Below are 72089 nucleotides of genomic sequence, written 5' to 3' on the forward strand. Positions count from 1 at the left end.
ATGAATGCGATCGTCGTGCCCTTGTTGATGTGCTTGAACTCCTGGCTGAAGTTTGTCAGCAACACTCTCGTGTTTCCTCCGTGCAGTCGAGCGATCCCTCTTGCGACGCAAATTTCACGGTCGAGTAGTAGACGTTGGTCGCCTTCGATGACGCCTTCTACGTCAGCGGGTGTTTCGGTGCCGACCGAAATAACGATGCTGGAGCGAGGCGGGATGCTCACTTGATCTTCGAGCACACTCAAGGCGTGGTGGCTACAAGGGCGCTCCGATGGTATTGCTTGATCTTCCGACAGCGTTATTGACTGCGACTTCAGGTCGATGATGGCGCCGTGTTGGTTCAGGAAGTCCATGCCGAGAATGACGTCTCGTGAACACTGTTGCAGGATAACGAAGGTGGCAGGGTAAGTCCGGTCATGAATGGTAATTCTTGCCGTGCAGATTCCAGTCGGCGTAATGAGGTGCCCTCCAGCGGTCCGAATTTGGGGGCCCTCCCATGCAGTCTTAACCTTCTTCAACTGGGCGGCGATGCGTCCACTCATTACGGAGTAATCGGCCCCTGTGTCGACTAAGGCAGTGACTGCGTGGCCGTCGAGAAGCACGTCAAGGTCGGTGGTTCTTTGTCTGGCGTTGCAGTTAGGTCGTGGCGTCGGATCACGGCTGCGTCGTGTTGAACTGAAGCTGGAACGTCGCTTCGTCAGGTCGTCTTTCGTCGGTGTAGTCTTGGCTTCCTGACTTCGTCGGGACGGCGGCGTGTCGTCATTAGGTCGTCGAGACGGTTTCTTCGTCGTCTTCGTCGGCGGCGGAGGATCTTCGTCAATTCGACGAACAGCAACCGCACCTCCATCGGTTGCTGCTTTTAGTTTTCCGGATATGGGCTCGCAGAGCGGCCCCGGGCTGGGCCGGTGTATGGTCGGTGCTGCGGCGACAGGTAGCGGCCTGGTGACGGCGAACGGGACGGTCGTCGAGGGCTCCACTGAGTAGCGGCGAGGTAATCGGCGATGTCACGAGGGCGTTCACCTTCCCTCGGGCGCTGTGCGTTCACGGCGAAGCCTCGCAATCCCAGGTCGCGGTATGGGCATCGGCGGTACACGTGCCCGGCTTCGCCGCAGTGGTAGCAGAGCGGGCGGTGGTCGGGGGCGCGCCAAATGTCCGTCTTCCTCGCGTAGGTGCGCTGGGCGACGGGTGGGCGTGCTGGCGGCGGCGGCGGTGGACGACGGAATTGCGGCGTTACAGGGACCTGGCGTTGTCCCGGAGGGGGAGCTTGACGGCGTGCGATGGCGGCGTAAGTCATCGCTTCTGGCTGGGGCTGCGGTAATTGTGGTTGCACCTCAGGAACTCCTAGCGATCGGTGCACCTCTTCTTTCACGACGTCGGCGATCGAGGCCACTTGAGGCTGCGACGATGGCAAGACCTTGCGCAGTTCTTCGCGCACGATGGCCCTGATGGTCTCGCATAAATCGTCCGTGGCCAGTGATTGAATTCCGGAGTAGCTTGTTGGCTTGGTGCGTCGGTCAAATTGCCGGTTCCGCAATTCCAGTGTCTTCTCGATGCTCGTCGCCTCACGAAGAAACTCGTCGACGGTCTTCGGTGGACTTCTTACCATACCGGCGAAAAGTTCCTCCTTTACGCCACGCATCAGTAGACGTACTTTCTTCTCCTCGGACATTTCTGGGTCGGCGTGGCGGAACAGACGGCTCATTTCCTCAGTGAAAATCGCGATCGTCTCATTCGGCAGCTGCGCTCTTGTCTCCAGTAGAGCTTGGGCTCGCTCTTTTCGCACGACGCTTTGAAATGTTTTCAGGAAGCCGCTTCGGAAGAGGTCCCACGTCGTCAAGGTGGCTTCTCGATTCTCGAACCACGTCTTGGCGGCGTCCTCCAATGCGAAATAGACATGTCGTAGCTTGTCCTCGCTTGCCCAGTTGTTAAACGTAGCGACCCTCTCATACGTTTCCAGCCAGGTTTCCGGGTCCTCAAATGTGGAACCGCGGAACGTCGGTGGTTCCCTGGGCTGCTGCAGGACGATGGGGGACGCTGGGGCTGCCATTGCGGTTGCCTTGGCCACAATCTTCTTGGTCTTCTCAGGTAGAAGTCCGTGCTCCCGGGGCAACTGTTGAAGACGGCGGCTTGCTCGGTGGTCCGGGATTACGTTGGTGTTCTGTTCGCGGTCTGGGCTGGGATCACGGCTTGTCGGGGGCGTCCTGTACATGGACGAAAAGCACCTCCACCAGATGTCACGTGGTAGTGACGGTGAAGAAAGAAGCAATAACACAGTAGCAATACTGTGAACGAGAAAACTAACTTTTATTGGGCGAACCTGTGCCCACAAAAACAGGCTACACTTATAGCACAACGATAGCGGCGAACACGGTCGGCGATCGTCGAAAAAACTGATCAGCGGGTCAAGCGCGTCGGCTTTTATAGATCAGTCGTCGAATGTTCCAGATTATCTGATGGGACCCGCGTGTCTTCCACAAAGTTCTACACCATTCGTGTCACGCGATGAAATCTGATAACACAAGGTTCGGCGACAACAGACACGCGGATAGAAGCATCGGTAACTATCCAGAAACTTCGGATACATGCAAGCGCGTCCCGCGCTGCGCGATAAGATTTGTTAGGCGGTGAAACCTGGTCGCCCGATGAATATAAATACACGTGTCAATATGTCTCCTCCAATCATAAGAACTGGGATGACGTGCTGCCCTTGAGCAGCACGTCGCAGCACTTAAGCACACAACACGGCTTTAGCACGAAACTGGAAAGCCCTCTGGACACTTTCTTACCCTTCGTTCTGCACAGTGACGATTCTGTATCGGAGACCTTGTGTCTCACCGGAGAAGCCCGTCGAATAGCTCGTCTTCATACTCTGGCCTCGTAGAGTCGTTCGAAAGAGCGATACGACGACCGTCACGTACAAGTATCGTTGAAAAAAGGTGACTTGGTCCTTCTTTGGACACCGCAACGCAAGCGTGGATTGTGCCAAAAGTTCTTGTCACAATATTCAGGCCCATTTGTAGTTGTGGACCACCTGAGCGAGCTCACATACGTCATAGCTCGCCTACAGTGCAATGGTGGGTGATGAAGCAGAACTCAGCTGACTCATATTGCTCGCCTGAAGCCTTTCTAACATGCTTGTCCATCCTGACTCACCCCATGGGCATCGTCTGCTTGCGGGGAAATGTAACAGATACGAAAGGCACGGACAAGAAGAAGGAAGAGAAGACGAAGAGAACGAGGAGTTTGAAAGGCCGGGCTGTGCTACGATAACGCTACGATCATCGTCCATCTCCTGTAAATAAAACCATTTCTTCGCAACTCTTCGTAACAATATGTTAAAATCGACGGCATACGCAAGTCACACTCTACCACAGTTCACCACATCGACTGGCCTAAATATACGTTGTTCATGGAGAAGAATTTCCAAGAGATCCAGGACTGTCTTCCTGGCAACATCGAGAAGCTAATTAACGCCGCTGCTCAAGAAGCCACAAGAGCTTTTCGGCCTATTCATAAGTTTTCTGAATTCGAAGCAGAATTGGAGCGGCTTCGAGCAATCCGCTGTCGCGCGGAACGAAGGTACAGGCGCACCAAGTCCATCTACCACCTAAGGAGGGCAAGACGCACACAGAAGATCCAGCGCCTGATAAACTCGCTGAAGTGCCTAAGATGGAAAACCTTCTGTGATTCCCTTGGTCCGCGTAAACCCCTGTCACATATATGGAGAACGGTGCGTGGTCTTTGAACATCACCGCAAGAACGCCACCCCTTTAAATGCCTGGCTTTCTAACAAGGTCGCAGAGAGATCGACGTAGCGGAGGAGTTCTGTTTCAAGGTTGCTGGTCTACCGCCATCGTTCGCTACACGTGATCCCTGGGATGTTCCAATCTCGCGGGATTCTCGTATGGACAATCTGTTATTCATAGAGGAGTTGCAGGCGGCGTTGGCAGCGTGCAGACGTTCCTCATCGCCTGGGCCTGACGGGGTGACATACGCAGCTCTTGGAAACCTTGGTCAAACAGCCCGGCATGCTCTTCTAGACGCGTACAATAATTCATGGCGTGAAGGAGTGGTTCCTGCTGCATGGAAGTGCAGCTGCCTTGTGCCTCTGCTCAAACCATGTAAACCAACCCTAGACTTGGTGTCTTATCGTCCTATTGCTCTGACCAATTGTCTAGGAAATGTGATGGAGAAGATGGTGCTGATGCGTCTAGAGTGGTATCTAGAACACTACAAGTTATACCCTGACGCTATGGCAGGTTTTCCACGCGGACGCTCCTCTGTAGACAACGTCATAGGTCTCTCGTCTGTTCAGCACTAAAAAAGCCTAAGAAGGCTGTCAGCGGCGATGTTCCTGGATGTTAAAGGCGCTTTTGACAACGTAACCCATCGAGCCAGCCTGGACGCCATGGGCGATGTCGGCCTAGGCGACCTTGTTTTTCGATGGATATTCAGCTTCTTGAAGGACGGGCCATTCTTTGTGCAAACAGAGGATGGTGCGTCATCACAACACAACACCTACCGTGGCGTACCACAAGGCGGAGTCTTGAGTCCCACTCTATATAACCTCGTGCTCATCGACTTGGTTCATAGCCGTCCGCAATCCGTCCATGTGTCGATCTGTGCAGACGATATATGCAATTGGTCATCAACAGCGACGCGGCCCCAGGTGCGGGCCAGACTTCAAAAAGCGGCCACATTAACATCAGGTTATCTTCGAGCGCGAGGTCTGGAGGTGTCCTCCGAGAAGTGCTCTAAGTCGCTTTCACGCGCAAAGCAATATACCGTACGTTGTCAGAATTAATGGACAGCTGATTGCCTACGAGAAGACGCACCGCTTTCTAGGAGTGATAATAGATCGAGACTTCTCCTGGAGTCCTCATATCTCTTACCTAAAAAGGAAACTAGTCATGCTAACTCACGTGCTCAGATTTCTTGCGGGAAAGTCATGGGGTGCATCTGTGAGTGCGTTGCTCCAACTCTATACCGCACTGTTCCTCGGTCTCCTGCGATATAGCTTACCTGTACTGGGTGGGACCGGTAAGACCAACCTCCGTCTCCTCCAGTCTGTACAAGCTCAAGCTCTGGCAATTTGCCTTGGTCTTCCCAGATGTGCATCCACGGTAGCAACAATAGCCTTCGCGCACGACCACCCCACCAATACGTATCTTCAAGTTGACGCTTTAAGGATGCATGTCAGGCACTTCGCCAGACTTCCATCGCATCATCTCGCCTCCCTTCCTGCCGCTGGACCTCGTTCAGCGTTTAGCAGGATTATTGCCGCCAACCATGGAACTGTACCGTCAAACTTCACGCCTGCAGCACGACCATCCCTACCGCTGTGGTGTCTTCATCCACCCCAGGCTCTTCTTGTTATTCCCGGTATCAAAAGAAAACGTAGATGTCATCTTTCGCCCTCAAACAAACCGTGCTTTCATTCCTACATGACAAGCACAATGAACACATCCACGTTTACACGGACGGTGTTGTCTCCTCTAAAAGTTCAGCTAGAGCAGTGGTAATTCCCGCAGAGCCTGTCACCCTCAAGTTCAAGACCTCTCACATTACACCATTGACGGCTGCAGAACTCGCAGCTATCCGTGCTGCTCTGGAGTTTATTGGTCACAAATCATCACATTCATGGTCCATCTTATTTGACTCGACGGCAGCTCTCCAGTGTCTGATGTCCTGTTTCAACCACGGACCAAATGTGCAACTAGTCGCAGACATCCGACTACTCCACCATCATGCAATCAACAAGGGGCACATCATCCACCAGTGCATACCGGGTCACTGAGGAATTTCGGGAAGTCACAGTGTGGATGACGCCGCCCGATCGGCCCACGATGGTGCCCATGTTATATACACACCACTGTCACAAACAGATGCAGCCACAAGTCTTCGCTCTCTCGCCCGCAAGCTTACGCAGAATCTATGGAACACCAGTGAATTCACGAACGTACGTCTCCACAGATTGGATCCACGTCTGCAACTCAGTCTACCACCAAGGTTACCACGAGCGGAAGCAACACTTCTGTGCTGCCTGTGGCTTGGCGGGGCATTCACGAACTCCTATTCCTTCCACACTGGAATGGCAGACAGCCCTACTTGCGACACCGGCGGCTGCGAGATGATTACGCACCTCCTTTGTGACTGTCCCAATTACAAAGTGCCAAGAAAAGTGTTCGTGACCGCGCTCGAAAAACTGGAGAATCGTCACTTTACAGAGGAAAACGCTCTAGGACAATGGTCCAGACGGGCTTCGGCGCTCAAGGCCTTAAGGCCTTTGCTGAAGTCTTTAAGGACATGCGAATGGTGCGACCGCCTCTAAGTGTTGTAACGCGTAGTATCACGTTACTGCGTGAGTTTTGCACTTTCGTTTATTTTTTTTTCTTCTTCTTTCTCCTTTTATTCTCTTTACCCCTTTCCCTAGTACAGGATAGCCAGCCGGTTTCTTACACTGGCTAACCTCCCTGTCTTTCCTCCCGTTTGTCTCCTCCCCTTTTAAATAATTTAAAAAATCATTGGTAGATCCGATGTAGTCGCTAAACGAGTGCATAACCTTGCCACCCCTTGCTGGCAGTTCCCATACAGGAGAGGGGAGGGGGTGACGTGAGAAGGCAAGAAAACGCTACTACTATAGACACCAGAACAGTCTCGGACAAATTGAAGGCACGGTACGGTACGTTCATGCTATTTTTTAAGGATAAACACCATCCAAATTTGTCAAGGGGACAACTGATGCACGGCGTCCAGATGCAAAGCCTCATTAGATGACTGTAGGGTCTGGGTGACACTAAAGAAGTTGTCGCACGTGAAATGAACACTTCTGTGCCCGTCGCGCTAGCTTTGCGGTTATGGCATTGCTCGAGGTCGCGGGTTCAATCCCGACTGCGGCAGCCACATTTCCGCGGGAGCGAAATACAAAAACGCTCATGCACTTAGATTTAGTTGCACACTAGAGAACACCTGGGCGTCAAAATTCATCCTGAGTCCGCCACTACGGCGTGCCTCATAATCCGGTTGTAGTTTTAGAACGAACGTCCCCAAGGAACAGATAACCGCTCAGAGCATGAATCGAGATAACCGCGCTGTTAACAAAAATTACCTATTGTATTGCCTAAAGCGAGCCCTGTTTTTCTCACTAAACGTAGATTTATATTTTTAATTCTTCACTAAAATCTCGAAGAGCTACCTTCGGCGCCCTCGGGGAAAATGCGTGAACATGCCTGAAGCATGGCTTCTCACTTGGCTGCTGGCCGGGGATTGTAATCGGCGCCTGGGAAAGGAGGGGCCGTCACAACCTAAGGCGGAGTTGATGCCAAAGATACTTAGTACGTTGGCGTCATCCTTCCCTAGCGAAGCAGCGAAATTTGGCAGCTCTCCGCCGATACCCCTGTAAAGTTAAAGCGCACCTTCGTAAAGGCCCGAACACTTCGCATTGTACCTATCGCATCACGTCTAACCCGAGTTTAGCCCCCTGTTCTGCAGCTTTCGCACACGCAGCCTCCATACGCACCTGCCAAAGGCATTGTTACTCTTGTGGCGAATGGCTCGCATGGCCAACTCGTTGATCTCTTTCGCGATATCCTGCCACATTTGTTGACGCAAGCCAGCTCGCAGGTTCGAAGCTACTCGGCCCGTTGCCGAATTAAAGGTTGTGCAGTTTAGCATGAACAGCCACGGGGCACGGCGCTCATGCGTGGTGAGTAAGGGCGGCCGTCGAGCGGCATACCAGAATTTGAAGTGGCCATGGTTTTCATGCGGGTTACTTTGCAGCTGACGACGTGGTCACGTGAAGCCTTCAATGGCAACATTCTCACTTTGGCTATTATTAAGGCGAAAGCCTTAAGCGACTCGCTGCAATAGCTCATACCCGGAAAAACGGCACCTGGTTTAGAAGAACTTGTTGTTGGGCGAGTTGGTAGATATTAGCTAACATTGTTTAAATGCGCGAACAAACGAACCACAAAGACAGCAAGGGACAAGGACGGGCGCAGACTTGCAACTAAAGTTTATTCCACAACGTCCACATATAAGTACACCCCCGACATACACCACTGCGCGTGCGCGAAAAAATGTAAGATAAAAGAAAAGTAAAACCTTGTATGAGCATCGGTCCAGTGATACCGAAAAGTTGACGAGTGGTCCAAAAAATATCATCAGCAATTGTTCATATCCGAAAAAAGATTACAATCTGGAATGGGTCATACCCACGTAAGCAAGCAAAGATGCAATGGCTGAATATGAAATAACAAACGAAAGAACAAACAAAGATGGTACAAAGAAAGAAAGAAAGAAAGAGAAAAAGAAAGAAAGAAAGAAAGAAAGAAAGAAAGAAAGAAAGAAAGAAAGAAAGAAAGAAAGAAAGAAAGAAAGAAAGAAAGGAAGAAAGAAAGAAAGAAAGAAAGAAAGAAAGAAAGAAAGAAAGAAAGAAAGAAAGAAAGAAAGAAGGAAGCTTTAGGCAGTGCGTTACGCGCTCGCGTATGTCGTTTAGGAGATCGACCAACAGCGCATTACGTTTACTCAACACTACAGTTCGTCATGTCATGCAAGAAATCCTGCCCCCGAGGCACGGACTTTTACCTGAGACGACCGAAAGGTTGTGGCCAAGTGAACAACCACAATGGCAGCCCCAGTGTCGCCCATCGTGCTACGACAGCCCAAGGAGCCACCGACCATCTGTGGATTATCGTTCGAAGACCCGGAAAACTGGCTGGAAACGCATGAAAGTGTCGCTACCACTAACAACTGGAACAGCTACTACAAGCTGCACCGTGTCTTCTCCTTATTCGAAGACTCCGACAGGACGTGGTTCGAGAATCGAGAAACGCGCTCAACGTTAACGCTTAACGCTTAACAACGTTAGACCTATTTCGCCGCCACTTCTGACAGACCTTCACAAGCGTCGCGCGCAAGGAGCTCTGCTAGAAACCCGATGGCAACTGCCCAATGAGACCATCGCCATTTTCACGGAAGAGGTGGCACGTCTTTTCCGACATGCCGACCCGGAAATGACCGAGGATAATAAAGTCCGCTTCCTGATGCTGGGCGTAAAGCAAGAACTTTTCGCGTCCGCAACACCCCGAAGACCATTGATGAGTTTTTGACAGAGGCAACGACGTTTGAGAAGACGCTGGAAATCCGCACTCAATAATACAAGCATCAAATGCTTTCACGGAAGAGCGAAATTCAAGCACTAGGCTCCGACGAGCTCCAAAAGACAATTAGAACCGTTGTACGCGAAGAATTGCGCACGATGTTTCCTTCGACGCAGTCTCAAGTAGCGCCCATTGCTGACATCGTCCGAGAGGACATTCAGCAGTCACTTGGAGTCCCTAAATCGCTGCGGCCTCAGCCGGAAGCAATGACTAACGACGCCTTAGCCAGCCGTCACGTAGTCCACGCCCGCATCAGGACCCGGTAACGCCGCCGCAGTTCCGTCGTTCATCGCCGCCGCCTCCAGCTCGTCCTCCCACCACCCAGCGCAGCTACTCAAGGAAGACAGATGTATGGTGTGCCTGCTACAACTGCCGAGAAGCGGGCCACGTCTACCGCCGGTGCCCATACCGTGACTTGGAAGTGCGAGGCTTCGCCGTCAACGCGCCGCATCCGCAGGTTGGCGAATGGCCTTGTGATATCGCCGACTAGATCGCCGAAACACAGTGGAGACCTCGACGTCCTTCGCGTTCGTAGACACGAGGACGCTACTCGTCGCTGCAGCGCCGACCAAACACAGGACCAGCCTGTGAGCGATCCGGAAGCCCATATCCGGAAAACCGAGAGCAGCAACCGATGAAGGTGTGGTTGCTGTACGTCGAAATACTGAAGATCCTCCGCCGACGACGATGACGCTTCAAGATATATCTCGACGACGTAGGAATGACAGGCTACCATCTCGACGCAGCCTCGAAGCCAAGGATGCGCTGAAAAAAAGAAGACCTGACGACAAGACGTGCCAGCTACAGAACAACACGATGCAGCCGTGATGTGACGTCACGACCCAATTGCAATAAAGACGGAGAACCACCGGTCTCGATGGGCTCCTCGACGGCCACACCGTCACTGCTCTAGTAGACACAGGAGTCTACTACTCCTGCGTCACCAGTGGGCCCTTAGCCGCAAGGCTGAAGAAAGACAAGACTACATGGGACGTCCCTCATATCCGGACAGCTGGAGGACACCTTACAACACCGATTGGAATCAGCAGAGCAAGAGTTTCAGTGCGTGACCGGACCTACAGTGCGACATTCATTGTCCTTCAAGAGGGCTCACGCGACCTAATGCTCGACATAGACTTACTGAATCAACACGGCCCACTCATGGACCTAGAGTCGAAGTCGATAACGCCGTCTACAGACCAAGCGATACCGCCGGAGAGGACTTCCAGTGAGCGTGCCTTGAGAGTACTTCCAAACCAAGTTAGGATCCCACCTCGCTCCCACATTGTCATTTCCGTCTGCACCGAAACACCCGCAGACTTGAAAGACGTCATTGAGGGCGATCAATGCCTACTGCTTGACCGTGAAATATGTGTCGCAAGAGGGACCGCTCGATTGCAAAGAGCGAAAGAGATGCTGACAAACTTCAGCCAAGAGTTCAAGCACATTAACAAGGGCACGACGATGACATCCATCGAGGATATTTTGAAAACCAGCAATGCCTTTATCTTCTCGGATTCTGTCGGATCCACCCAGGCGGTCAAAGTTCGGGAACCAGTCTTCGACATAAATCCAAGTCTTCCCGTGAGCAAGGAGTAACACCTTAAAAGTTCCGACAATACGAGTGCTTTTCGACGTCTTGATGTATTCAACGTCATCATGTCCTGTGTATATGTATAATCATGTAATAACCGAAGAATCCACTCGACCACTCCACCAGAGCACTTTGAGAGTTTCGACGCAAGAACGTGAAGCTATAACGCCATGAAATGCTGCGCAACATCATCCAGCAGTCGAAAAGACCGTGGACTTCTCCTGTAGTCATAGCGAAGAAAAAGGACGGAACCCTGCGTTTCGGCGTCGATTAGCGTCGGTTGGAGAATATCACAAAGAAGGACGTGTACACCCCTCCCACGCATGGATGACGCATTCGATCGGCTCTGCAACGGTAAGTGCTTCTCGTCGATGCATCTCAAGACTAGCTACTGGCAAATAGAAGTCGATAAGAGGGATTGCGAGAAGGCCGACTTTATAACGCCAGAAGGCCTGTAACATTTCAACGTCATGCCATTTGGGCTGTGCTCGGCACCTGCAAGGTTCCAACACGTGATGGACACGGTGTTACAGGGTTGAAGTACCATACCTGTCTGGTCTATATGGATGACGTGTAGTCTTCTCCGGGGATTTCGACGATCAGATTAGGAGACTTGGAACAGTACTGGAGGCCATCAAGTCATCAGGGCTCACTTTGAAACAGGAAAGGTACCGCTGCGCTTACGATGTGCTTCTGTTCTTGGGCCACCTCATCAGCAAATTCACTCTGATTCGTCCACCCTGATCCGCAGAAGGCATCAGCCATCGCTAAATTTGCACAGCCCACCGACAAGAAAGAAGCGCGCAGATTTCTTGGCCCGTCTGCCTGTCACAGGCGCATCGTCAAGAACTTCTCGCGCATCGCCGAGGTTTTAACTTTTCTTACAAAATCATACGTCGAGTTCATGTGGTAAACGCCGAAAATCGAAGCATTCGAGAAGCTTAAACGGCGCCTGCAGTCACCACCAGTACTTGCCGATATTGATGAAGACACCGACACTGAAATCCACACCGACGCAGGTAGCCTATAGGTCTCGGCGCTGTCCTTAGTGCAAAGGAAGGACGAAGTTGAAAACATCATAGCTTACGCTAGCCAGTCATTGTCAAAAGCACAAGGAAATTATTTTGCGACAGAGAAAGAATGCCTTGCAATCACTTGAACTACGGCTAAATGTCGGCGTAACCTTTATGACAGGCCCTTTACAGCCGTAAGTTGCTTCGCTGAATGGCAACTTCGCTGAATAGCAATGAGCTGACCCGGCGCTAAAAAAACCTCGCCGAGTTTGCGTGCCTGCTTTTTTCTACGTCCTTGTTCAGTCGCGCTTAGACATTTTATTACGGATTCAAACCAACTAACCCGCCAACGTCTTTTAACTAAATTACCAAGCACGGTGTCAAGCGTGCACAGGTAAACATGCACACATCTCGCTCGATGAGCGCGGAAACTCGCTGTCACAATTCTAGAGCCAGGAATCGGGGCAGCAGCAGTGATCGAATTTACCTGCGTGCATCTCTCACTTCAACGCGGACGAAACGTCGAAAGCACGACGCATATACGAAACTACCTGCACTACGCGCACTCTGCAAGTATCGCGGATCACCTTGAAGGTGAGACCCGCGCGGGCGCGCACTTTGGCCACGGCGCAGATCGCTTTCAAGATACGGCGCCCGCATGGCCGCGCCGTAAACAGCAGCCGCCGCTAAATGTAGACAAGCTTCATTGTGGAAGAACAAAAGAACCCTAGGTGTCCCGACATGTGGCAGCTGCATATTGCATGTAGCTGGACCTGGTTTCAAGCAGGCTATAGGTGGCTATTTGTCACCGTCACGTATCGAACGTGATTCCAATAAATCATCATCATCATCATCAACATAACATTAATATTGTCGTAGCATACCACGGGTCTTGGGGTGCGATATGAGCACCGCGTAGCCTCGATACCCGTGTTTACACTTTGGCACACTTTATGGCGCATCCTCTCAAGCTACGAACCGCTGCTGAAGAAGAAAGCGAATCGTAGAATCGCAGCACGCACGCGGCTACAACCAAACAACATCAGGCTCAGCAGACGGGTGTGCAGAGAGCATCACAAACCGTAGCTCACCTTCAACGCTAGACGGACAGTTCATATCGCTCTCACTAAAGCAACGCTAACGGACTTCGCCGCCAAGACCCTCTAGCGCGTACTGCTGAAAATGGAGCTTCTATGGAGCCGATCCTCCAGCTTACGCTGTGACTTTCTTGAGTGTACCACGCAGGCTTGTTACTTTTTTTAATGGATGTACTCAATACGGGAACAGATCAGACCAAGGCAGTAAAATTGAGCGCCAGAGGTGTTTAATGCGAAACCTAACGTAATGCGTAGTCAAAACACACAAAGATCGACTCCCGGCAGTCAGCGCATAAAGTTCTTGCGCCAAGCCCAGCGGAATCGCGCTAACTGTGCGAGTGGCAGGACGAGGATAGTAACCCCGTAGGTGGTCACCACCGCGTAGCCCCAGAGGTGCAGTGCCCGCATGGGTGTCCAGAGCACGGCGTAGTCGAAAGTAGCCTCCCCGCCCACCGGCTTATTGAAAAGGGCGATGCCGTAGCCCGTGTGGTACGCGACGCGGCTCGAACAGGGCGGCACCACCAGCTCGAGAAAGTCCTCCCGTGACAACAGGTAGCGCTCCAGCTGGCCCTGCTCGGCATTCACCATGCTCGCGAAATCGGTCGGGTTGCGCCTGCACGAAAAACAAGCACGCACTTCAACTCAAAGCACGCACTTCGGGAAGGGGGCAAGGGGAGCACTTGTCCCCACCCCCACTGTCACAAGGGGAGGGAGGCAAATGACACACAGTGCCCACTTTTGAAAGCGGCCACTGGCATTTTCGGCTCTACGCTGAAAACTCAATTGAAACTACAGCTGAAGCTAAATTTTCTTTCTCAGTAGAGTGACCACATAACTAATGCTTTCCTTTAATACGTACATCCCTGCTTTGGCAACAACGATTGTCTTTTGTGCCTTCTCGGGACGCCCTGTAGCGTGCAACGTGCGGGATTCACCATACACGCTTGCGCTGCGGGTAATACCTGGCGCTGCGCAGTACCCGCCCTAACAAGCTGCCAGCATGAGCAACTTGCATCATGCGCAGTTTTTTGAGACCACTATATCCGTATTCCATGACGCAATGAGACTGTTACATTTAATCTGCGAGTGAGGGGGAAGTCCGGATAAAGTAATACAATCAGCCGCGCCCAACGACTGGTGTGCCTTACGGCATGAAATCGTTGCATCATCAAAAGTAAGAATTATTTAATCTATGTCCGTTGCAGCGTTGCAGTCTCAGTATCTTATCACCATCAGAAATCTAAAAAAGCCTCTTACAGGTATAACTGCCCAATTTCATAGTGTAATCACGACTTATCGTAAATATGCTCGTGAAAATGACTTTATTTGAACACAGCCATTTCAATGCCAACACTGACTTAAATTTATCTAAAGAGATGTGTCACTTGTGACTGACGATTTCATATTCAGGCTGTTTCTAAATAAGAGTTAAACTATTACTTTTATCCCGTCAGGAGCAAATATAGCAGATATTTGGCATATTAAAAAAATGAGGGCCACTTTTGGTGATGTGACGAGCATTGATTTTTGGTGACGGCCACTTTTTGGTGACTCAACAGTCTGGCTTTGTTATCGACTTAAATTTATGACTCGACGCGGGCTTTCAGGTCGACGCAGTATTTCTGAATTTTTCAAAGGCTTTTGATGGGGTGCCTCACCATAGACTTCTACTGAAATTAGCACAGCTTAACATCCATCCTAATGTGCTCGCCTGGATTAAGTACTGTTTATCATAAAAAACTCAGTTCACTTCTGTTAAAAATTCTAACTCATCTTCTGCTCATGTGACATCTGGTGTACCCCAAGGAAGCGTACTCAGTCCTCTACTGTTGCTAATCTATATTAATGATTTGCCTGACTGTGGAAGGGCCACAGTTGGACCCTTTGCTGATGATTGCGTAATTTACCGTAACATTACCATGACACTGACCGCTTATCCCTAAAAACTGACTTCCATGCAGTAAGCACATAGTACTCATTCTGGTTAATGACGCTTCACGTTTCTAAAACAAAAAATGTGTCTTTCATTCGTCGTACACCTCGTATTCTAGCCTTACATCCGTGATAGCCCCACTACTGTACAACTAACAACTTATAAGTACCTTGGGGTGCACCTACAGTGTGACTTAACATGGCATCACCATATCGACCTCACCCTTGCATCTGCTAACCGCTCACTTGGTCTACTTCGACGTTACCTCAAACATGCTCCTATCCACGGAAAAAAGCTTGCTCATGCTACTCTAATACGCCCTAAAATTGAATATGCCTCGTCTATTTGGGACCCCGATCGGGCCTGCGTTATTTCTAACACCCGCCGTGGTTGCTCAGTGGCTATGGTGTTGGGCTGCTGAGCACGAGGTCGCGGGATCGAATCTCGGCCTCGGCGGCATTTCGATGGGGACGAAAACACCCGTGCATTTAGATTTAGGTGCACGTTAAAGAACCCCAAGTGGTCGAAATTTCCGGAGTCCTCCACTACGGCGTGCCTCATAATCAGGAAGTGGTTTTGGCACGTAAAACCCCACAATTTACTTTTTTTATTTCTAACATCGGATTCTTGCAGTGCCGTGCTGTTCGTTTTATTTTTTCAGACTGCTCATCCTCGGCAAGCGTCTCAGAACTAAAACAGCGTGCCCAACTGGAAGACCTATCGTATCACCGTAAACTTGCTCGTTTAACACTTTTCCGTAACCTTTATCACCATCCATATCTTAAGAGGAAGCTTTAGCTCGGGCCCAACTCCGACGCGGCCTATTCAAACACATGTAAAAACGCAAAAACGTTTTTCTGAGATAACCCCTGGACCTATTTTAATGAAATTTGTTGCATTTGAGAGAAAAGGTTAAATTCTAGTGACTGTTTGAAGTGGAATTTTGATTTGGGGCTTGAATTTTGTTAAAACGAATATTCAGACGTTTGAAAAAAATAGAAGCACGAAGTTTACAAACTAATAGCTCTGCATCAAGAACAGATGTCGCGATTCTGTAAACGGCATCCATTAGACCAATCAAAGCGGACAAATTTGTTATGTCAGTTTACATCTTACGTGAATTTGTTACGTTGTTTACGAGGGTTCTGCAAAAGTTGTAATTACACATTTCCCCATTTTTCGAGGTTCATGTGTAACATATCAATTTTGTCCGCTTTAGATGTGCTATCAGGTACAATTCACAGAATTGCGATATCATTTTTTCTTGCTTAGTTACGGAGTTGTAAACTTGATTGTTGCGTTTTCTGAAAATTTGCGATTTTTGCCAAATGTTTATCAAAAATTGACGACCTAAATCGAAAATTCGAAACCAACAGTCACTAGATTTTAAGTTTTTCTTTTAAATGCAGCAAACCCCGTCAAATTTGGTGCAGTGGTTGCCTAGAAAAACGAATTCTCCTTTTACATGTATTTAGATAGGAGCACCCGAGCTAAAGCTTCCTCTTAACGACGATTTCTTTCAGTCACCCCATGCCATCTTTCAATGGCGTGATCACTCTTTCAAAGTTAAACGCGTAAAATGCCATTCATCCTCTCGTGCCAACTCATTCATTGGTCGCACGACCATTCAGTGTAACAATTTGCCATCACACATTGCCACAGAAACTGACACAAAAAAATTCCAAGATTTACTGCGCTGTGATGGCAATGTGTAATAATATTTTCTTAATTGTTCTTTTTTTCATCGATTCCTTTCGTATTATGCTTTACGTTTTCATTGCTGTTTTTTTATTATTGTTCTATGTATTGTCGTTGTTTTTTCTAATATGTTCTAATATTAATGAGTGTATCGCCCCCCCCCCCTATGCAATACCCTCCCCGTGAAGGCCTTTAGGGGTAAGATGAATAAAAATAAATGAACATGTGTAACGCTATATTTTTCTTTCTTTGCGTACTTAATGCTAAAGCTGTGTAACTAAGACGGCCAGCACATGACTTGGGCCAGATTCAAATTACGCTAAAACAAGCTGGGCCTGCTCGCTTTTAGTTTTGTAGGGCTACTGACTACGCTCTCAATTCAGCAGAGTTTCTCTTTCGTGCGGGCAGTCGCAAGCTGTCTGCAAGACAGGTCTAGCAGCGCCGGCTCCGCACCTGGTGGTCCGAATGAGGGCAGAAGCCAGCTCGTGGGCCGAAAAGATGACGTCGGGGCTGGCCAGGGTCACGGTCCAGTTGAGGCGCACGTCGAGCAGCGGGATGACCGGCGCGTGCGACAGCATCACCCGCACCGAGCCCGGGCGCACGTCTCGCGCCGGCGCGTCCCGGGCCAGCTGCTCGAAGACCAGCGAGTCGACGGGGAACAGCTCGAAGCCGTCGGCCAGCAGGTGAGGCCTGGCGGCGCCGAACTCGCGGCGGAAGGCGCGCACCAGCGACACCGTGTGCGGGTCATCCGGCTCGGTGCCCAAGTCCCGTTCGCCGGGCAGCACCACCGACACGCTGCAAGGACGCTCTGTTTTAGCGCGGCGCCTCGAATTGTGGGCGATTCCGTCACGTGCTGAAAGAATGGAATCCTCGAGCAGACCATGGGTCTGGTGGCAGGTCGGCAGTGCAGATTTTGTTGAGCGCCAAATGTTAAACGTGGCAATGAGCTAGTCACATTTCGCAACAAATGAAATCCGAGGATACCTAAGCACTTCTTATGAGTTGTGAATGCGAAAGCATTAATGTCCAATTGAACGTCACTGACCGGTCCTTCGCGTTATGAACTCCTGGGGGCAAACAAGCGCGCTGGGACGATTAGCCAATTCACGCATCCTACGTAGCACAAGGCCAATGCACTTCGATCCATGACGTCATGCTACTTCACCCGACCAACGTATGATCTCCAGAGTAAGCCGCGGTCACTGCTTTCATCGCGCCCGGCCTGGAAATGGAAATTTCGCTCCAAGCAGCATGATGTCATAAAGCAGAGTGCACAGGCCTTTTATCTCGGAGGCGCTGGTTTAGCCCACCGGGCAAAACAGTCGGCTTCCGAGCGTGGGTTCGTAGGTTGGAAACTAACTACCAGCAACGTTATACCTTTCGAAATGCTTCTGTTTTTTATACATACATACATACATACATACATACATACATACATACATACATACATACATACATACATACATACATACATACATACATACATACATACATACATACATACATACATACATACATACATACATACATACATACATACATACATACATACATACATACATACATACATACATACATACATACATACATACATACATACATACATACATACATACATACATACATACATACATACATACATACATACATACATACATACATACATACATACAGCGATTACCGAGGCAATGTTAGAGTGAAGGCGAGAGCGTGCGCGGAAAAGGAACGCGCTGATAACACAGGCTCGTGAGGGTGACGAGGCGTAGCGGCGATGCCCTCTACCCTCGCGCAACACCTGGCGCGCCAGGGCCCCAGCAGGTGTGACCTTTCGCCAGCTCTGCTCCGTGGAGGCGCGCGCGTGTCGTGGCGTCGCAACCAATGGAACTTGAGGAGCCGTTTCGCTGCCAGACGCCTGCTTTTTCGCTCAATGGGCCATTTGATGCTTTCGCGTCAATAAACGTCATCTCCTCAATATGTAGCTAGGTGCAGCGCTTGTTGTATATCCTGTTCTATGTGTGGTGTCTGCTCTTCGCGCCTTAAAAAATATCGCATCGTAAATGATTGCGAGGCTTTCAATATGAATTGGGGAATTTATTCCCGGAACTGCACAGTTGCTTATGACGGCCGCCCTAGTGAACGGCTCCGAATTCATTTGCGTAACCTGGGATTCTGTAACGCGCACCTAAAGGCACATGTGGTGACGTGGAGTAGAGACCGAACATCAGCTTTCTATGCTCAAGGCCCGAGTGCCAGTAGGGCTATACTGGTACAGATGCAAGCAAATTAGGAAGGCACACTAAGCTTCAGCAAGCCCCTTCCTTACAAGAAGAATAATTAGCTTTGCTGGTGCCGTATTTAGCCGATACCTTCCTCATTTTTTGCAATTAACCACGTGTCGCAGTGGTTGTGGAGCGCCTGATCAAGGCTGTGGCCAGACCTGCGAATGCGTCGTGCAAGTGCCTCTTGCGTGTATTCGCGGACCTCTTTCAGGCTCGAAAAAACACTTTCATGTAACACGCATTGAGAAACAGAAAGCTGAATCGGCAGTTTTTCATATTGCGCTACAATTTCTCATTGTCACTTTTCCTCTAACTACAATATTTGAGAAGTTCATTAATTAATTATGACTAATTATGTAAGTAGGCGGAATGCAGAACATAATCTGAGTACCTCCAAGCGACGGAAAGCAACATTACTTTGGTTCGGTCCAGCTACGTGGTATATGCATATTTTTAAGTTTTGTGCATGATAGTTGAGACCATCACCAGAAGCACCAGAATTCTATGCTGACCTGTAGACTACCCAAAGCAGCTGCGCAACCTTCAGGCTCTGTCTATGACTAGCGATGAAAATTAAAATTTGTAGGCATAACGTAAAGGCACAGGAAGAGAGCAGTGTGGATCAGAAAGCATGTGGAGATCGCCGATATTCTAGTTGACATTAACAGGGAAAAATGGAGCTGGGCAAGGCCATGTAATGCGTAGGTCAGATAACCGGTGGACCATTAGAATTACAAAGTGGGCGCCAAGCTGAAGGAAGCGCAGTCGAGAGAGAGAGCAAATAGTAAAGGAAAGGTAGGGATGTTAACCAGGACTGAGCCCGATTGGCTACCCTACACTGGGGAAAGGTTAAAGGGAAAAGCGCAGTCGAGGACAGTAAAAAAACTAGGTGGGGTGATAAAATTAGGAAATTTCAGGCGCAGGTTGGAATGAGCTAGCTGAAGACACGGGTAATTGAACATCGCTGGGAGAGGCATTCGGTCCCACAGTGGTCATAAAAACAAAGAAGGTAAAGAGGCTGGTGATGATGGAAGCACAGAACGAGAGCTTTTTTTTTTTAGTCATTTCGCCCCACAGCCGCCATGGCCGCGAATCGAAACCGCGGCCTCGTGCTCATAATCAGAGCAACACAGCGGCTGAGGCGCCGCGCCGGCTATAGGTTCTAATATAGATGTTTGCCTCTCTTTTCATTTCTCACCATCAAGGTGTCATAACACGTCATTAACACAGTCCAATCTTGCACAGCGCACAAACTACCAAAAACAACAGAAAGAGGAGGGGACAAACGCTCGTGAAACCGCTCAAATGTTATTTAGAATGACACGCGTAATTGTGTATCGTTATCCGGTGAGCGTATTTCACCGGCTAACGAACGTTGAAAGTTACCGCTCAGCGCAAGAGGCGCCTATAATTGGGTATCGCTAGTTTCCCGAATGTTATCGCTGGTTCTATCTGTTCGTCTGTTTTCGCCGAACCCAGTGCAACTATATTCCATGCGCCACGCGAGCAGCTGCAATGACGCTGGAATCACCGACGAATCACGTATCGACAGTCGACGCGCTTGACCCGATCAGATGCTCGACGATGGCAGACTTCGCTCGCCGCTATCGTTGTGCTTCAGTGTTACTTGTTTTGTTGCGCACAAGTTCGCCCAATAAAGGGTTAAATGCATATCTCACAGTGTTTTGACACTGCGTCGCTCTTCACCGTCACTACGACGTGGCAAGGTTATGTAAACATTGAAAAGGAATTATGCGGATCACGTATATGATAGACGTCACGCAATCCAGAACAATCAATATAAGCAATCGTTTGATAAAGAAACTTGATTTACCAACAAACTTGTCTTTACTCTCGATGATGTTTTACACCACTGCCAATTTCACGTGTCTGCTCTACGCGGTGCTTCATAAAGACCAAGGTATCCGCAAACAAAGGCACGCAGCCGCAATCATGGCAATGGCTATGGCAATGTGCGAAAAGGCAGCTGCTTTTGATACACGTCATTTAAATTATTCATTTTGAACGTTCATGTAGTCTGTATCACTTCTAAATAAAATTTAGAAGAGCAGCGCTTGTCCCGTCTTTTTGTTGCCTCTGATAGCTTCTGCGCTGTGCAACAACTGATCATTTTCAAATCGCCCACTTTTATATACTCCGTTGCAGACATGAGGTACACCGCTGTGAAAGCTACGCTAGTAGTTCGGTTACGGACTGCTTGGAAACTTATCACTCCTCGCGTTCTTTCCATACGTCGGCACAGGCCAACGGTGCTTGTTCGCCATAGCCCAACGTCTCCTGGATAGCGCGAGGCCGGAGCACTTGCATTCGTGACGTCATGCCACCTTGCCCGACTGCCATAGAATCTAATGGGGACGCTCCCAAGTCAGCCACGGTGATTCTGACGTCACCGCTTTCGTCACGCCGGGCTTGGAAATGGAAATCTCGGTCCAAGTAGCATGATGTCATAAAACAGAATGAACAGGCCTGCTATCTAGCAGGCGCTGGCTAGCCTGGACGTAAGGCTGCCGCTACAGGATGAAAATGAAAAACGCCCGAAAAGAAAAACACCTAAACGCACATTAATCTAAAACACCGAATTAGCAGCAGTATGCGGGTTTATGTTTCTAAGGATCAATTTTTTTTTTCGAACACTGAGCCTATATATAAAGTGAAGTTTCGCACAACAGCGGTGGGAAACATTAGGGGTGTGACTCGAGACTTCTGAATAAATAATCGAATGGTGTCTTATCCGATTCGGTCTTCGAATCGAACAGCGACTATTTGCAAGGGCAATATTTCGCATATTTTAAAACGTCAACTGCGCCTAAGTAAACATAAAATTGGAGCAAAAGTACGGTAAATTTTCCCCCCCGTAGCCACAGTATAGGCATAAGACACCGAAGCACTTATGAGTTGTGAATGCGGCAGCATTTTGTCCACTGAATGCCGCTGAGCGGTGCTTCGAGTTTTCCGCGGCGAATAATGTTTTCGAGTTTTGCTGCAGGGTACGTTATCGAGTCATGCAGATCCGCTGCTGTTTCACTGCATCGGATTGAAGCATTTGCCCTTCGCCTTTCTGTCCTGAACGCTCACTGCGTTCCTCGGGGCTCGTCGCCACCGCTCCGTGTTGTGGAGCCAACAGACGCTCGCGTTCTGATAACGATAGTAATCTAAAGAAAATGGCGCTTGATTCTGCAACCCCTCAGGGAGCAGTGCGAAGCGCCGTCAGGGAAAAAGGAGTGGGTAGTGGATAGAGAAAGTGGGAGGGTGAGGCCCCACTATGTGCGACAGGTGGCAGTCCTCATGTCCACCGTGGAGGACGCCAAGGCCGGCGGGGACCTCGTGATGCTCTTGCTGATCGACGTACATGTGCCCTACAGCAGACGGCAGCCTCTCTCCTTCAAGAGAGACTTGGGGACCACCTTCACATCTTCGTCGATGGATCCGTGATACCGGATACTGGCTCATCCACAGCAGACTGCGTTGCACCGGCCCTACGAAAGAGCAAGCTGTGCCGTCTCCCGGGGCACGCAAGTTCTACCGCAGCAGAGTTAGCAGGACTCCACCTTGCTGTGGACCTACTTGCAGAGGAGCTACCAGCGACCCCGGAAGCCATCTTCTGCGACTCCAAGGCGGCGATGTTCTGCCTGCAGAACCCTGACTGGGCTAGCCTTGGGGTAGCGCTACTCTCCTCAAGACTGACGGCCCTTCAGGACGCAGGATGCTCAGTATCTTTGCATTGGCTACCGGCACACGTGGGAATCCCGGGCAATGAAGAGGCGGACACTCTGGCCTAAAGTGCCCACCACTCAAGCGTACCCCTCAGCCCTGCTGTAACGGCCGCAGATTTGAGGCACAGGCTGCGCCGGCTCATCATCACCTGCCACCCGGACAAACGGGTATCCCTGGGCCGGCCTCCACGGCCTCTTCCACAGCACGGCCTCCTACGAAGGGATGCCTCGTTGCTGCTCCGACTGCGAGTTGGCTGCTACTGGACGGCAGCCCGCCGGCACCGCCTTGGGAAAGCCACCTCGCCTGTGCCTCCTGTGGTGAACCAGAAACTCTGGAACACCTCCTGCTGGCCTGCCCTGCTCACCTGCAGCACCGCGGTCGACTTCTGCAAGAGTTCCACTGCCTGGGGCTCCCATGTTCACGACAGGAAGATATCCTCTTCCCCTGTCGTAATCAGCTACCAGCCTTCCTAAGTGCCGTCGAGTACCTCGACTCGTCGGGGCTCTCGGCGAGACTATAGGACATTTCTACAAAGACGGATGGCCACACCACCTCTGGCTTCCTGATCGGCCACTACTTCGCTTTCATCTCTACGACCCTCTACCTTTCTCCCTCCTACCCTCTCTCTCTTTTAACCCCATCCCCTCCACCCTGCTGGGGCTGAGCCGTGCTCCCGCATGGGTTGCAGAAAATAGCGCTAGCCTTTTCTCCTTCCCCTCAAGAACCACTTCTCTCTGGCAGTCCTCGGCAAAGGAGTCGCGTTCCCAGCCCCGCTTCGCTGCATATGGACAATGTTCTGTGTGGCTCTCCCTATCCGCTCCGTCGAGGCGCGCTTGTGACGTAGCGTCGCGGCGATGCCTTCTCCCCTCGCGCAGCAGCCGACGCGCGATGACAGGCCTGTGTTCCGATTCACCCACTCTGCGCCCTCGAGGCGCGCTCCTGACGTGGCGGCGCAGCCAATGGGAATTAAGGCGCCGTTTCGCTGCTACAGATGCCGCCGGCTACCTCGTTCAATGGGCCATTTGACGATTTCGCATCAAAACAGGAGAGCTTGCGTAGTGCAGCAGGCTGTGTCACTTAGGTAGCCATGCCTTACAGGCCCTACAGCGATCATTCGCACTTTCTGAAGAGCCCTGTGGATGCGGAGAAATTGCTTGTTTGCGCCTAATGCTCCATTTATGCTTTTAATAAACAGCGCTTCATAAAGTATTGTGCAATGACAGAAACTTGCCAACCTTAAGGATACTGGGCTGTGACCATCGTGTTAATTGTGATAATGGCTATTCATTATTCTAAAACTATTCCAGAGGTATTCGATATTCCATTCGATTCGCTTCTGGCACCATTCGATTCCTACCTGATTCGGTCTTAAAATCACTATTCGCTCGTCCCTAAAAAAGATCGAACTCTTCCAAAGTGCGAACGCAGCCGCTGCGAGAGCGTCTCTTTAACCTAGACGGCGTTGCAGTTGATGTCTGAAACGAAGTGCACAATTCGCCCAGCGCGTGCCGGTCGGCGTCGCCGCTCACGTGGACTCGTTGAGCGGCCCGAAGAGATCCCAGAAGCGCCGCCTCAGCGCCTCCGTCTCGCCGGGCAGCGCCGGCGGCTCGGCGAACAGATCGCCCAGGAAGGCGACCGCGTGCGGCTGCACGTGCTCCAGCGCGGCTCGGAAGGTGCGCCGCACGAACCGCTCGTCGTCCCACGCCAACAGCGACTCGAACGCGCCCGGCGAGCGGGACAGCCGCGAGTCCGCCACCAGCAGCAGCCGCAACTGCACGCAGCCGCCGTGAGGGCCTGGAAACTCTGCGAGACTCGCCGGTCGGCCGCAAATGTTCCAGTGCCACAACATCGAGGGTACCCTGAAGGGAAATGCTGACTCACACCTTCATGACTGTACCTTGTTTTTGCCTTCGTTCTTATGTCTCCGCTAATTTTTACGTTACTTGCAGTTCTACCCACTCTTGCTATAGCCATAATATAATTCTACAGCATAAATAAATAAATACAACAAATTTCAATCGAGACAGGCGTTCTGTATGCTGAGAAATTATGTTCTCTACAGGGGTAAAGCTTCCCTTTAAACCAACATTTTTGCACTGCAATGTTGACAATTGGGCGAGTTGGGGATTGAACGTTTTAGTGTGTGAAGCCTCGCACAGTACGGACGACAAAAAAAATAGAGCTGCTTGTTCGTCTATTCTCTGTGCCGTGCGCACTGTGCACTGCTTCCCACTTGCGGCGTCGCTGTCCGGCCGTTCCTCTATAGCTCTGTGATAGCAGTCTCCTTTGTGCCACCGATGTCATCAATTAAAGGCTGAACAAAAAAAACAGCCCCTCAGCCCTTCCTCAACCTGTAGGCTGTTTTACAGGGCGCGATTGGGGCGAAAGAAATCGTTCCGCCGCGCACGTCGCAGGGCGATTTTCACTGACAGCTTTCACATGCGTCTGCGGCAGCGCGATTTCCGTCGCAGCGATGCGCAAGGTTGCCCCGTGCTCACGAAGCACCCATGCCTGCATCGTTTAAACAACATGCAAACTAGCCAAATATTCAAATTTTCTTATTATTATTCGGTATTTTAATAGGTACACCATTTTTTAACATTTAAAAGCGTTGAGACTTTACGACAGCTTGCACATGCGGTGACCGAGACACTGCACAACACCGCAAGAATGAGCGTGTGGCTTGTGCGGCGTCGGTGTGGTGGTTCCGTTTAGTACACTCTAGTTTCGTTGTTACTATGGAAGCCACAACTTTTTTCCTGGATGAGTACTTGCTTCTACAGAAGGACAAGCTACAGTTGAGTGTGCATGTATAAGCAGCTAGCACAATTTGTAGCAGTGAAGAGGTTGACGATGGTGGCGATCGAGTGCGTACGTACCTTATGTCGAAGCGGCGTCCTTCTCCCGACCTAGGTAGCGTGCAGCTTCTCCTTTTAAACGAATTGTGTAAGCGGAAGTGTTGTATACTGATATCGCGTGTCACACTGCATTTAAATAATAATCGCTTATCGGCCACGCAAGTAGCAGTCGGCAGATCACATGTTCATCACCCTATAAAAAGGGCACAGCATCAATAAACGTTGTCTGTTCCACCCTGGCGTCCGGCTGATACACCACAGGAAGAAAAAACATTTTTATGCGACTCCTAAGCCGCAGGCGCTGGTGGGTACGCCCTATTAAAACAACTAAAACTGGCGCCGACATTGCTCCGCAGAGCCACCACCACGCGGTAAAACAGGAAAGCGCCTATTTTGACGGCGCTTTGTTTCGTCACACATTGCGCCTCCCACATCGCGCAGATCGCTGCGACTCAGCGACGGCCCAGGTACCCCAGGTGGTCGAAATTTCCGGAGTCCTCCACTACGTCGTGCCTCTGAATCAGAAAGTGGTTTTGGCACGTAAAACCCCATAATTTAATTTTTTTTTCAGTGACGGCGCGACCAACTTGTCGGAATCCAGTCGCAGATAGTCGACGACGTCGCGGCGGTCGCTGAGCAACGAAATTCGCTGTGTCGCTGACGGAAAATCGCGCCATGTGAAACAGTCTTGTCGCGTAACTACGGAAAACTGACGCTACAACTTCACAAAAGAATCCACGTATAGCGTCAGCGCTAAGAGCAGTATTTATTTATTTATTTATTTATTTATTTATTTATTTATTTATTTATTTATTTATTTATTTATTTATTCATTCATTCATTCATTCATTTATTTAAACCACTCTCAAATCTCGGAAGTGTTAAAAAGAGGAGTGTTAAAGAAAAAACACATATGCACGCAAGTTAACAAAAAGCATGGTATACAGCAAATTTGAAATTCTTACAATCTGGGATGCGAGCGGTGGAACCAAGAAGGCGGTTTCATCTGAAGCTTTCTTGTGGATGAAAGATGTGTTAAACGAGCTCGTATGGCAAGCAGGCACTTGTACCCGTACCTTAAAGCAGTGGCCTGACCTTGATTAACTGTAGGTAGGGGGAGAAAAATGGTCTCCTTCAAAAGAGGTTGTAAAGATAAATTTTATGAAACAGGCCGAGGCGCGAACACCTATGAAGCATTAAACGATCGAGAAGGTTTGAACTAGTCTTTATTGAAATATAGTTGAGCTATATCAATATCATTAACAGCAGCAGGCAACTTCAAGTCGACTGTGCGATGAAGCCTACTTCCAGTGATGTCTGTTTTTTTTTTTTTCCTGTGTCAGCTGAGTTCCATTCTATGCTGTCAAATTTCCTGAACGCATCACATCACCTGACCCCATGCGTCAATCACATTTCGTTTCCCGCCACTACGAACACATTCTATAACCGACCACCGCTTGCTTGCTCTACGCGCCTCAGCTTCTTGTCTCTAGCAGAATATAAGGTACGCCTAAATTATGCTTGCTAATCCGTGCCGCTTTCTTGCTGTCCTCTAAATAATGCACCATACCGCAAAATTGGAGCGGTCCTTTTGGTTCGCTAGAATACTGTATATTAACTAGGGATATTACAGCCAATTAAGAATGCTGCAACGGACATAAACCTTTAACAGATAAAGACGAACTCAACTAAGAAATGTTTCATCACAGTAGAAAGCCCACATATACATGAGCCACATGGAGTACATGCACCCGCCTATTAGCTTTTGCTACTGTAGCCCTATTTTCCTCCCGTGATCAGGGTCGCATGTGAATGTATGTGACCTAGATAAAAGCCCTTGATAAATAAATCAATATCCCAAATAAACCTAGATATACCTAGATAAATAGCCCAAGAAGTAAGTCCTACTTCGACAATTGTTTGTAAGCGACTTGCGATGAGGAAGAAGTCGGGCGAAGGCGGTGGCAAGAATAAAACCACACAAAATACAAAATATAAAAGAGGAAGTACTAAATCTACGGTTCTCCCAATCGAATGGTTTCGGCCCAATGCGTATGCTTTCTGCATTGTGCGAAGCTGTGTAAATTTTAACGCTGTAACGTTAAGGGTCCGTCTCGCAGAAAATTTGGTCTCGGCGGCGTTGTCCGTTAGAGAAAAATCATCCCGAACCACGCATCTCTAAACACGCAGGCCCTTCGGGGTGGCACAGAGGCGTTACCGAACTAACTGAATTTCTCAAATTAAGATGCGTCGGAAAATTCGTAAAGTACGACTTGCACCTAACCTACAGACATGATAGCGTCGAAATGTAATTTGAATGTACGAGAAAGGATAATTCTGTTGCGCGGAAAAACTAGAAAGCAGACCCCTTTCCCTGCTGCCGTTTGGGGTACAGCGGCCGTAGACGCTAGGTGTGTATCCTAGGGAAACCTAGTTAGTGTGTCGTTGTCTTTAGCTTAATGAAGTGTGTTCGAGGTTAGTAATTATGAATATCATAATTATGAACAAAAATTAAGTTAATTTGAGATGCTTCCGAGCCAATTGCGTCTAAGCGTGTAAGCGTGGTGGTTTTAAGCCAGTGCGAGGCAGTAACGTCAATGGCGTCCTCGTAGCAAAGCTGCCGTAGCGGTACAGCTTTGATTATCTACTGAAGACGGTCACATTTGCGTACACAGCACGATAAGATGTTACTGGGAGTGTTACTGGAGCTTTAAAACGAGATAAAGTTGTTGCACGTGTTTTACATGGGTGTCTAAAAATGACACATTCATTTATTTTATAAACATGCCAGGTAGACGGAATACAACTCTCTCGACTAGGCTGACAGTGTACGCAGTCGTAGTCTATGTGCAGCGTCTGCATTGTTAGCTACTGAAAAGCGGCTTATAATGCACGACATTCTGATTCACAAATTCGTGCCAGTTAGCGCTCATCTGTTCTTCGTGAACAGAAAGCTAAGCTTTGCAACTGTATACCAGGTGTTACATACAAACTCGCCCAACGCGTGGACGGTAACCAAAGGAGCACTTATGAACTTAAACATTCTGCAGATCTAACGCACATTTTAGAATTACGTGAAGCGAAGCTGTCGTAAAGCGTTTAATTAAACGCTTTACTAACGGTGATGCGTTCAATATTGTCTAAATTCGTCCTATGCAACGTGTAATCTCATGGGATGTTTATGTTTATGCACCACAAAGGTACCACTTTACTGCCGTGCCATTTTTAAGCCTATGCACTGCATCGCTCACAAGCTACGCCAAAATATAAACTCCAAATCAGATAGATGCACAATGTAAGAAGTATTGGAGCCATGTTACAAGGACGAAGGTAATATATGATGCTTGTCAAAGAATCGTGATGGCATTCGTATGCGCAGAAAAGTAAGACACGTGTAGAGTAACATGTAGGTCATTCACTACCTTTTGTGTCACAGTCGGGCATACCCCTTCTGAAGGATCGGCCAACAACGGGCGCACCCTCAGAGGCACATGCAGAATGTCAAAATAAAATAAAATAAAATTCACTCAGGAACTCCTCTGGGAGTTGTCTAAGAACGCGTAGGCGTTCTGCCACTTGCTCATCTCCACGCAGCCCGGTATCGTTATCAATGTTATGGATGGATGGAATAACTTTAATGAAAGGTGCTGTGAGCTACGGGGCGCAAGGCCCCATGGAGCGGGCTACTCCCACGTTGGGACCGGGAGTTGTAACTCCCTGGCCGCATCGTGGGCTCGCTGGACGGCCCAGAGCTGCTCCGCCAGGTCCGTGCTGCGTTATGCTTCTTGTAGCCTGGCGGAGTCTTGATTCTTGTTTGCGTGGGTTCGACTACACGGCCAGAGCAAGTGATATACGTCTAGTGTGCTATGGCAAGTTTCGCACTATGATGTTGTGTATAGGTCAGGCATGTAGTGATGTAGTCTCTTGTGCATGTGCTACGTGTTTTTTTTTTTAAGCATTCTGAACGTGAGGGCTTGAGGCCTGGTGAGATTGCGAGGTGTTGTGTATATTCTGTGGTCTAGATAAAAATGGCTTGCGATCTCGTTATAGTGGAGGGAGGGTCCCGATTCTCGCTGGGATGGTCATGACCGGAATAGGTGGCAGCGCGGAGGGTTAGGTCTCGCGCGCTCCTGTCAGCCATCTCATTGAGGTTGGGAGGGGCATCCTCGATCTCTCCGAGGTGTGCCGGGAACCAGCCGATAGTGTGATGCTGCAGTGGGGCCGATCTATTGAATATTTGCAGTGCTTGGCTTATGAAACTCGATCCGACCAGTATAAACGACAGCGCTGCGGCGACACCAACAGCTGCAGACTGCGGCGCACGGTGAATTAATCACGCAAGCAAGCTGCTGCAGGTAGCGGCGCAAGGTGCGCTGATGACGTTCCGATCATTATCAGCTGTTATTGCTCTTCAGTGGCTTATCCATCCACGTCGAACCATTATAAGCCATGATCACCCGTACTCCGGCGGCAGCTGTGCGTTGTGTTCTCGCCGCTTAGGCGCCTGCGTACGTTGGGGCCGCGCGGCTCCTATCTGGAAAGCGATCTGCGATGGGGACCCAGTGCGCCGAGTGGTGATAGCTTCGTGCGTGCTCTGTTCTCGCCGTTCGCGTTGAAGCGAGGCGCGTGCGCCCTATCTTGAAAGAGATCTAGTCTTACGTGACGTACGGGTCGTTTTCCTCCTTATGTATGTAGGTATTACGTATTTTTCCGTTACGCAAAACAGAGGTGCGCATATACTAGGTCAGCATACAATGCACAAGCATGTATTGTATTGTAGCAGACAGCAAAATTCTTACCATTGAGCTAAATCAACCCATTCGCTGGTACTTTATTCGGTGCACGTATAAACTTTGTATATATCGCAATATATATTCGCCGATATACCGAACGACCCAACAGCAACCAGCAACCAGGCAGCCATGCTAATCCCGCGAAAGTAGAAAAGAAAGCTTCGCTTTAAGATGGTTCAACTTTTGCAGCATGTTTTGGAACATATCGTTAACATTCTTGGTCGGCCAATCGAGAAGTGCGCTTGAAGGCGGATATTTGTTGGAGGGAGAATATTTAGGTAGCGTTTGTTGCTTCACTGGGTAATTCTTTTAGGGAACCGAGTTTACCTCTCGCACATCTGTAGCGATGGTTACGTCTGAAGCTCGTTATATTAGTGCTGATGCATAGGGTGTGTTTTCTTTTTTGGCAGCACAAAATTTTTTAAAGCTGCTTTTAGCAGATAGCACAATTCTAACCCTTGAGCTAATTTACTCAATGAAGCGACCATTCTAGGAGAAATAATAATGCTCCACTGACTGATTAACATAATTGTACGAATTACCATAATAATTACTTTCCGGCACATATTTCAATCAACGGATAGCAAGCGAGTGAGTTTGCAAGGCATATCGATTTCCAAGGATGGCCCAGTTTTCCATATGTGCTCCGTGAATGTTGAGGTAAAAATGCATTATTGTTTAACTTCTTTAAGAAAAACAAAAGCAACCAGAACACTGTTACATTTCGTCGGACACTTTGAAAGTTATTGTCTAGTCCTGAGCGTTTGTTCCAAGTGAATATGTCTTACCTACTCACTAGCTACAATTAGAAGAGTGAAATGTGTGCCTTAAAATAATTAATTTCAAAAATAATTGGCGTAATTAGGTTAGCTTCTCAATTAATCATTTTGATTGCTAACGACCGCCTCATAGAATATCTTAGCTCAGTGATTGGAGTTGTGCTATCAGCGACGGGCATTCTGTGTTTCTTTTTTTTTTTGGTGGAACTGAAATAGAAAAGCCCTTGGTATGATTACAGGAGCAGCAGAACCCAGCAGCCTCGGTCGGCAAAGGTTTGCCCTGCAGCTATTTGTTTCTCTGCACGTATTGGGGCACCCACCTTCGAGAAAGAGACCGTACACCCAAGAGGTGGCGAGATGTGGCGGAAGCGAGTATACGCACGACGCGACTGTGCCGTCACGCGGCATTTGCAGAAAACTCCGAAAGTACCCTGTTTTGTTTGGTTAGGTTAGGTCAGGTCAGGTTATGATAGGTTGCCCACCTCGCTACAGCCACTGCCAAAGCAAAGCCAGACAAAGCGTCGAACTGTGTCCGAACGAGCAATTAGAGAGGGTGAGAGGGTTACCCGAGGGTACTTTCAGAGTTTTCTGCAAATACCGCTAGCGCGGCGCAGTCGCGTCGTGCGTGTTAGTGCGTGTACTCGCTTCCACGAGACCCCACGACGTCGTGCGTGCACGGTCGGTCTTTTCGCGAGGCAAGAAAGTATTAGCGGCGAGTGGTCGTCGTACCTGGCTCGGTTTGTGGAAAATCTCGGGCCAGTTCTGCCAGGGGCTGTACACGTACACGGCGTAGTCGAAAATGAACGCGTACGCCAGCAAGGCACCCAGTGAGGCTCGCAGGCGCCCCTTGGTCAGCTGCATCGTTTCTCGGCGATCCCGATCGTCCGCCTCGGTGGCAACGGGCAAACCCTGCGCGTGGCTCACGTGTGCCAGACCTCTTTCGGCGAAGAAGGTCGCAATGATGATGAATACGCGCTCATTCTTTTTGCGAAGAAAACGAAAATTATACCGACATTTGATGTCCGAACCAATGCAGCAATCAATACCACACTTGAGGCGCGCTCGATATGCATAATCGGAACAAGCCGGTGACGTAATCATCCTTCCAAAATTCTGATAGGTAAGATATATGTATAATTTAGTTAAGAAAAACCATGACCCATTCCACTCTGGGAAGGTTGACGACCAGCGAAGCTGTTTGGCACACGACACAGCGGTTACACAATCTTGAACAAAGGTACGAACACATTTATTTCCTAATCGGTGATCATCGTGACAACAGATACGCACGCACATTCTCGTATCTTCCCTGTTATTAGATGCGTAAGTATTTGTAAGCCTACCCAACGAGAAATTTGTCCGACACCAATGAATGGCTCACGGCAAGCAAAAAAATATATATTATCTGCCTTTTATTGCCTGAACACATGTGTAAAGTCTGCCCGACTCTTGGCCAATCCCCGTGAATGGGTATGCGCCAAACACATCAAGGTCATCATCATCATCGTCATCATTATCTACCTATGGGTATACTGGTCTTGAAAATGGTGCCCATTGATAACTAATCTACTGAAAATGCATATCCAAGTGATGAGACGTATAAACTTTTCCACACAGTGAAGCGATTTTGCATCAAATTCGAGGGCTGGGTATTTGCGCGCGCAGATTTGTTGAGGGACAGGAAAAATCCACGGAACCCTAGCCATAAGCAGCGTCGCTGTAAAAGGCAAATACGCTAGCTTGAACTTCCAAGGAATAACCTTCCACTTGCAAAGACAAAGAAAAGAGGAGAAAGGCAAATAAAAGAAAATTGGAGTTCAGCCCGAAAGGCGAAGCACCGATTGCTATAGCAAATTACTAGATAGCTGTACGAAGTAAGGATAGTAGTTTTATCGGCTGTATAAACTTGTAGACCATCGCTTACTAACTAAATTAACAACGATAGAATGTGTAAGCGTGACTTAACGAGGACGTAGAAAGAAACACACACAGAGAGACAGCGCTGTCGTTGTGTGTCTGCATCTTTCTACGTCCTTGTTCAGTCGCGCTTACACATTCTATCATGGATTCAAACTAATTAGCCCGTCAACGTGTTTTAATTAAATTAACCAGCACGATATCACGCGCGCACAGGTAAACATGAGCACATCTCGCACGATGAGCGCGGAAACTCCCTGTGAAAATTGTGGCGTGAGGAATCGCGGCAGCAGCAAGCGAATTGACCTTCATGCATATCTCGCTTCAGCGTGAACGAACCGTCGAAAGCACAGCGCATACGAAGCTACCGGCACCACGCGCACTCTGCAAACATTGCAGATCACTTAGAGATGAGGCCCGCGCAGGCGCGCACTTTAGCCACGTCGCAGACCGCTTTCAAGACACACGAGCGCTGGCAACGGGTCCCTACGGCGTCCGGGATTTGCGTGGCCAACGCCGCAGAAGACGCCGCGGTTGTCTCCACTTTGTACAGAGTGGCGGGCGAGGGGGACATCGAGGCGCCGTGGCAGCAGCCGGAAAATGACACCCCGTGGCTACTCTCGTCACGCACGCACACAACTATTCTGCGGTGACGCTAGGCTGTGCTCGTAGTACTGAAAGCCACGCGCTCCTGTGTTCACGCTCAAAAAGATCAAGATAGCACACATGAGCAACGAACGTGATCACGTGTGGCCGAAAGGGCGAGTATCTGGAGGATATAGTAGTACTGACGCCGCATGGCATGGACAGACCATTGAAAGTATCGCTGCCACAGTAAGATGTGTCACTGGCCTCATACACCATTCTCTTAAGAGCAAGTTTGGTGGCAGTCAAATTAAAATGACCATAACCGAGAGACAAAGCAAAGAGAGAAAAGGCATGCAGGTCAACTAGATGAGCGTCTAGTTTGCTACCCTATACTGGGGGAAGGGAAAGGGTTAACAGAATGAGAAAAGCGGGATAGAGGGAACGCTGCCTGGGCACGCAGCAAAGCGTCTTAAAATCAGTCAAGTTCACGCGAGTGCTCCACCGACAAATTAGGCTGCCGTCATTCTGCTGTCTGAAGACAACCTTCGTGCTTCGGCATAGCTTGGGATGCACGTTGAAGTCACCTGTGAAGACCATGGAATCACTGCTCGTCAGCAGTAGGTTGCAGTACGTGGCAGTATATCGTTGAAGTAGAACCCAGCCTTTAAGACTTAAGTGCGAATAGAATGCGGCGGGCGAGCCATGATGCCTACTTAAGACTTGCAAGTACTGAATGGAGAGCATCCAGCACTTGCATTGCAATCGAATTAATTAATTAATTAATTAATTAATTAATTAATTAATTAGTTATTTATTAATTATTAATTAATTAATTAGTGGTTTATTTCATCATCGGTTCAGCATACATATCCAGTGGTACAGCGGGAAGGGGCGGCGAAAAGGCAACTGAATGCCTGACAATGCGCCAATCCCCGCCCAAACTACGATATTGCACAACACTCAGCTTGTCACTTTGTAAAACATCAATGTAGTAAAAAAGGAAAAAAAAGAAAAGAACAACAAAATTATTGCAGTACACTCAGCCTGTAATACATAATACATAAATATAATACTACATAATGACACAAAATGTAACACTATTACATGTAATACATAAATGCAGAGGAGAAAAAAGGAACTGAGCCGGGGTTTTAATAACTAGAACATAATTGATATCAACAGCTTATCGACAAGAAATTTTCATGGCTGAATTTTGAGGCACAATACAGTTCTGGAAGAAAGTATGCAATATAAGCAAGTCTTACACGGAAGAGAAAGAGCCAAAAAAAAAATGTCATGTTTGAAGCGCCATTAGATAAGCATGCATCTTTTTTTTTTAAATTGCTACTGATCGGATTTCATTCACTGTGCTCATGGCCGTCATATTGGAGTTCAAAAATGAATGAATAAGGTGCGTTAGTTTTTGCTTGCTGTAGTTGGTTCGAATCCTTTCACTGTAATAGGTGGTTTTCCTAAGATTATACGTGTGTGTTTTCCGGGAGTAGGTATCCTGAAATATATCTGCGTCCGATTTAATTTGATTGTAGATGACTGTCGCTAGTTTTCTATAAAATGTATTTTCGAATTTTAATACGCTGTGCTTATGAAAAAGTTTAGCAGAAGGCGTTCGGCACGGAACATTTTAGATTATACGCAAGATTCTTTTCTGGAGCCTGTGAATAGTATCTTTATTTGTTTTTGTTGTTGTGCCCCAGATTAATAGGCAGTAATGTATGCGCGAGTAAACTAAAGAGTCGTAAAGATGCTTTGTCACCCAGAGGGGTAGTAAACATCTGATTTTGCCAATTATGCCAATGGATCGCGATATGTGGGTGCGAAGATTATCTATGTGATTGGACCAACTCAATGTTTCATGAAAGGTAACGCCTAGAAATTTTCGAGTCTGGACGCGCTCTGTCAAAGCTCCTTGGAATGTGAGCTGCGTATTGCGGAGAATAGAATGGTTTCGTGTTTTAAAAATGATTTACCTTGTTTTCTTAATGTTTAATTCCAGCTTATTTGTTCTCAGCCATAGCGACAAATTGCTGAGCCAAAGGTTTGCTTCTTGTACTAGAGTAGACATATCCTTACCCGAAGAAAAGACGTTAGTGTCATCGGCATATAATATAATATCTGGTGTTAGAGGTACGTTTACGATGCCATTTATATAAAATAAGAATGGAAGTGGCCCAAGCACAGAACCCTGTGGGACACCTTACTTGATCTTGCCCATTTGTGACTTCGAGTGCTGCATATCTGTATACTGATATCGATTAGTAAGGTAACTTCTTATTAACTCAAGGGGCGTACCTCTTATTCTATATTCATTCAGCTTTTGCAAAAGAATCCCATGCTTGATCGAGTCAAAAGCTTTCTTAAAGTCGAGAAATATTCTAACTGTGTGATGTTTTTGCTGAATATGTTCAATAATTTTATCTTTAATAGATAATGAGGCCTTTTCAGTACACTTGTTCTTCTGAAATCCGTATTGATGTTCGGTTATAATTTTTTTTAAGCTACAAAAGTTTGCAGTTCGTACATATATGACACGTTCTATAATTTTCGAAAAAATGGGCAAACAAAAATGGGCCTGTAGTTATTCATGTCATTTTCATTACCACCTTTGTGAACAACGGATACTCTAGCAATTTTCAATTTCTCCGGGAACGTTCTAGTGCTCAAAATAAGGTTGCAAATATGCGCAAATGGTGCGCTAATGTGCTCTGAAACTGCTTTTAGAGGTTCTGCCTTTATATTGTCAATTGCATTGCATTGCACTTCGCGCTGACGCAGTGTGCATGTTATTCAAGAGCATTCGAAAAGTATTCATCAGAGACCGGAGCATCATAACCACTTGCCGGTCTTCTTCAGGCAATTTGTCAGGAACCCGCGCTGCGTACTCTACAACGGCGCACAGCAGTATCACTTGACGTGGCTCCGGCTGTGGTATCGGCTCTGGCATCGGCTGTGACGAAAAATCCGCAGGACGAATATTTCTTCAACTGCGAGGCTTTTCTTTCGGGGAACCCATATGGGTTTCCTTTGTAGCAATTGCTACGAACGGGTGGATATCTCATTTTACTTTATTTAATAATTTTGTAACCTAACTCGGGTTAGATTGATAAACAAAGCTTTCTTTATCGGAGGAAAGGGCCTCTTCGTGTTGCCCTATGGGATGTCTTTCTTTTCCGACATGGTAGCAAAATTAGCCGCGGTAGCAAGGCCTGGCATGTAAAGCGCCAAAGCCACGATCTGGTTAGGAGGCATCCCGGGGTGGGGCAGCCCGAATTGATTTCAACCACCTGGAATTCCTTAATGGGCTCCCAATGTGCAGTACACGAGCGTTTATGTATTTAGCTCCCATCGAAATGCGGCCGCCGCGGTCGAGATCGAATCCGCGACCTCAAGCTTAGCATCTCTACGACATGGCCACTAAGCTACTAAGTAGGCAATTAACCAACCTGAGTGACAAACTTGGGGAAGACTATTTCAAAACATGAGCACAGTAAAAAAACCGAATAAGGTGAATTTGATTTATGATTCCGCTGTCTTCAAGTATCCAACACAAATACATACCGTAAAAGCAAAAATTAAAAATTCCTTATTTTTTTAATTATTGCTCGTTACTGCTATGCACACACTGCCCGCCAAAACTGTGCAAATAATTTTTGCACGTTTCATCTGTGAAGCTAGAATGCAAGGTATTAATTTAGTGAAACTTTAACAGTGTTGGAAAGACCTGGTGCGGTGTGCCGGCGGCAAACGCGTGCTACTGTTCGGCGAGATATAGTTCGTTTAGTGCGATTGGAAAATAAGTTAAAGCAATGTCCCCCTCCCTCCCCCCTTTCTTTTATTACAATCTTTTTTATTTGCATCATTGCAGAAATAGTCGAGGACCGGGCCCTTTCATAACGTACGTACAAGTGACATTCCAGTGAAAATAAAAGTTCCTCGTAGAAGAATAGCTATGGCAATAATTTATCGGATTACGCTAAGGTAGGTTGTCTCTAGGTAGGTTAAGTCAGCAACCGAATTCGTCCCAGCCCACTAGCGGCACGAACCATAAAACATGCTGCGCAGCAGTTCACTTCAAATAATCGGTGCCTAGCGCGTTTATTAACAAAAACAGACTTTGCGTTATGTTTTCTCGTTTCCTTGCCGGACCTATCACCAAGTCTCTGCAAAAACTAGTTACTGACCAGGAACCTTCGTAGCCCCTACGAATCTGGTGCGTAATACATCGCTCGACGATAACAGGCCGACGGCACTTTTCGCAATCGGCGTAAAACGCCTCGGGGCTAGTAAAAGCACGCAAGAGTGGAGGCGCGAAGGAGGGAAAGCGATCGCCAAGCGAAAGTCCGTTCGCTCTTTGCGGCACTGGGGCCGAAAACGTTCGCACGACCTCCGTTGAACTTTGACCCGGCGGGCGCGCACTCCCCGCGGTGGGGATTCAGTTTCCGAACGTCCCTTTTTCAGCGGGCCCTTCCCCCTCGCCCTCCTCGCCACGACCGCGGCGCACCCACACGGCCGCCGCCTCCTCCCGAGTGTACACTCCCTCTCAGCTGAATTACGTGCAGTCCCACGGGCCTGGCGCGGTGTGCCGGCGTCAAACGCGTGCTCCTGTTCGGCGAGATATAGTTCGTTTTTTTACGGATGAAGACGTCATGGTTGTGACGTAGGATAGGTGGAATAACGACGTAACTGTCATTTTGGTTCACCTTAAAGAAACGCAGGTTGTCGGGCATGCACTTTTACTCACAGCAGCCCATGTGTACTTCCCGGTGCAGACTCGGTAGACATAAGAGGCGTGCGCGCAGTTTCTCCCCACCGTACATCTGGTAAATATCGTAAATGAGTACGCATAAAATAAGTTACGCCTTCTGCTGAGGGATAGAAAGTAAGGTGACATTGTACGCTTGCATCTGGAAATTTCAGCTAGAAGTGGACGATACCAGTATACAGAAAAACGAGGCTTCGTTGTCAGCACGCGGGAGTTAGTAATCAATGCTGTTCTAATAATTAACGCGATATATAGACATGCGGGGAAAAAACTTACACCCGTAATTCGAACAGGAACTGTGTTAATGTGACCTAATCGATCCTCCGGAATATGCTTGTTGCTACACATTGTGTTTTCAATTTCTATATTTTGTATACGAGTAACTATTCTTACACTCCAAACATTTCCGTCGTTGTATTTTAAGACAACTAATCATGGGATCTCGGTCTTATACGCTGGAGACGGCAGGCTTCCAGCACTACACGCATTACACATTGTGACCGCGCAGAACGACGCACAGCCTGTCCACCTCTTCGTCTCATTCTAACCAAGAATGTCTTATTCGATTCATATCAGAGACGACATCATCTTTCCTCACATCAGCAGGTGATGCTCAATAATCCAGTTATCAATGGCCCATGTTATCTGTAAAAAAATAGTGGTCTTGATTGCGTCGATAAATTATGCTAGTTGGTTTTTGTTTATCTTCCACAATGCACTGAGCAAAGCTAAATACCATCGAAGGACGCATCAGGCAGCGACGACAGTGCGCAAATTACCGATATTTCGTAGTTGGCATTTCCTCGTCTTAGTCAATGTGTGTCCTTTCGTTGTTCTTGGTTGTACAGAGCGCATCACAAGATTCTTGATCATTTATAGCACCTCTTACACCAACGACAGTTTAAAATCCGCCCTGTTTAGAGCCCCGCTCACGAGTCCTGCCGTACGGACCACCCCTTAGAAGTTGGTGTCCCGCGCTTCAGGAACCATCAGTGCTTCGCATCCTTTGTAGCCATGACTAGAACCACCTGCCTGCTGCCATCACTGATCCTTCAAGCTTGAAGTCTGCTTTAATTTATCATCTTGTGTAACACCTGTTGATGTATATAAGTATATCACTTCTTTATCTCACCCCGCCCCTTTATGTAACGCCTTAGGGGCCCAGAGAGTAATAAAATAGAATGAGATAAAAAGAAATGAATTAGAGAACCAGCGGTCTTAGGCTGCTGTCAGCTTGCACACATCGTCGTTAGCACAATTTCTGGCAGGCTCCCTTCGAATTAGAATTTCTGCGTGCGAATTGGAAAAATGCGAGAACAACAACAAAGTCAGTTGGCTTTCGCAACATGCCTGCAGTAACGATATACGTTGACACCGCTTACAAAAGGAGAAATAAGAAATAAGGCAGCAAACTGGAGTTTTTCAGCTTGGTAAACTGAAATTTGTTGCGCCTTCTTGTTATGTTCTTGCTCATGGAGATAAAACGCTGACTTCTTTCATAAAGGTAAAAACATCTCGGCGTTGTGCTCCGGTGGCCACTGCGTTTGGGGCGGCCGCGCGCGCCCTATCTTGAAGGTGATCTGCGATGGGTATACAGTGCGCCGAGTGCTGATAGCTTCGTGTGCGCTGTGTTCTCTCCGCTTATTTTGCGTTGAAGCGAGTGGCAGCACGAATTCGCTCGCTGCTGCTGCCGCGCGGTCATCGAGGGAGATGTGTTCATGTTTGCTTGTGCCCACGTGACACCATGGTTGTTGATTTAGTTAGTAAGCGAATGGTTAAAAGCTTATAAGGCCGATAAAACTACTATCCTTACTTTGTATAGCTGTCTACTAACTTGTTATCACGCTCTATGCGTCGCCTTTTGGCCAAAACTGCAAATATTTGATTGGCCATTCCGCTTTCATGTTCCACCCGTTATGCTATAAAGTTCAGTTATGTTATTACGAATGTTATAAACGTCGAGGGTGCCACCCTGTTTCCGCTATATTGATTGTACCAGTACATATCAGCAAGAATGCTAGTTTTCAACATGCCTGAGGCAAGAAAAATTCAGCAGGTTTACAACTTGATACATCAATGAGCCCTATTATTGACGCACCCGTCACGCCGACCTTTGGGTGCCATCATAGACCGACGATCCCAGAGCGACGACCCGTAGTTCGAAGGTGCACGGGCGTCCGGGCTCACGAGCACTGCACAAAACTGAGGCCGTCACTGCGCCTCTCCTGGACGTTCGCCCCCCATATCACCCGACGAAAAACACCAGAGCTCCTCGGCGTCCCACGCAGAAGATATTCTAAATCTGCCGCTTCCCTTATATAAGAGAAAACATAAATAAGGATGCCGCACAACCACGTGGGGAAACCCTCGTAGAAGGCGGGAGAGAGGGCCATTGAGTAACCGCTATTGCGTTGAGTTCGCTTTTGTCGCTTGATTGATGGCTTCCCCTCTGACGTTATTTGTACTCGCTTATCTTGCTTCCTTCACGCGTCGTCTCGTCCTCCGCCTTTTTTAAACTTTTGCTGAATTTTAACTACTCTCACTTTTTTCTCTCTCTCTTTTCACCATTTCCCCTCTCATCATTGCCTAATATCCGGCAAGTTCTCACTTGGCCTCTTTCCCTGTAAACGTCCAGGGAAAAAAACATTTGTGCCCGTTATTTCATCGCTTTCTCGCCAAGACGATCCACACGTATACGAAAAATATAGCTCAAAGTGGAGAGAGAGATGATGTATGCGCGGTGCGTACGAAAGATACAGGCCTCCAGTGGCATCGCCTAAGGCTGGTGGTCTCGCGTGACCGCCATTATGAATCTACAGCCCTCGGTACCCCTCACTGGCACGAAGCTCGCGACGTGGCTCTCGCACCGAGGGCTCTGGCCCCGGCTTCTGAATGCGCTTGCGTTGCACGTATCGCGTCGACGTTGCCCGGGGAAGGGAGCGAGGGGAGACATTCAGGTATGCGAACCCTCGTGCAAGCAGCACCGTTCCACCTGTGATGCTGCCCCTCAAAGAGTGGGCGCCTGCTGACGGCGGATGTTGTGGCTCCAGGAAATCCGCTCCAAATACAAACTCTGCACGGCGCTCTCACCGTCTCCTTGCTTTCACCGCCTCGTACCTCGCTTCCCACCGTTCGTATTTTTGTTCCCCTTAGCGCGGTAAGACATTGCTTATTTGTTGCTCTCTTTCACGCCGCACAAGGATTCAGCCTCGCCAGTTCCTCCAGGATTTCTCGTGAGAACCCGGAAAAGAAGGCAGAAGCACTACATCTCGTACCTTGCGCAACTTTAGACATTGTGTAATAAACTATAAGATTCGTGCGGGTCTCGAATCTGGCAGCCTCGATGTCATTACGTAGCATGCGAGGTTTTATTAGCCGCGTGCCTACTCTCCTATGATCACGAGCTTCGTGACGCCATCCGGCTGGAAAGGATGTTACACATCCACCCACCTTGGCTCTGAGTGGCGCCGACTAACACTTGTAGGGCTTGTAGGACCCAAGTTAGCGGACGGATTGGTAGTCGTCGCCGTAGCCTAATCGGCAGTGCAACGCACGCGTGATGCGGAGACTGTGGGTTCGACTCCCAACGGCGAAAAGTTATCTTTTCGTCCACTTTCATTTCCCTTTCAATCATTTTCTGCATTTCAGTTTCAACTACAGCTGATTTCCCCGATGCTTTCCTGCAGCAAATTGTCATTCTTAAATTTTACTCAAAAGAACGAAGAACAAGTACAAAAAATTAACGTGAGCACAATTTTTTTTATCTTTTTTATTTTCGAGAAGGTTATCAGTACATGGCCAGCGCTTGCCCAATATACGTGTCTACTTCCCTATGCAACCAAGTGCATCTTAGCGACTTATCCTGCATACGAGCGATGACGGAGACACGAGCTCGATTCTTGTTAGTCACAATCATACGAAAATGACAGACATTAAAGCCAGTGCAAACATACGGTAGGTTAATTGTGTACTTCAAACGTAAGATGGATGAGGTAAAAGCAAAATGAAATTGGTCGAGAACATAACATTACGCAGGGAGAGAACGAACCCACATCTCTGCATTTACGTGCGGTACTTTATGCCTATTAAGCTTGATTACAACGAATGCGCCAAATAAAACAACGGACGAAGGAAGGCGACAACGGCGTAATCCGTCCGGCCACTATCTTGGGTGTCCGTGTACAAGACCAGCCCTGACAGTCAACTCAGGTCAAAGGGAGTGGACGTGGAACGCCCTTAACCATGGGTGCGGTGAAAGGCGCGTTCTTCTGCGGCTAAGAGGACTTGATGTTGCCTTTACATAACGCCATCGCCACCTTATTGGTAGTACCGACAGCCCGGACTGTGAAAATTGCGCCGTGCCGGAGGCTATAGACCATGGACTTTGTGAGGCCACTGTGCTTGCGAGAAAGACAACCAATGAAGGGATTTTTGGCACGCATTGACAACCTGTCGATTGACAACCGGCCATGAAGGTCATTGTGAGTAATTTGAGAGTATTTAGGTTATCCGACTGTTGTAAGTGTTTCAGGGATTTTATGTTTTCATTTATGTTATTTCCATGCCTTTTCTCCTCATCATCGTCATATTCAGTTTCTTCTTCTTTTGTTTCCCTACCTCAGCGTTGAGCAGCAAGCTTGAACATTAGAGGTCAGACCAACCTCTTAGCGTTTCCTCCATAATCTCTCTCTCTCTCTATCTCTTTCTCTCTCTATCTCTTTCTCTCTCTCTCTGTCTATCTGATGGCATTCATGCTATTATTTTATATGACATACAAAAAGATTTTGACATACAAAAAGATTAGATGACATTCCATTCATTGCCATTGCTTCAAGAGTCTGAAACACACCAGATTTCCTCCTTCTCCCCCCCAAAAAATTCTCCTATGTCAAAAACTAAAAAATATGTCAAGGAGAACCTCACCAAAAAGGCCTTCTAGAAAGTGATTATTTTGGATCAGGCAGTTTCCACTACCGTTTTAACTTCGACATAGGCACTCTGAGAATCTTACAATGGAATTACCGTTCCATTGTTTCTTCTAGTAAGGATTTAACACGTATTTGTTCTTAATTTTCCCCCGACATAATTGTCTTGGCAGAAAACTGGCTTTTAAATGGCAAACATTGTCCATAAAAAAATTACCGATTACTGCAGTGAAGTTGTTAATGCAGAACCTGTGCCGTCGTTGTCGGAGTTCACTAAAACTATCATAATCAGCAATGGCTCTAGAGTTGTCGTCCTCTTCCACAGCTGGCTCATCATTCCAGCGTAGAATTTCACTCCTGGCGTCGTAATAGGGAGGTCGCGTTTACGGAGGTATGAGCCATTGCTTAAGGGGGCATGAGCCATTCATTGTCTTACGTGATGGAAAGATTTTAATTTCGAAGCAATTTAATTTAGAAGAAGCGCAAGCGACAATGCCGGGCGGATGCTGCTAACCCCGCCGCCGAGCAAACTCGAGACATCGAACGCAAGCGAGAATTGTGGACTGCGGGCACACCGTCGCTGACGTCGTTCTCTCCGTCGCAGCCGAACGTGTGCGTAACGTCATTAGGAAACGCAAAGACGTCAATAGTCAAACCAATCCAAACAATTGTCCAAACGATTGTAGCACCCGCATCTCCAGTGGTGGGTCTTGCGCTATACATGCGGAGCTTTGAATTAGTGGTTCTGCACATTCCATCCCAGCTACAACTATGGGAAGACCACGGGCGGATCAACTTGCACACGAAAAAAAAAAGCACGGAAACACACAAACACAAGCTTCACGCACAAAAAGAACACTGGAAAACCACAAAATAAACAATCCTAAAGCATGCCCATCACGCGAAGCAAGCAAAAGCGAAAATGGATGAAAGAATGATGAAACAAAATATTTGCAATCTAGACTGCTTTCGAAGTTTGACTTGCATGGTGTAACTAATACAGCTTCGCTGTTTTTGCATCTTCACGGACTGGAAAGAGGGATGATTTTTTTCGTTTTGGTAGACTTGTCAGAGGAGGTGGCGTTGCTTACTTGGTTTCTACTAAATGTAAGTCCCAAGGTCCCGGCTTTGTGTCAGCGTATGTCTACTGAATGCAAAATTTTTGCATTATACATAACACCCTCAGACTGCTCCCCTTCTTCTCTAGTTAAATTATATTTCCCAGTGGAAGGGCAGGGTACCCGAACTCTATAGAGCGCATTACCTTCCTGCAGAAAAACCATAGTACTCGCTTGTTACTTTAAGTCTTACCATACGTCTTGGGGCTTTTAAATTTATTTAGGTGATAAATGCCTGTGGGAATCTACTCTTGATAATAATCTATCTTCTCTAAATTCAAAAGTTACGTTTGGTCGCATCCAGTCTCAATCGGCCATAGATCTCACCTTTTCCGGCTCATCTTATATATCCTCGTGGAATACTATACAAATAAACAAACAAACAAACAAACAAACAGCGACCACATTCTTATTATTTTTTAGATTGATTTCCCCGTTATTTCTTTCATAAGGAAAAATGCCACATTTGTAAACTATGCAAAACTTCAAGAGGACTTCAAGTCTGCGATGCTTCCTCGTACGAACATCCAAGAGAATATTAGAGCTAAAAGCCTCTGTGCAGTTTTAAAGCGTTCCTTGAAGAATGCAGCTATCTTAATCTAACCTTCGACACAGGTAAATCTTCCAGACCGTGGTAGAATTCAGAATGCACGCGTGCTCATCGAAAACGAAAAGCTGGCTGGAGGCAACTTCTTTGTAATCAATGTCCAAACAATGGAGTGACTACCAATTTCTGCTGCATCTTTCAAGCGTACGGTAACTAAAGCAAAGATGAGTATGATATGGTAAATACGCTTGTCTGCTTAAACCTAAAAGCAAAAAAGTGCTTTTTTAGATTTTTACGCTCTCAAAAGATCATTCCGGTTCCAGAAACTATTCACTCTTTTCTCCTTTCGTCATGTGAATTGTTCGAATTATTATAAAATACTGGAAAGTCACCAGAAGGCAGGTTCTCTTCAGCCGTACCACCGTACCTATTCAATCCCTTACCAAGAGGAATTTAGGGGAATCACATTACTATAACTAGCTGATGCTGTTTGCCCTCTGCCTTCTTCAGCGCCAGGTCCAAATGGAGTTACCAACGCCGTGATAAAAATTCCGTATGAATTGCCGCCGCAGGAAGTTTTGAATATGGTAAATTACTCTTTAATGAATGCCTGGATACTTTCGGAATAGAAATTTGCTAAAGTATTCCTGATACTTGAAAAACAGGGAGGTGGATATGATTTAGATGATATTAGGCCGATATCTATCCCGTCAAATTTGGTTAAACTAGTAGACAAAATTTTGAATTGCCGAATGACAACCTATATTTCTGAAAACTCAATACCCCGGCCAAATTTGCTTTAGATCTGGGTGCTCAATGTCGTGTGCGCACGCATCTTTAGAGAGTCGCATACAACTTGCTCGCCGCCGAAGAGAATATTCAGCATCAGTGGCTCTAGATCAAGCTGAAGCTTATGACTCGGTGGAACATGGTATACAGATAGAGCCACTAAAGGGTTATGGGTTTCAAAAATACGTCACGGCGCGGGTTTCGTAATATTTTACTAGTGAAAATTCGCCTGTTTTCAAAGCGGGTGTTCATACTCCAGGCTTAAGCAGAAAGGCGGAGTACCAAAAAGGTCACCGTTATCCCCTGCTTCATTTATAATACTTTTAAACTCCATTCCTCTGCTCCAGGACATTCATGTATATACGTTTATGCCGATGACATCGCTTATTTTGCATCAAATGATGATCTACATTCAGTTTATCAATTGTTACAAAATTACTTATGCAATTACTTGAAGGTTAGATTGAGAATATATATGTGTCCGAACGTAACTAAAAGTGCTCTTCTTTCTTGTTTAAATCTTCCTGTTCACATTTCATTGGTGTATCCTCAAGAGTTCATTCCACAGGTGTATTCTCTGAAATACATGGGAATCACGTATGACGGGACATTAAACTGGCGAAGCCACATAGAAAAAGTCACGTCTAAGGCAACTCGTGCTGTGGGATGGTTGCGCAAGATACATTAATCGTGATATATAACATGTGTGTCCGATTCATCATGGAATTTGGGTGCGTCTTGCTTTCCGGCAGCCCAGCTTATAAAATGCAGCCTGTGATTTTATTAGAAAGGGAAACTGCGATTATGCCTTGGACTCCCAAGTTTATTGCAAAGTGAGTTAGTGAGTGAATAAACTTTTATTTGGTCCAGCAAAGCGCGATAAAACGCGCACCTGGCTAATCCCACGACGGGACTGACAGAGCTAGTCTGCCGGCCCGATCGCGGGCGCGCTGGACGGCCAGGATTTGATCCTCAAAGACGGGACTTCGCAGGAGGGCGTCCCGCTCTTCCTTGGTGAACTTCGGGCCCAGCGACCCGCACTCCCAGAGCATATGAGGCAACGTAGCTACCTCACCACAGGCCACGCAAGAACAATTCGTATAAATCTCTGGATATATGCTATTAAGGGACGCCGGATTTGGGTACGAGTTCGTTTGTAGAAGTCTTAGTGTGACCGCCTGCGGCCTGCTTAACTTGGAGTGAGGCGGGGGGAAAACCCTTCTCTCTAAGTAGAAGAATTTAGTTATTTCATTGTGTGTGAGAGGAGCGTCTCGGTGTCCGGGGAGAGAGTCGCCCGACCCGAGGGCAGCGCGGTCGGTAAAGCCACGCGCAGCCTCGTGGGCAGACTCGTTGAGGTTCAGAGGAACCCCCTCAATCGCCCCGACGTGTGCAGGGAACCAAAGGATCGAGTGCATGGAGGTGTTGCCGTGTTTGGCGCCTTTCAGAATTTGAACTACCTGCCCGGCTACCCGGCCTTTCTGGAATGCCCTGATGGCGGCTTTCGAATCGCTATACACCCTGTCTCTCCGACCGTCTTGCATGGCGAGTGCAATGGCCACTTGCTCGGCCACCTCTGGGTTCGTCGTCCGGACGGAAGCACAGTTGATAACTTTGCCCAGCGTGTCAACGACGGAAACCGCAAAAGCCTTGCCATCTCGATATGCAGCTGCGTCCACGAAGCTTGCTGCGATTTTGTCCCTGTTTACTTGCTTTAGCATATTCAATGCTCTTGCCTTGCGACGACCTGCGTTGTGAACGGGATGAACATTGCGGGGCAAAGGGGCGACCACGATCTTCTCCCCTATTTCTCTGGGGATTTGGGTGTCTTCAGCCAAGTTCTTGGTGGGTGCGAGTCCGATCTCCTCGAGGATACGCCTGCCGGCCGGCGTGGTGGACAGCCGAGTTAGCTGGGCCCGTTCCTGAGCCTCGGCTATCTCCTCCATCGTGTTGTGTATGCCGAGCCGAAGGAGGTCCTCTGTATGCGTTCTGACGGGCAGCCCGAGGGCTCTCTTGGAGAATTTTCTAATGAGGGCATTAAGCTTTTCCCGCTCGGCTCTGAGCCAGTTGTGCATGGCCACCGTGTAGGTGAAGTGACACAGCACAAAGGCGTTGATGAGCCGAAGCAGGTTGTCCTCCTTGAGGCCACGATGTCTGTTCGTCACCCTTCGTACAAGGCGAAAAGCATTGTCGGTTTTCGCAATTATCTTGCGTAGCGCAGTGCCATTGCCGCCACGTGATTCTATAAACATACCCAGGACACTGATGGTGTCGACCCTGGGTATCGGGTCACCGCTCCTAGTGAACAGGTGAATGTCACTTTCCGAGACCGGTTTCCAGCCCTTGGGTCTGCGCCCTTTTTCTTTTCTATAAAGGAGAAGCTCAGATTTGGTCGGGGAGCATCTGAGTCCGGTGGGTAGCAGGTACTGCTCCGTGACGTCTACCGCCTCTTGCATGGCGCTTTCCACTTGCCCTTCGCTACCGCCGGTGCACCAGATGGTGATGTCGTCTGCGTAGATGGTGTGTTTGATACCTTCAACTTGGGCCAGATTCCTCGAGAGGCCGATCATGCAGATGTTGAAGAGTGCAGGAGAAATGACCGAGCCTTGCGGCGTGCCCCGTGGGCCCAGGAGCACCTCGTCGGAGACAAAGTCGCCGATCCGCAGCTTCGCTTTCCTCCCCGTCAGGAACGAACGGACGTAGTTATATAGTCTGGGGCCCAGCTCGAGGTCTGCCACGGAGGCCAGAATGTATTCGTGGAGAACGTTGTCAAAGGCTTTCTCGAGGTCGAGTCCGAGCAGGGCCCTGGTGTCTCTGGTACTGCCGTCTATGACTTGATGTTTGATCATCTTCATGGCGTCCTGCGACGAGAGGCCGGCACGAAAGCCAATCATGTTGTGAGTATAGATGTTGTTCTCTTCGAGATATCTGTTTAGTCTATTGAGGACGACATGCTCCGCCACTTTCCCAACGCAGGAGGTGAGAGAGATCGGTCGGAGGTTGTCCACGTTCGGAGCCTTGCCGGGTTTGGGGATCAGGACGACGTTGGCGGTCTTCCATTGCTCTGGGACGCTGCCGTTTTTCCAGGTTTCGTTGATCTTCTCGGTGAGGTATGCGATCGAACCGTCGTCAAGGTTCCGCAGCATCTTGTTGGTGATTCTGTCGGCACCTGGCGCACACTTCCCCTTGAGCGCGAAAATGGCTTGCCTAATTTCCCCCACGGTAAAGTCTTCGTCCAATTCCGGACGACTTGGGCCGAGGTAGTCAGGAAACCGGTCTTCCTCGTTTCCACGCTTTATGGGAAGGTATTTCTCCATGAGCTTGGCAACCAGCTCGTCTCCGGAACAGGATGTGGTAGCTTCGTGCAGGGCTCTGGCGAGCGTGTGTCTCTGACTGGATCTGGTGCTGCCCTCGTCGAGGAGATGTTTAAGCATGCCCCAGGACTTGCCGTTACGCATCTGCCCGTCTATCGAGTCACAGACCTCGTCCCATTGCTGCTTGCCGAGGGTCCGACAGTGATCTTCGATGGCCTTGTTAAGCTCGGAGATCTTTTTCCTCAATCTTCGGTTAAACCTTTGTCCCTTCCATCTTAGAAGCAGTGCCTGCTTGGCCTCGATCAGATGGGCCAGCCTACTGTCCATCTTTTCTACCTCCAGGTCGCTGACGATCTTCTTAGTGGATGACTCGGCGTCACTCTTGATTCGCTCGCACCAATCTTCCAGGTCTTTGGGGACGGGTGCGCTGTCGTTGCCGCGGAGCTTGCGAAAAAGGTCCCAGTCCGTGACAGTGAATTCCCTGGATTTACTTCGGGTGACTTCGAAGCGGGTCTCGAGCACATAATGGTCGCTACCAAAATTTATTGCGGTGTTGCTCCACTCGGCTCCCTCGACGTTCTTCACGAACGCCAGATCGGGGGTGGTGTCCCGGCTCACCGAGTTGCCGATTCGGGTGGGGAACGCCTTGTCCGTGATGAGCGTGAGGTCCATTTCGTTGGCGTTCTGCCACAGACCCCGGCCCTTGCTCGTGTCGTAGACGTACCCCCACACGCCGTACGGTGCGTTGAAATCTCCGACGACGACCAAGGGATGGGTGCCGGCCAGGTCGACGGACTTCTTGAGTATCGTTTTGAACTGCTGTTGCGAGTGCCTAGGATTGCTGTAGATGTTGAGAATAAACACGCTGTTTCTTCGCTGGTTGCGTTGTCTCGCGTTGAGCAGAACCTCCGCCATGACGTATTCAACCTTGCAACTCGCCAGCTTCAGGTCGTGAGACAAGTGTGTAAGCCTCCTGTCAATTAACGTTCACACTCCCCGACCTTCGCCCTGCACGGAGACGGCACGATAACCAGAGAGGATGCGGCAGAGACGAGGGTTTCCTGTAATGCTATTACTTGTGGTTTGTTAGGTAGCGATCTTAAATATTGCTGCAAAGGAGCCCTCTTATTGGAGTACCCCCTGCAGTTCCATTGCCAAATTTTGAACTCCTCTTTGGAACTATCCATGATTAGATAAAGTGTCCGGGGTACCCGCTGTAAGCACAGGTGCACGCAAGAAGTTCCCCCCACTCTGACGAGCCGATGTGCTCGTAGCCCTGATCTGAGTCCCCGACGCGTTCGGAACAACAACCTGCATCGGAGTTACGGACGTATTATTATTCGGGATCACCAGACGCTCGAGGGCGTCCATGCGATCGGCCAGCGCGCCTAGGCCTCTCCTCGGGTCTCCAAGGGCGACTTGCACCTGAGCTAAGCCTTGTTGTAACTGCTGCACACTCTTAGTGAGCGTAGCCAGCATGCCTTTGACCTCATAAGTTTGCGAGTCTGAATCGTCCTTACTGGAAACTGCCCTACGCTTGGCGGCGCCGGCCGAGTCGCAGACCGGAACTGGTGCTTCTGTGGCGGTCGGCGCCGACGCGTTGGATGTAGCACTCTGACTGATTACCAATTTCTTAATCTCTGTCATTTCACTAGCCATCTTTCTGATCATTTCTTTTAAGTCCGCGTTTTCCTTCATAAGGCGCGCTACCTCGGCGTCCCTGGATTGCTCTGGAAGCGGGTCGCGTGGGCCCCGGTAGGATCTCGCGTGGGCGCCGCCAGCAACCATATCTGCCCACGATAGCGTCGACTTTCTCTTCCTCTGCTGGCCGGCACTGGACCCATACCGGGCCCTCGAGACAGAGCGGCTCCTGGAGCGGCTTCCGGATCTGCCCCTGGACATAGATCTGCCCCTGGACCGGGATCTTCCCCTGAACCTGGAACGGCGTCCGGAAGGCGGAGAGGGGCTCCTGGATCTAGAGCTCCCGCGAGCCGCGGAGCGACCGGCGGCGGCCGGGAGTTGTCGCTCGCCCATGGCGAGGGCCGGAGAATTGCTTCTATTGGCTCGGGATCGGTCCCCGCGCCTGCGTCTGACGAGGTACGGCGTCTGGTACCTCTGCTTGCATTCCTTGGCAGCGGTGAAGTGTCGGCCTCCGCACAGCCTGCATTTGGGGTCACACTTGTGTTGTTCGTCCGGGTTGGCGATGCCGCATCCCCTGCACATAGTTTCGTCCGGCGAGGGGCAGACGTCCGCTCGATGCCCGATGCGGCCACAGGCGTAGCACACCTCCACTTGCTTCCTATATAATGCACACCTGACAAGTGTGCCACCGTACGACACGTAGTTTGGCACCTTGTAGCCGTCGAAGACCACAACCACGGTGCCCGTACTCTTGATTCGTTTGGCTCCCAAGGCCAGTGGGTTCTTCGAGTTGACAATCTTGCGATCGAGCTCGTCCGGGCCTTCACTCGGTGCGATGCCGCGGATGACGCCTTTGCACGTAGAGTTGGGCGCTGCCTCGTACGCATTCACCTCGTGCTGCTGGCCGCCAACAGCGATGCACTCGACCCTGACGTAGAGGGTCGCATTTTCTCTGCTGGGGGTGCTGATGACCATGATATTTTGTTGGAAATTCGGGCACATCGTGTCTGAGTCCCGCTTCGCCTGGTCGAAACCGACTGCGTTCCATATGGCCTCGGCCACAACTGTCGCCCCTACCTTGCTGATGTTCAGACCTCCCTTCGGCCTGACGATGATCTTCGCGTCTTCTTTGGGCAACGGAGGCATCCTTCCACCCCGAATAATTTTGGCTTTAGCGCTGCTGCGGTCTCGGTGACCCTTTGCGGTCGCGTTGTCATTTGGCTTAGCGCCGGTAGAAATGGCACCAACTCGCTCGACGGGCGCTGATTTGGCTCCGGAGCGCCTGGCAGCAAGTGTTTGCCATCCGAGATCCTTGCAAAATTCCTCGGGAGTCAGAAGCTCCCCTTCCACTTCGCATTCCATCACGGCAGACACTGACGAGAAGAGCTGGCGCCGCAGCAGCACTTCGCCGCGCTAACACAAGCGCGGCAAGGGTTAGCGTCGCAGCGGCGTAGCCTGGACGGAAAAGGCCGATAAAATCGCAACAAGGCCACCCACCTTCAAGAGTCGGGTGTCTACGGGATCGCCACAACTTAAAGAGTCCGTTGGCACTAAAATAGTCGAACTGGGCTCAAATTAAATCACTGAAATCATTTTCAGAAGCGGGAGCCGGTCTTCGCCGCCTACTGGCACGTTCGTCGTCGTCGTCTTCCCTCTCGTTTATTGCAAACACCATTCGGTATATGGAAGCGCGAATGCCATGTTTTAAAAGTACATTTAATATTCGTGCTGTAGGAACATACCTAACAATTTATGATTCCCCTCAAAGAAAATCTATGTATGGTTTCGTTAACGACCCAATTACAACTACCATTCGCGGCCACGAATGGCATATCCGTAACTTGTACGCTGGGCCGTTATAGATCGACGTGCCTCGTACCAGTGAAGCCCTGCTGCTTCGTCCTTGCAGTTTACCGAAGAACAGCCCGCCAACATATCTGGCTCCCAAGTGTGCCAGATGAAGTGGAAGACATGAATAACCGCATGCGAAGAAAGCATTTGATTATCAAAGGCCTTCCTATAGCTGAGCATGAGGGATACGCGGAATCTGAGCGCATGGTTTAAGAATTGCTAGATGCTCATCTTGATATTCGGGCTGGCGACGTAGAAAAAGACCACCGCCTAGGCCAGCACCGTGTTAATAAGAATCGGCTGATTATATTTAAATTTCTTAACTCTAAATCCAAAACAGAAGTTCTGAGCAACCCCCAAAGTCTGGTTGGACGATGATGTCTCTCCAAAAATGGTACATGCGGTACAACAAACTGCACATGAAGAGGGGCATTTATCGCTATAATTCGGCCTCAGATCATGTCATTCGTATTTTTGCCAGGCCAGACCTGACCACGAAACAAGGAACGAAAACTGGCACACCATCACCGATTTGCTTGCTCTTGGTGAACTCCCGCGGTATATTTCATAAACTGGGCGTCTTAATAACAATCACGCACCCGTGTTCCACCGATATCCTCATCGGAAAGGAAACCTGGCCGTCCGAGAACATCAGCATTAGTGAACTGATGTTCCCACCGACTTTTGTAGTTTTCTGTCGAGATAGGATCGGGACTGCAGTAGGAGGAGTGCTCATCGCAGTGAAACAGCAGTTTCAGCCGTCGCTTATAGCCATTGAATCGCCTCTCGAATGAATATGGATATTTGTTGATTTTTGCCACGTCCATTACGTGAATGGTGCTGGTTATCCGCTGCCAGATAGCCGATCATTAATCTTTTTATTGATCATTGATTTCAGTATGGAGTTTTTATTGATCATTGATCATTATTTATTTACATTTTCAATGATGCTACTGATGGAATCTTGAAGTTTCCTGCGTGTTATTTCATTATAAGCGGTGATTTTCACTTCATCATCATCATCTCACCTCACTAGTGCTCGAACCCATTCGCGGTAATCACACGTTAGACCTCACCCTGACAAACAATCCCGATCTGGCATGCACTCTAATCCTGGAATGCGTGATCACAGGGCCTTGCATTGTTCGTTCACTCTACCACGCGTTGACAAAAGAAAAATAATAAAACAATTAGGCAACTATGAGCAGGTAGATACGGAAAAAAAAAACAAATTGCTTATTAGAGCACTTTTTAGTCGAGTTTCAGTCAAGCTTCGCAAGCCGTACAACTAATGCCAACTGGTGTTTATTTCGCGGTCACCTGTAACGTATAGAAGATTCATGCGTGTTTACTGCACCGCGTATAAGAGATTCACGGTTTACCCAAGACGTGAAGGAGTTCACAAACAAAGAAAAAGGTGTATCGGAAAGCTAGTCGGTCAAATGTGCCTGGAGACTGGCAAAAATACAAGGAAATCTTGAAACAAACGTAAAAAAAATTATTGAAGCAAGAAACAAATACTTCAATTGCACTCTGCCCAACATCCTTAAAGATTCCCGGGGGGGTATTACAAAACCGCTCGAAAAAACTTCTGGAATATATAGTAAATCCTAAACAAAATCAGTTGGTACCATCTATGCTCGTACCCAGGGCAATGTGCTGACACTAGAACAGTGTGCCGAGCAATTTAGTAGCAATGAGTAGAGATATGTAGATATATAGTGGAGTATGCACAGATAAAGATCCTATTTTTAATTCCCTAATCTTTCCGCAGCTGACCAAGCCATTTTGCTTTCCATCTATTATAATGACCACTCAAGTCGTAAATCACGCTATTGACCATTTGCCGTTCAAGACCAGCCGAAGGAGCGATGGCATCAGGGCCAGACTTTGAAAACTAAGCAGTCATTTCTCAGCAGTTTTACTTTCCTTAATACTCCAACAATCACTTGATTCTGGATGTGTACTGGATGACTCATGTTCTGCCAATATCTAAAACTGGTGATAACACTGTGTTCAGAAACTACCGGCCTATTTCCCTCCTCAATTAGTCGCATATTGCTTCAGCATATTCTCCACTCACAGATTATGATGCATCTCAATCAAAATAATTTTCTCGTAAACTAGGACGGTTCTTGCCCGAAGCTCTCATGCCAAACGCAACCGACCTTCATACCTCACTGCACCTGCCTCATTCTGTCCATAGTATGTTTGCTGATTTTCCGAAAGCCTTTGACCGTGTACCTAAAGAACGACTAACACTGAAAATATGTAATCTTGAACTTAACAGCAAAAAAACATGATATTTTGAAGAATTTCTAACCAATCGTTTTCAGGTAGCTAAATTAAATTATAGTATCTCCAATCCAACCCTTGTCAAGTCGGGTGTCCTTCAAGGCTCACTAATAGGTCAGCTTTCATTTTTATTATATAGCATTGACACAGCATTAAATAATAATTCAATGGTTCCCCTTTTTGCCGGTGATTATGTAATATACAGATAGGTAGCTAGCCCTAACGACGTCATAATTTTGCGATCTCACCTTAAGAAACCAACAGAATGGTGCTGCAAATGGCACATGCACATTATAAAGAAAAGCCCAAACACTTGAAGTTCACCCGTGTGAAAGCCTCAACCAAATACTTGCATAATACGCGATAGCATAGTAGACTCGGTAACATCGGCTAAATACATCGGCGTTTTTATAAGTTATAGTTTAACATGGACTGACCACATAGAATATATTATTAGGGGCGAGCTCCACCAATGGAAAAGCTGGCGCCACCGTTGGCGTGACGTGGCATGAGGGATCGCGTTTACACAGCGGCCGCATCGGCTGCTCCGTAAGCGCCGAAGCGAGCTGAAAACGAAAGTTTAAAATACCAGCTGCGCTGCGGTTCTGATTAAGTGCTGAGGCTTTACCACCTTGGGCGTCTGCTTGACAACATTTGAAAGTACTATAATAGGTAATGGCTGCCTTTGGAGACATGCAGCATGGTAGGCTACTGCTCGGTGCCGCAGTGCCGGACGTGCGCAACGAAGCCCGGTGTGAGCCTCATTCACACGTAGCCGCAGGACAAGGAGCTGCGTGAAGCTTGCTTCGCTCGCGAAAGTTGGAATCGGCAGACAGCCATTGGCTACAACTCGGGTATGGAGCAAGCACACACGCGAGGAAGACTTCTGCTACGGCGCCGGGACTGCGATGTTCGGTGAGTAGAAAACTCGCACTGAAACGCTCGCCCGCGCCCGCTGCCCGGCTAATGTCATGACGGTTTGGTCTATGAACTTGTTGATGCTAGATACTGGCAAGTTCACTGAAACGAAAAGGGAGCGGTAAGACGAACATTTAAAAAAAGTCATGGCATATCGTCATATTTATGAAATAAATTATTGCACTAGCTTACGAAAAAGAAGCAGAGGGAAATCGCACGCTGAGAAGACCGCTAAGCATACAGTGCGACGCAGCTTGAGAAATAATATTGAAATGTCCAAGAATTTCGAATACAAAAAAGATTGATTCGTCACGACGGCACATCACAGTCGCCGTAGCAAGGCTTCGAAATCCCTATAACGAAATTATTTTTGAACAGTTCTGATAGCGTCCACGCAACAATGGTTGCTTGTGTACTGTGAAATGCTCATATGCTGCGGCCTAAAGCTTACGGCACGGTGCGAAAACGCGCTCAAACCGAAAGCAAAACATTATGCGCGGCCATGCATGCAGACGCGCTGTCGGTCGCTGCGAACCCGTGCGATTGCTGCATTGAGGCTTCATTATGTTATACTCCATTTGGTTATACAGACAACCCACTATAAGAACATGTGTCACATAGTTTACCCTCAGCGTTTACCCACGCAAGAAGCCGGTTCGGCAGGCTCCATCGTGGCGATCGCGCGCAGTGGTGTTCCCTGTACATATTCGGTGAAGAGATCGCGTCTGTAAACCATTCCATGCTTTCAATTTGCCCAAGATTATTATATCGACAGTCACAAACTTCCCTCGTTTTTAGAGTACTTACATAAATGTCCAGGAGGGCTGCCACGTGGTCTTTTTATTGAGCGCCGTAAGCGAAACCTATAGGAGCAGCAAAGCAGCACGCCGCGTTATCCCTCATACTACGCAAAGGTGGCGTTTCCAACAGATGGCGACTCCGTAAGTCTTCGCTCCCAATATCTAAAGCGCAAAAGAAAGTTGGCTTTCTGAAGCGACGTTTATACCTGGCCGACAGGGACACCAGGCTTCAAGCGTACAATTTCCTCGTAGGTCGTTGCCTGCAATATGCATAAATAATTTCGCATCCCTACCAGATCACCCTTTACCAAACTACTCGAAGCCGACCAGAACAAAGCAGCGCGATTCATCTTGTCATCATGCTCGAGATTCAAAGCGTGTCATCTCTGAAGGAAATGCTCAACCTACCGCCACTCGCAATGCGCAGAACATTCGCAATTTTTTTTTTCACACACTGTATCGCAGCAACACATCATTTGCCCGGTCGCATATATTACCGCCACCTCATACTTCACATCGCATCGTTCATGCCTACAAAGTTAACCCTATCTTTGCCCGGACGGAAAAGTACGAGAATTCGTCTTTAACCTTATGGATAAAAAATGTAATAAGTTACTCTTCAGAATTGCTACGATAACACATTCTTTATTTCATTCAGCATTGATAACGTATCTAGAATACTAGCACTTTCAACAAACTTTAATCTCCAATAGCACTTATACGCATCCCCTATTTTGTTCTTTCTTTATTGATTGTGCACTTTTGTAAGAATATTTACCTATTACTATGTTTCACGACTTGCTGTACCAAAGTGCTGTATTAACCACCTGCAACGGTCCTTCGTTTGGGAAAATTGTGTTTTGCTTTATGTCCCCGCCCCCTCATGTAATGACCCTCGTGGGCCCATAGAGCACCTAAATAAACAAATAAATAATAACGATCATTGGTCGCCACTACACACATCTCAGATCGTATTCGTACAGGCATAGCTAGACCAGCTAGGTCCCGGACCAGGACAAATTTTTCTTCACTGCGAGACTTTTCTTTCGAGGAACCCGTATGGATTGCCTTTGTCGCAATTGCTGCTATTAGGTGGACGTCTAATCTTCCCTTTATTAGGCACAGCTAACATCACTGAATGTAAAAATTCAGCGCATCCACCCAAGTGAATCCGAGATAAGCCTCCAGATTGAATTTTACGACATTTTCCCCTCAAGCGCTAATTTGATTCCAATATTTAAATGACCTTACAAGATTACCTTTCACACCTGCAAACAAGCAATATAATAGCCACTGATGCTTCACTGCCAGACGAGAAGGCTGGCGCAGAGATTTTCTTGCCTTCTTTCTGTTGGTCCTTTTCTATACGCCTTCCAGATTACACGCCTATTTTCATAGCAGAATTATTGGTAGATTGTTCTGGCGCTGCACAAACTTCCCGCGAAGCAGTTGTCAGCTGTCGTAGGTACAGATTCTCTATCGGTATGTGTGTCGCTTTCTACTGCAACGAATACAGCTATCTTAAGTGTGTTCGAAAATTTAGTCCCTACAACTTTACAAAAAAAATTAATTTGCTAGGAGCTACTGGCCATCGTGGTTTTTACTTAAACGAAATGGCAAATTTATTAGCCAGGACATCTTTAGTAGACCTTTGATTCTTATTTTTCCGGATAAAGCTTACGACACTGCATTATATACATAAAATATTGCCCCCAAAATGATTTGGACATTATCACTGATACCATCTCCAAACTTTCAGCATCTGGCTTTTTGCTGGAATAAACAGTGGAGTCGTTCTCGGCAAATGGATGTTACATACGTCAGACTACGCTGCCGCATCCCGCAATTGAATGTCTATTTACACAGAGCTGGTCTGACAATGTCCCCCCTACGCCACAATTTTAAGGAAATTCAATCACTAGCTCGATACATTTTATTATGCTAATTATATTCAACCCAGAGAAAATATTACTTGAAGCTCCGCTCTGCGAAATTGGATTAGGATTAAGTACGCCCGTAATATTATCGTTTGGGACATCGACACTAGGCTATAGTCAGAAAGACGTTTGTTGCGCAGTGTATAATTCTTTATTAGCAAACATAGAGCGCTGTAAACACACAGGACTTAGAAAAGGAGCACACACCACGTGTGACGCGCTCATTCGCAACTGATATTTAATGTGCGTATGGAAAAAAATACATATATGGAAAATGAATGCATCGCGCATGTCAAGAGGAGGTACACAACAAGCATACATCCAAGGCAAGTGTTACCATCGACCAGGGGTGTAGCCAGGAAGGGGGGGGGGGGCTTATGGGGCATCAGCAGCCCCCCCCCCCCCCCGAACTTTTTTCGTGCTCTCTATGCGCCGCCGGCCAAAACAACCCACGGCGCCGGAAATCAAGCTCGATTTTTTCTAGAATGTCCTTTTCATGCTCGAAAAAAAAATATTTTAGCGCGAACATTGCAAAATCGGGCTGCATTTCGCGGCAACGCCCACGCACCGGGTGTCACATATCGTAACGCAAGGGGCTCCATCCGAGCACAAACTCCCAAAGGTGCGGCGGACGGGCTTGTCGCGGCATCTCGCTGAGGCCGCGGAATCGGGAGCGCTTGGATCTCAATTCTGACACTTTATGGGTATATAGTTCTAATAAACTTTTCATGTGAAGAGTGCATTGATATTTCCAAATTCGTACTTTCGATTTTCAATTCCGGAGCATTGTGGGCTTAATGTTGTTATAAACATTTCACGCCAAAAGTGCATTGACTTTTCTAAAGCCTTAGATCGGAACATACAACGAGACAAGCCAAATCGACACACTTTCAGAGAAGTTGACAAACCACGCAGCGAGATACGATGAGACAAAGCATTGTGGTGGTTCATTTGTGCCGTCATGTCGCATAAAAAGATTAAAATTAAATCATGTGGTTTTACGTGCCAAAACAACTTTCTGATTATGAGGCACGCCGTACTGGGGGACTCTGGAAATTTCGACCACCTGGGGTTCTTTAACGTGCACCTAAATATAAATACGCCGGTGTTTCCGCATTTCGCCCCCATCGATATGCGGCCGCCGTGGCCGGGATTCGATCCCACGACATTTTTTTTCACCGACGCCAAAGCATTCATGTCAAGACACTAAAGCCAGCCACGGTAACTACGCTCTTATTTATTTTTTCTACTTTGTCTTTTATTCGTGAGGACTCTTAATTTTTTTTATTCTCACAACCCTACCCGCGGGCTGGCAGAGCCAGCCAGAGCTCATGCGTTTTTCTTGTGCTGCTCCGAAACCACCGCGCTGCGTACTTCGATGCGCGTGTGGTTTTCTCAGGCCGAGTGAATTTTCACCTGGCTGAGTTTTGGACGCCTTCTGGCTATAGCGGACGAGAAAAAGAAACAATGGTCGTTCACCGCCATCACTATGAAGACTTGACGGATTACACAGTGTTCGCTTGAGCGCAACCTCTCCGGAAAGTCTTGTCTCGCCGGTGTAAAATACCGAGCCGTATGCTTATGGTTCTTATGGCCACATTAGGTGCCCAAAGTAGGCATTGAATTGTGGCCAACATACTCTCCTTTGTGTTTTTTTTTTCATTTCGGTGTCCCCGCCCCACAAAAGGAAAAAAGAAGATACATTGTTGCGACGCAGCGAATTGTCGCATGGTGACAGTTTGTTACTTCTTTTGCGGAAAGTAATCAGCCACGGCACGCTTCGGTTGCTGGATACTGTTATTATATTATTGTGATAGCAATTATATGAAGACTCCAGGCGCATTCCTGCTGTCGCCGTCGCCCTCATGCTTCGTATGAAGTCTCAGGGCAATGACGTCGTGACGGTGTGCCGCATGCTCTATGTGCGAGTGAAAGAGTAGGGGGGGTGGGGGTGGAATGGGTGAGCCGACGATGGTGGCTCATCTTGCATGCACAAAGGAGAAAAGCGGGGAGCAAGCGCGCCGCCTTCCGTCGCACTCGATACATCGGATGGAGTGGGTAGAATGGGGGCGGGATCTAGGATTCTGTGAATCTGTGATTGCGCTAATTGTTTATTTGCCTTGTTTGACGCATTACATACAGTGACTTTTTCTTAGACACGTAGATTTATTGGAAACTTATACGTATAATTAAATATCTTGTTGCGAGGTTTTGTGTATACGTGCAGTGAACTTTCTTTCCAGTGACACTTTTTTGCCCTTTATATATTAAGCATTTGTATATTCCATGGAATCTTCGCATTTCTAATGAACGAGGGCGAGTTAAATGAAAGTGAGCCTACCCACCCCGCGCAATAATGGTTCGGTTCATTATCTGCGAGGCATGCGCGTAGCACACAGACATCCTTCATTTACAAAAGTGACACACAGATGTGAAGGTAAATGTTCTGTAATACTCTCATACACTGGATTGAACATGGTTGCGTGACGTAATGGACACTTCAGAAGTTGAATATGCCGTGAATGTTTTGAGAGCTGATGGTGTTTCCCAAAAGGAAATTATCCGCCGTATGGCTGCCGTGTACGTTGAACATTGCATTTCATTGGCCACTGTGAAGAATAGGAGCAAACGGTTGAAAAATGACGTGAAAGTTGCGAAGACGATCCAAGACCGGGCCAAAGCCATCGTGCAATCACCCCCAACAAAAGTGCAAAAGTAGATGAGCTGATGAGACAATAACGGAGGATAAACATCGGTGAACTGGTAGAGCGTGTGAACATGAGTCGCGGTTCGGTTCACACCATAATTCATGAACATCTCGGTCATCGGCTCTTGTGTGCGCAATGGATGCCCAAGATTTTGAACCACCGCCAGAACAAGGTTCTGCGCTGCCTTGACTCATCTGATCCGGTATCGCAATGAGGGTGACGACTTCTTGTCTGTATTTGTGATCGGGGATGGACGATGTTGCCACTACTACGAGCCTAAAACACGACGGCAAAGCTTACAGTGGAAACATTCGAATTCACCGCCCCCAAAGAAAGCAAAGGCCGTTATTTCTGCCGGAAAGGTGTGGTTTACTAAGTCTTTTTGGATCGTCAGGGGCTATTACTGATAGAATTTTCTAAAGCCGGAGAGACTATCAATCGTTTCCGATATTGTGAAACGCTGGGTCGGCTACGTGTCGCAATCAAGAGCAAACGACGTGGAAAATTGACGAATGGCGTCATCTTGTTCCACGACCTGGCTATAGTGTTGGGCTGCTGAGCACGAGGTCGCGGAATTGAATCCCGGCCACGGCGGCCGCATTTCGATGGGGGCGAAATGCGAAAACACCCGTGTACTTAGATTTAGGTGCTCGTTAAAGAACCCCAGGTGGTCGAAATTTCCGGAGTGCTCCACTACGGCGTGCCTCATAATCAGAAAGTGGTTTTGACACGTAAAGCCCCATAATATTGTTTTTAATTTTTCCACAATGCCCATCCCCACGTCGCTGATGTGGTTAATACAAAACTGGCAAAGTTCAAGTGGGAAACGCTGCAACATCCGCCACACAGCTAAGACCTGTCGCCTTGCGACTTCCACATTTTGGGGCAAATGCAAAAAACAGCTTCGGAAACAGATTCGCGTCGGACGATGACGTGAAAGAGTCAGTTGCAGATTTGTTTAAGCAGTAACCTAAGGAGTTTGATGAGACGGGAATCACCCGACTCGTTAGTCAATGAGATAAATGTCTAAATGCTCATGAAGACTTCTTTTAAATTAAGTACCCCGTTTGTCATATATTTCCATTGGCTCATTTTCATTTGACTCGCCCTCGTATATTTTGCAGAACGGCTTTATATAGGTGCTCTCTTCTCTGTTCTGACTATATTTCGGTGGAATTACTCACGATACACGACTGGTGAAAGCAGCTCCTGCGTAATACATTGGAATAAATGACAGCGTCATTGAGATTTTTCACTGGCCGTTGCATATGGTCAAAAATGTAAACAAGGTTGTTGAATGACAAAGTTTCATTAACATATTTGTTCTCAACTTGCTCAATTCATGGCCTTTATTTTTTCATATCAGTGGCAAGCACTCTTTTGCTTGTTTTGAACTGATATTGTTCTAAGGTTCCTGTGATATTTTCTTTACTTATTAAATAGACAAAAACATGGAAGCTTTGGCATCAGTTATTTTGAGCACAATTTCTGGCACATACGAGTGCAATATTTTATGAAAAAATACATATTTTGTATTGACAGTGCGTAGCGTTCAAGAATTCATTTGCGGCATCTTTCGCAATGGCAACGCAGTTATTATTCATGTATTTGATCTCTCGACAAATTGTTTAAGAGGAAGCTTTAGCTCGGGCCCAACTCCAACGCGGTCTATTCAAATAAATTTGAAACACAGAAACGCTTTCTGAGATAACCCCTGGATCACTTTTAATGAACTTTGTTGAATTTGAGAGAGTTAACTTTTAGTATCTGTTGGAAGCGGAAGTTTTATTTAGGGCCTGGATTTTGTTTAAAATATTTTGAAAATTTTGAAAGGGCGGAAAAATAGACGGACTTCGTTTACAAACTAAAAGCTATTCATCAAAAACAGATATCGTGGTTCTTCAAACGGCATCTATTATAGGAGTCAAAGCGGACAAATTCGGTATGTCCATTTGTATCTTACGTGAATTAGTTACGTGATGCACAAGGGTTCTGCAAAAGCCGTATTTCGATAATGCTAAATTGTTTGAGATTCATTTGTAACATATAAATTTTGTCCGCTGTAGATGTACTATTAGATGTGATTCACAGAATTGTGATATTATTTTTCATTTTTGAGTTACAGAGTTTTCAACATGATAGTTTAGTTTCGTGAAAATTTTAGATTTGTGCCAATTTTCATTAAAAAGTTGACAACCTAAATAAAAGAATTCGAAACCAGAAGACAGTAGAATTTAAGTTTTTCTTTTAAATGCAACAAACCTGATCAAATTTTGTGCAGTGGTTGCCGAGAAAAACTAATTCACCTTCTACACGTATTTAGATAGGAGCATCCGAGCTAAAGCTTCCTCTTGTGGAGGAGGCCAAGCTGCAACTTGAGCCTGCCATCGACTAATAAAATTTCATTCTTTGTCATACAGTAATAGCTGCGGTTGGCGTACACACAGTGGGGCGTTCTTGGTGATATGATAGGCGTCCGAAATTTCTCGTGCGGCTTGGTTAGAGTGACGGAACAAAATGACAGTGTTTTCGAAGATGTGTTTGCACGGACACGATCTACAATGTGAAGCACACAGTTTGATGAATTTTTGTGCTCTATGCGGCATATGTTGACACATCGGCCTGTTTGGCCGATGTGTCGATGTATGCCGTTTTCAGCAATAATACTTTGGGACCCTAGTCTGTAAACTAGATTTACGTATTTGTTTTCTGTATGAATAAACTCATACCTCAACTACAAGCTTCAACATTTTTATTGACTGCAGTAAGTGTGTACGTTTTTATTCAAAAGTTAGAGGCAGCCGCGTTTCTACGTAGTTTCACTTAGCAGAATTCTTCCAGCATGTTTGTGCTCCGAGATGTCCGCATGGTTGCGCATGATTACTCATGCAAGAGGGTGAGGATCGGCGCAAATCTCCTCCCTGATGTCACGCGGCGTTTAGCCTGACAACAGGGCGGAGGCATGGGCGAGGATGATAACTGTTCCCCTTCCCCGCTCGACTGGCGAAATCAAGTTGTGACAGCGCCGTGTGCCGTGCAGTGGTTGCTCTTGATTTCAATAAAACTTACAGTACACTTGGAAACCAGCTGTCACTTTGACCATGCTCGCTCGTCTAGTCCCCATTACGCAGGCGCACTGCCCTCCACTCGCGCCATTATCTCGGCAGGGCAGCCGCCGCCATCGTTACAGGCTGTGGCGGTCGCGTGTTACGACAGTGGTTCCATGCTCTCCGACTTTTTATTTCGCCAGCTATTTTGTGAAATTGGATCCCATAACCAGACTTCGAGCGTGACGTTACAAGAAGCTTCCAGGCTCATCTTGCGATTTGTGCAGCGCTCACAGAATACGAAATGTCAGAAAAGGATTTGCACAATACACGCGCCGACTCGGCGCTACGATTTATCAGAAGGTTTGAAATAAAATTATGGTATTTTAGGTGCCAAAACTGCGATCTGATTATGAGGCAAGCCGTAGTGGCGGACTTCGGAATCATTCCGACTGTCTCGGGGTCTCTAACGTGCGCTTAATTGAAGTACACAAGCGTCTTCGCATTTCGCCCCCATCGAAATGCTGCCACCGTAGCCGGGATTCGATCCCGCGACCTCGTGCTCAGCAGCCCAACACCATAACCACTAAGCAACCATAGCTTTTTTTTTTCTTTAATACATGGGAGCAGAATCTTCAACAAAACAAGAAAAACAAAGTGCTGCAGAAATTCAAGGTGACTGGAAACACATTCAAAAGTCAGGCAAGCATGTGCGAGCATCGTATAGGCATCCAGGGCGTCGCTCTTCCTTGTGCACCGTACACACTAGAAACGTAGGCAGCAGATTCGCGAAAACTGCTTCGCGGTAGTTCAGTTACATTCAGCAATCCTTCCATTCAAAACTTGGTTAGAAAAAAAAAGGGGGGGGGGGGGCTGTTTCGTGCCGTGGTCGACAAACTGCCGTTTGTGTCTACGTGCTGAAACGATTGACCACTGTTTTGTAGATTGTAGGGATGCCGAGTTCTTCTTGGACATTCTCCAAATAACATTCTAAATAGATTTACATATCGCACCATACACATTCCCATTTCCTGCCTTTTAATAATCATTGTGACTCACCATATGACATGTTCAGAGTACCTGGCCTACATAGCATTTGGCGCAGTAGAATGTGTGACAGGCACACTACGCAACCATGGCGGGTATTTATCAGCAGAATGCCAGTGCATTTATCTATGCTGCCTTGTGTATCTGTCAACTACACGCCGACATTTAACCTGAGATGGGCTCTGCCGGAATTTGGTGCCCTTCAGATTATATTGGCTTTGTAAAAAAGATTTGTGGGGAAGAGAGCCAATTAGGTCGCTGTACAATGAAGCATGAGAGTCACTTTGCACAGAGAAGAGAAATTTGCTCTTTTTCATTGACGTACCAAGGGTTGCGGCTAAACCAACATACATTAAAGGAGTAAAGTGCAAGGGGACATTTCGGAAGGAACTGAAATGAATGCGCGTAAGAACACGTTATTACTTTAACTGACCTTCCATTGCAATTTTAGTATAAGTTATTTATGAATATTTGACAGTTTGATGGTCCGCACGATGTCGGTGGTTGTTTGTAGTTGTCGTCATTGTCGTTGTTTTTCGCCAAGGCAACAGCGGTTGTTGCCTTGGCGGTTGTTGCCTTCTTGCCTTGTGGAAATTTTTATTTATTTATTTATTTATTTATTTATTTATTTATTTATTTATTTATTTACTTATTTGCTTGTTTGTTTGTTTAATTTCAATACCCTGAATCCCAGGGGGCATTACATGGGGGGATTATTATACAGTCATAATGTACAACACGTTTACAGACACCAAGGAAAATAACAAAATATAATAAGTACAATATAAATGCAGCATTTATACAAGAAAACAGAAGAGCCGCCGGACAGGCCGCCATTTTAATATGAACCTGGCAACGTTTAACGCTAGAACGTTATCTAGTGAAACGAGTCTAGCAGTGCTATTGGAGGAATTAGAGGGCAGTAAATGGGATATAATAGGGCTCAGTGAAGTTAGGAGGCCAAAAGAAGCATATACAGTGCTAAAAAGCGGGCACGTCCTGTGCTACCGGGGCTTAGCGGAGAGAAGAGAACTAGGAGTCGGATTTCTGATTCATAAGAATATAGCTAGTAACATACAGGAATTCTATAGCATTAACGAGAGGGTGGCAGGTCTTGTTGTGAAACTTAGTAAGAGGTACAGAATGAAGATTGTACAGGTCTACGCCCCTACATCCAGTCATGATGACCAGGAAGTCGAAAGCTTCTATGAAGACGTGGAATCGGCGATGGGTAGAGTGAAAACCAAACACACTATACTAATGGGCGACTTTAATGCCAAGGTAGACAAGAAGCAGGCTGGAGACAAGGCAGTGGGGGAATATGGCTTAGGCACTAGGAATAGCAGGGGAGAGTTATTAGTAGAGTTTGCGGAACAGAATAATATGAGGATAATGAATACCTTCTTCCGCAAGCGGGATAGCCGAAAGTGGACGTGGAGGAGCCAGAACGGCGAGACTAGAAATGAAATAGACTTCATACTCTGCGCTAACCCTGGCATCATACAAGATGTGGATGTGCTCGGCAAGGTGCGCTGCAGTGACCATAGGATGGTAAGAAGTCGAATTAGCCTAGACCTGAGAAGGGAACGGAAGAAACTGGTACATAAGAAGCCGATCAATGAGTTAGCGGTAAGAGGGAAAATAGAGGAATTAGAGATCAAGCTACAGAACAGGTATTCGGCTTTAACTCAGGAAGAGGACCTTAGTGTTGAAGCAATGAACGACAATCTTGTGGGCATCATTAAGGAGTGTGCAATAGAAGTCGGTGGTAACTCCCTTAGAGAGGATACCAGTAAGTTATCGCAGGAGACGAAAGATCTGATCAAGAAACGCCAATGTATGAAAGCCCCTAACCCTACAGCTAGAATAGAACTGGCAGAACTTTCGAAGTTAATCAACAAGCGTAAGACAGCTGACATCAGGAAGTATAATGCGGATAGAATTGAACATGCTCTCAGGAACGGAGGAAGCCTAAAAACAGTGAAGAAGAAAATAGGAATTGGCAAGAATCAGATGTATGCGTTAAGAGACAAAGCCGGCAATATCATAACTAATATGGATGAGATAGTTCAAGTGGCTGAGGAGTTCTATAGAGATTGATACAGTACAAGTGGCACCCATGACGATAATGGAAGAGAAAGTAGTCTAGAGGAATTCGAAATCCCAAAGGTAACGCCGGAAGTAGTAAAGAAAGCCTTAGGAGATATGCAAAGGGGGAAGGCAGCTGTGGAGGATCAGGTAACAGCAGATTTGTTGAAGGATGGTGGGCAGATTGTTCTAGAGAAACTGGCCGCCCTGTATACGCAATGCCTCATGACCTCGAGCGTACCGGAATCTTGGAAGAACGCTAACATAATCCTAATCCATAAGAAAGGGGACGCCAAAGACTTGAAAAATTATAGACCGATCAGCTTACTGTCCGTTGCCTACAAACTATTCACTAAGGTAATCGCAAATAGAATCAGGACCACCTTAGACTTCTGTCAAGCAAAGGACCAGGCAGGATTCCGTAAAGGCTACTCAACAATAGATCATATTCACACTATCAATCAGGTGATAGAGAAATGTGCGGAATATAACCAACCCTTATATATAGCTTTCATTGATTACGAGAAAGCGTTTGATTCTGTGGAAACCTCAGCAGTCATGGAGGCATTACGGAGTCAGGGTGTAGGCGAGCCGTATGTAAAAATACTGAAAGATATCTATAGCGGCTCCACAGCCACCGTAGTCCTCCATAAAGAAAGCAACAAAATCCCAATAAAGAAAGGCGTCAGACAGGGAGATACTATCTCTCCAATGCTATTCACAGCGTGTTTACAGGAGGTATTCAGAGACCCAGATTGGGAAGAATTGGGGATAAAAGTTGATGGAGAATACCTTAGTAACTTGCGATTCGCTGATGATATTGCCTTGCTTAGTAAGTCAGGGGACCAATTGCAATGCATGCTCACTGACCTGGAGAGGCAAAGCAGAAGAGTGGGTTTAAAAATTAATCTGCAGAAAACTAAAGTAATGTTTAACAGTCTCGGAAGAGAACAGCAATTTACAATAGGCAGCGAGGCACTGGAAGTACTAAGGGAATACATCTACTTAGGGCAGGTAGTGACGGCAGATCCGGATGATGAGACAGAAATAATCAGAAGAATAAGAATGGGCTGGGGTGCGTTTGGCAGACATTCTCAGATCATGAACAGCAGGTTGCCATTATCCCTCAAGAGGAAAGTGTATAATAGCCGCGTCTCACCAGTACTCACCTACGGGGCAGAAACCTGGAGGCTTACGAAAAGGGGTTCTACTCAAATTGAGGACGACGCAACGAGCTATGGAAAGAAGAATGGTAGGTGTAACGTTAAGGGATAAGAAAAGAGCAGATTTGGTGAGGGAACAAACGCGAGTTAATGACATCTTAGTTGAAATCAAGAAAAAGAAATGGGCATGGGCAGGACATGTAATGAGGAGGGAGGATAACCGATGGTCATTAAGGGTTACGGACTGGATCCCAAGGGAAGGGAAGCGTAGCAGGGGGCTGCAGAAAGTTAGGTGGGCGGATGAGATTAAGAAGTTTGCAGGGACGGCATGGCCACAATTAGTACATGACCGGGGTTGTTGGAGAAGTTTGGGAGAGGCCTTTGCCCTGCAGTGGGCGTAACCAGGCTGATGATGATGACGATGATGATGAATGTCGAGTCGATCCAGATACATCAGAAATTTTGTCTTAAAAGATGACACGTAAGTAAAGGTAACTATCTGTTGCGGCAGACCATTTCGCTCTTTTACTGAAAACACAAATGACGAGTTCTGGTATTTCATTCTTCTTGCGAAAATTGGTTGTACTTTCAGACAACGATCTCTGCGTGAAGAGATATGATGCGCCGGGAGAATATTCGCAGTTGCAAAATCTGTATTGCTGTAGCACATCGAGTGAAAAAATGACAAAGGAGATATCCTGCGTAGTGTCGAGATTAGAGAGATTACGTATTCGCTTCAACGCCCTTACGCTTTGGTAAACTCTGATAAGCTTATTGCTTTCAAAGGTTTCTTTTTATTATTATTTTAGCAGAAACTTGGGAAGGTAGGCTGCGTTGGAGCTGGCTGTCCCAAAATCCCAAATTCATTACTGCAGCATCAATCACATTTTAAGCAGACTCAGCTCCGTATGCCATCTACGTAACGCGAGACATGCTTGGTTCGGCAGGGAATGGTTGTATAAGTCGTGCAATAAGTGATTTGCAGAGAGCGGTTAATGCTGTTGCGGTTTGTATATCTGATGGGCTGGTAAATACATATATATATATATATATATATATATATATATATATATATATATATATATATATATATATATATATTGTAGCGTTCCTAACTAGAACGGCAACAGAAATGACATCATCTAAGTGAGACGGGTGTCGTCCGCCATTTTATTCCAACTTCTTCCTTCTCACTTCTCCCCTAGCACCTTCCTTCGTCTTCTTTCATGCGTCCAGCGCAGACCGCTTCACTCTTCCGGATTTCTTTTAATTACACCTCCTGGGGTAATACTTGAATACGTTTCCAATAGCGGCGCACTCCGTTTGGCCCGAGGCTCCGGCGTACCAGACATTCTTCAATATTCCATGCTGGCATGCAGTCTTAATAACTTGAAATGGTCCGCAATATTTTGAATTTGAGGGCACAGCTCCTTTCCTTACAAGGACATAGTCTCCAGGCTGTATGTCCGGTATCTGGCTACTGTGCCTTTTATCAAAGTTTCGCTTCATGCGGCGCTTGTAGATCTCCTGTTCTTTGACAGTTTTCCTTACTTCCGCAAGTTCGAGGTTCTCTAGGAGACCTAGCTCATGATCTGCAGGAAGTATGGGCGCTGTACCTGAAGTTACAAAATGAGGGCTGCAGCCTAAACTCGTGGTGTATGATCTGTTGTGATGCTTCACAGCGGCCTCGAGACAGCACTTCCAGCCACCGGCAAAGTCTGGATACATCTTCAGATACTGTTTGATGTCTCGTATGGCACGTTCCGCTAGGCCGTTTGCTGCCGGGTGGTATGGAGAAGAATACTTTATCATGATGCCGTGCTCCTGGGCCCACTTTGATAATTTGGCACTCCGAAAAGCCGGCCCGTTGTCGCAGACGAGCGTCTTTGTGTGTTTAAAACACTCAGCTTTGAGGAGGTCTATTACGCTGTTTGCGTCTTCTTTGCCAGCTTTAGCCGCAATCGTCCGTGTGCACTCATCTATGGAGAGCAAGAAAGCTTGCGTTCGCTTGACTCCTTCCCCCTTCTTTTTGAGCTCCGCGAAGTCCAAATGAATTACTTCGAACGGGATGCTTGAATATTCAGGGTTTGTCATAACGTCTGTCGATTGCTTGAATTTAACTTTGTTCACCTGGCAGAGGTGGCATGTGCGGATGTAATGGCTGATGTCGTTTTTCATGCCCGGCCATGTGAATCTCATGAGCAATTTCTTATAAGTGCGCCAGAAGCCATCATGTCCACCCGATTCAGGGGTGTCGTGGTATAGATGAAGAATCCTTGGAATCATAGTTGGTGGTACGTGATACCTTCCATTGATAAACTGGAGCTCTTCTGTACCTTCCCATAGCTTAATATGATTGATTGTATCTGGATTATTGCTTGATTCCTGTACAAGTAATCTTGATAGTGCGTCAGCGTCAGTGAGGAGTGGGCCAGGACGGTGCGAAATTACGAAATCAAATTGTTGCAGATAGTTCACCCATCTAGCAATGCGGCCTCTTGGCTGGGCCATGCTCAGAAGTTGAGTCAATGCTTGATGGTCCGTGAAAAGTATGAATTTGGCACCTTCCAGGTAAGTACGAAAGTACTGCACAGCTTTTAAGACGGCCAGAGCTTCCTTTTCTGTGGTACAGTAATTGATTTCGGTGGGTTTCAGGGTATAGCTGTAGTACCCCACGACGTAGTGTTTGGTTTGATCAGCTTGTTTGGATGGCTTCTGGTATAGAACTGCACCGGTAGCATAATGTGATGCGTCCGTGTTCAGCACGAAAGGCAAGGAAAAATCCGGTATTCGCAAGATGGGGTCCGACGATATTAGTTTTACAAGCTCACGATAGACAGCTTCGCACTTCTCGTCCCAATGAAAAGGCACGTCTTTCTGAGTTAAACGTGTGAGGCACCTTGTTCTCAGTGCGTAGTCTTTGATAAACGCCCGGAAGTGTCCTGCAAGGCCAAGAAAAACGCGCAGGGAGTGCACATCATAAGGCTTTACCAGCTTGGAGATTCTCTCTACCGATTCTTGCTTGGTGCTTTTAGTCTGTCCATCAAACACCCTGCCAAGAAATACTACGGTATCTTGAAAGAACGCACTTTTCTTGAAGTTGACTTTGAGTTGGGCAAGACTGAGGGCATGAAGAACTTTTGAAAGATGACTACGGTGTTCGTCCTTTGTCTTTGAGTAGATGATGATGTCGTCGATGTACACATTGCAAAATGTGCCCAGGTAAGGTTTCAGAATGTCCGTCATAATCTTCTGAAACCACGCAGGGGAGTTTTTCCAACCAAATGGTAGGCGGTTGTACTCAAACAAGTCAAATGGGGTTATGAACGCGGTGTACTTCTTCGTTTCTTCACTTAGTGGAATCTGCCAAAAGCCCTTGCAGAGATCTATTCGTGAAAATTAATGGCAACCACCGGTTTCGTCAATGATGTCGTCGATTCTCGGCATTGGATAAGGTATCAATTCAGTTTGACGATTGAGAGCCCGGTAGTCTGTGCAGAGGCGGAATGTCCCGTCTTCTTTAGGTGCAATAGTGATAGGAGAAGCAAATGGGGATACAGAAGGCCGGATGATACCTGCGTCTAACATTTCTTGCAACTCCTTTTTCAGCCACACCTTTTTATCTCTGGACATATTATAGGGGGTTCTACGAACCACTGTTTTATCTGCGAGCTCGAAAGGA

At 47.5% G+C, this 72089-nt stretch overlaps 1 protein-coding gene across 1 annotated transcript; it reads right to left on the reverse strand.

The window, feature by feature from the left end:
* Positions 1-13072: 13072 nt before the first annotated feature.
* Positions 13073-31958, reverse strand: LOC135917312 (uncharacterized). The gene is made up of 4 exons (XM_065450881.1): positions 31667-31958; positions 24037-24278; positions 16947-17288; positions 13073-13475 (listed from the first exon to the last, which is right to left on the reverse strand). Exons 1-4 carry the CDS (start codon positions 31796-31798, stop codon positions 13148-13150), a joined length of 1044 nt encoding a protein of 347 aa, XP_065306953.1. The 5' UTR covers positions 31799-31958; the 3' UTR covers positions 13073-13147.
* Between the last annotated feature and the right edge of the window lie 40131 nt (positions 31959-72089).

The sequence above is a fragment of the Dermacentor albipictus genome, chromosome 4 (genome assembly GCF_038994185.2).
Source record: "Dermacentor albipictus isolate Rhodes 1998 colony chromosome 4, USDA_Dalb.pri_finalv2, whole genome shotgun sequence".
Lineage (NCBI taxonomy): Eukaryota > Metazoa > Arthropoda > Arachnida > Ixodida > Ixodidae > Dermacentor > Dermacentor albipictus.

Coding starts and splice junctions, on each gene's coding strand:
- LOC135917312 (XM_065450881.1), bottom strand. CDS start 31,798: ATGCAGCTGACCAAGGGGCGCCTGCGAGCCTCACTGGGTGCCTTGCTG. Junction 24,279..31,666: donor TTTTCCACAAACCGAGCCAG/GTACGACGACCA, acceptor GGCTGCGTGCAG/TTGCGGCTGCTGCTGGTGGC. Junction 17,289..24,036: donor GGGCCGCTCAACGAGTCCAC/GTGAGCGGCGAC, acceptor GCGTCCTTGCAG/CGTGTCGGTGGTGCTGCCCG.